At 41.7% G+C, this 72,089-nt stretch overlaps 2 protein-coding genes across 2 annotated transcripts; both read right to left on the bottom strand.

Moving 5' to 3' along the window:
* Nucleotides 1–23,759: 23,759 nt before the first annotated feature.
* Nucleotides 23,760–24,115, bottom strand: LOC122742743 (60S acidic ribosomal protein P1-like). The gene is made up of 2 exons (XM_043987195.1): nucleotides 24,043–24,115; nucleotides 23,760–23,967 (listed from the first exon to the last, which is right to left on the bottom strand). The coding sequence occupies exons 1-2, from the start codon at nucleotides 24,108–24,110 to the stop codon at nucleotides 23,760–23,762; spliced, it is 276 nt and encodes a 91-aa protein (XP_043843130.1). The 5' UTR covers nucleotides 24,111–24,115.
* Nucleotides 24,116–48,467: 24,352 nt separating this feature from the next.
* On the bottom strand, nucleotides 48,468–69,367 carry CD8B (CD8b molecule). Its single transcript, XM_043987203.1, has 6 exons — nucleotides 69,262–69,367; nucleotides 60,822–61,178; nucleotides 58,026–58,121; nucleotides 54,180–54,269; nucleotides 50,488–50,524; nucleotides 48,468–49,239 (listed from the first exon to the last, which is right to left on the bottom strand). Exons 1-6 carry the CDS (start codon nucleotides 69,305–69,307, stop codon nucleotides 49,227–49,229), a joined length of 639 nt encoding a protein of 212 aa, XP_043843138.1. The 5' UTR covers nucleotides 69,308–69,367; the 3' UTR covers nucleotides 48,468–49,226.
* Between the last annotated feature and the right edge of the window lie 2,722 nt (nucleotides 69,368–72,089).

Here is a 72,089-nt window from a genome sequence, read left to right as displayed (position 1 = left end):
TAGTCCCAAGGAAGATAACAGAGTTTAACTAAGATCAGGTTTCTGTTCTCAGAGAATTAATAGTCTATTAGGAAATTGATTATATACATACAAAAATAATCATAACACTCAACAGATTCAGATAGTTAAAGTGCGAGAAGACTCTCAAGGCATCTAGTGCCATCCCTCTCATTTTACAGATGACAAAACAGAAGCCCTGAAAAGGTAAAGTGACTTGCACAAAGCTGAGAAGAGCCGAGCCTTTGACATGAACTCTGATGCTCTTTCCACCACGCCACACTGTCTGTCAAATACTAAATTAGTGCATTAGAGAAATAACCCCCCCAATTATTAAAACCTTGTGAAATTTAATATACACTTCCCGCACCCCCAAAAGTGCACAACAAGTTCATGGTTTCATATAGAATCTTCATTTTTTGTCCTTCTTTGTATACCAGAATGTTCGTTGATGTCGTCAAGTTGATAAGAATAGGAGCTGGCCCTGGGATTTTACTGGTGCAGAGAAGAGGAAATTCCCTTCACTGATGCATGTGAATACTTCTGCAACTTAAAGACTTAGAGAATTGCCTGGACCAATGCACTGAGACGGGAAGGGACGTGCTTAAGGTGATCGAACTGCTGCTAGGTGTCAGAGATGGGATAGGAACACAGGTCTTCCTGACTCTGAGGCCAGATCTCTTTGTTGTTGTTGTTCACTTGTTTTTCAGTCAAATCTGACACTTCATGACCTCATTTGGGGTTTTCTTAGCAGAGATGCTGGAGTGGCTTACCATTTCCTTCTCCCATTCATTTTACAGATGAGGAAACTGAGGCAAACAGGGTGAAGTGACTTGCCCAGGGTCACATAGCTAAGTGTCTGAGGCTGGATTTGAGTTCAGGTCTTCCTAACTCTAGGCCAGGCACTCTGTCCACTGTGCTACCCATATTTCTATATACTACTTGAAATTAATTAAGAAAAAAGAGTCCGTCCTTCCAGCTGTAAATCCATAAACATTTATTAAGCACCTACTAAGTGCAAGACACTGTGCTAAGCGTTATCCTTGTAATGACTGGTGTCTCTACTCTGGATAATAGTAATAATAATAGTAATAGGAGAGAGTGACAAAGAGAGATTTAATTAGAGTTAGTATTTATGCGATACTTTAAGGTTTGCAAAGCATTTCATCTTCTTTGACCCTCACAACAACTCCTGGAGGTACTATTATTATCTCCATTTGACTGATGAGGCAGACAGAAGTGAAGTAACTTGCTCAGGGTCACACAACTAGTAATTGTCTAAGGCTGGATTTGAACTCAGATCTTCCTATCTACTCCAGGTTCAGCATTCTATCTACTGTATAAATTAGTGGCGTCATTACTGAAACCTCATTGCCTTCTTTAAACATCACACTTACACAGAGATTAAACTCATTCTATTTAAATTTCAGGTACCAACCAGCAAGTATTTATTAAGCATTTACTGCATGCAAAGAGGCAGCCCTGAGCCTGGAGTCAGGAAGATATGATTTCAGATCTAGCCTCAGACAATTATTAGCTATGTGACCCTGGGCAAGTCACTTAACTCTCATTGCCCCACCGAAAAGAAAGAAAGAAAGAAAGAGAGAGAGAGAGAGAGAAAGAAAGAAAGAAAAGAAAAGATACTTCCCCATTCCTTCAGGGTGTGAGAAATGACTTACTTGCCCCCTACTCTATTCCAATCAGTTATCAATCAATTTGATTATGATTCCAGAGGGGTAGTGATTATAAGTTATATCAGGTCCCAGAGTCGTGAGCTGCAGATTGTTCACTTGCTTAATCATAAAAATCTAAGAAGAGGCCCACCACCCTTGTTTTTCCTTGTTGTAGTGACCAAGCCCAGAGTGTCAAATGTCAAGTGTCTGAGGCCGAATTTGAACTCAGGTCCTCCTGAATCCAGGACTGGTGCTCTATCCACTGCGCCACCTAGCTGTCCCTGGAAGTATCTTTTCTAATGTTATAGTTCATGAGCTCCAACCAGTGTGCTTCCCTCATCAACATCAATTGATATAAATTAGTCAGTCAGATTCAATTAGTTTTTAGGAGAGGGTATTTACTGAGGTGGTATAGGAAGAACAATCAGTACAAAACATCCCCCCCTCAAAAAAATAATTTTGTGACATGCTCTCCCAATAGTACATGCAGAGGCGAAGGATAGTGGGATTGAATTTAGGGAGCTGATGTCCCAAGGGGGTAACCCTGCTGGCTGCTGAAAGTCCTTTTCTCCCCTTTGTGGGGTTTCTCATAAAGTTTCCTTTGGGCATATTGTAGCTTTTCTTCTGGGCTTCTCATAGACCCCTGAATCTGCCTTTCTTTCCTCTTCATGTCCAGCTTGTTCTCAGTTCCCAAGGTGGCCACTTCCAACAGCTGCTTCCATTCCAGTGACACAGCTAGGATGCCAATGGAAAAGGTCAAACCCTCTAGCCCCTTGGAAACTCATAAAGTCTTGCTCAGTTGAGGTGGCAACAGAGGAAACCAAGACTGAGGATGAGGTGCTCTCCTCACCCACCCACCCCAAGTGATTCTTCATGAACTTGACTGGAACTGTTCTCTACAGATCCATCATTTCCTAAAATCTGCTAGGCTCTAAGTCAGCTCTCATATACAACCCTGCCCCTTTAGGGTGACCAAACCTTTCATCACTCAGAACAGATTTCCTGTCAACATTACTTCTGTTCATCCAATGGCTTTCGAGAACTTTTCAATTTAGTGTGATATTTCTGACTGATTGAATGAGGGGGTATTTAGGCCCTGTCAATACCTCTGAGTTTAAGGACTCCATGATATTTTCTTAGTCTTAAAGGTATTAGGGAGTGGAATCTGATCACTTAGAAATGCTTAGCATGGTGCTAGGTGTTTAATAAGTACTTGTTCCCTTCCTCTAGATGTAGTTGGAGTGGGGTGATTTGATGCATTGACTCATTGAGCCCCAACCTTACAAGGGGTCATTTTGGGAGTCAGGGTGGGAGTCATTAGCAGGTGTTGGGGATCAGAAATAAGTTGATTTTGTAATAAAGAAAAAGAAGATCATACTATTGATAATCTATTCATCAAAAGAAAAGAGATCCTCCCATTGTGCAAAATAGAATGTTTTGTGAAATTAGGGCTAAAGGGAGATCTTTGGTGAATTATCCCAGAAAACTTCTTGATCATGGTTTTCAGGTAGTACAATTATTTTCAAGTTATCTCTCCAATCCTAGGTCAGTTGTTTTTCCAAGGAGATATTTCACATTGCCTTCTATTTTTTCATTTTTTTGGTTTTGCTTTATTTTGTCTTGATTTCTCATAAAGTCATTAGCTTCCATTTGCTCTATCTTAATTTTTAAGCAATTATTTTCTTCAGAGAGCTTTTGTATCTCCTTTTCCATTTGGCTTTTCGAACTGTTGACTTTTTTTCCCCATGACTTTCCTGCATCAGTCTCATTTCTCTTTTCATTTTTTCCTCTGCCTCTCTTACCTTATCTTCAAAGTCCTTTTTGAGTGCTTCTATGGCCTGAGATCAATTCATATTTTTCTTGGAAGCTTTGGATGTAGGAGTTTTGACTTTGTTATCTTCTTCTGAGGGTGTATTTTGACTTTCCTTGTGATATGGGGGAAATGGGGTACGGGTTTAGGTTAGGGGTTGGGGTTCTTAGGAATTCCTCTTTAAAGAATTACACCCTCTTGCACACAAAAGCAGTTTGAATAAGGTGGTAGTTTATTTAGGGGCAAGGGAAGGGAAGGGAGGGGGTGAAGGGAAACCATGAAAGAAATCTTTAGACTTCTCATGGGGAGATAGGCGCAAATCATGTGGCTCAGAGGTACCAATCTCCTTGAGCAGGAGACCAGCAGGTACTTTATTAGGGGGCTGATGGGGGTGGACCATCTGCCTGTGGAAAGTTCCTTTAGTGAGGGAGGACCATCCCCCACTGGTAGTGACTGGAGGAATTGGGTGAGTGGTGGCTATGGATCTCTCTTCAGGACACAAAGCCTGCAGCCACACCCAAATTTATCTCCCCAGGGGTAAGGGAGACTAGAATGAAGGGTGGAGATCCAAAGCTAGCTCAGTCTGATTTGGTTTTGCTTATCTCTCTAGGTGTATCTGTCCTCTGGTTTAGTCTCTCAAGGAGAAGATTCCTTGATGTGCCCCAGAGAAATTCTGGGGTGCTCTGTACCCCATGACACTTGTCACCAAAGAAGCTTTCTATGGTCAGCATTTTTTTCTGTCTGCTCATTTTCCTGGCCTATTTCTTGACTTTTAACTCCTTCTTAAAGTGGGGCACTGCTTCCAGGGTGCACTGTCTCAAGCTTCAGGGGGCCCCACATGGTACAATTTAAGGAGAGGCTCATTTCACACTCCCCCTGGCCCATGCTCTGGTCTGCAAGCAACCACAGGCCCCCTTGCTCTTTAACCTGGGAACAGAAATATGGTTCACTGTGGTTACAAGCTTGGATGTGCCTGCACCCCTCCCCCACTTGGGTCACCACTCAAGACTACTTCCTGGTTCCGAACACAGGCAAAATAACAGTGCCAGTAGAGACACTTACAATCTCCTCCTGGCCAACTGCTTACCCCCCTCACAATCTGCAGGCTGAGTTCCAGAAGCAGCTGCAGCTGCACCTGAGAGGCTCCTCTGGAGTGGCCTGCCTGGGGTTGGATCTGCATGACGTGGATGTGGGGCTGTGTTTCATTCTCACCCCAGCACAACAGATCTTTCCTGCCAACCTTATAAGCTGTTTTTGGCTGGAAAATGATCTCACCCCATCCTTTTGTAGGTTCTGCTGCTCCTGGAATTGTCTTGTGGCGTTATTTGAAGGAATTTGGAGGGGTTTGGGGGGAAAGCTCTGGGAGGTCACTGCCTTTCCTCTGCCATCTTGGCTCTGCCCCCCCGGAAATCCTCCAGAAAACTTCATGAAGGAAGCAGCCTTTGGTTTAAATTTTTTTCTAAAAATTTTATTATTTTTTTTTCTCTCCCTTCTATTCTCCTGACCATTGAACTATGATAATACTGAGTAAAAGAAACCCTTATAATAAATTCTCATAGTCAAGCAAAGCAAATTCCCACATTGGCCATGTTAAAAAACATATATCTTAGGATCAGAATTTAACAGTGTTACAGGTTGTGTCGATTGATGTAGTGCTTTAAAAAAATCTATGTGGCAAAGAAGCCAGAAAGATAAACATTTTTATTTCAAAGTAAAATTGTAATATGTTTGTAATTATTTGTATTTAAAGTACATTTACACTGATAGGAAAAAGAAAATATTTATTATCAACTATATTTCCCTTGTCAATTAATGAGCCAAGATCTACCTCTCTGGCAGGAGATAGGGGGCAGGGCATGTTTCATCTTTGGTCCTCTGGAATCTTGGTTTTGTCATTACATTACTCGGATTTCCAAAATCTTTCAAAGTAATTTTTCTTTATAATGTTGCCATTGTATAGATTGTCTTCCCAATTTTGCTTACTTATCTCTGCATCAGTTAATGGGAATCTCCACTATTTCCTCTAAAATTCTCCGCTTCACCATTTCTTATGGAACAATGATATTCCATTACATTCATATATCATAAACTTGGATAGCCATTCTCCAATAGATGGACATCCATTTAATTTTCAAGTTTTTTTCTTCTATGAAAAGAGCTGCTATAAATATATATATTTTTACATACGGTATTTTTCTTCTTTTTGTCTCTTTTGGGTATGTGAGATTTGATTTGGCCTTTGAAGGATAGCTAAGATTTCAATTGGCAAGGGGGAAGAGAAATCAAATTTCATGTCCTGGTCTTGACTTACTGTATCCAGTTATTTGTTCCCTGTTTCAAGTTATTTTCTATGTTCTGTGAGATTTAAAATTGGATACTAGAGCATTAACCTCCCCTTTTAACTTTTCCCTTCTTTATCTCCCAGACTAGTAAATGGAAGAAGCCTCTGGTTTCTAGTTAGAGCTTTTATTGTTTGGAAATCACAAGGTGATGTTGATTAGAGGGATAGGAAAGTAGAAGTACAAAACAGATAGTCTTAAGTCTAAGCTTAGTCTATATTCCGTATAAAACTCACCAAAAGCCCAAGGCCACCTTTGGGGGGAGAGAGCCGTGTCAAGCACGTGCTGCTACGGCAAGCCAGGCTGAGTTGAACTCCAGTCAGCATCTGTCTGTGCTGCGCAGCCAACGAACCAGGAAAGCCGAAAAGATCTCACTTCCGTTCTCTCCTTGCCTTTTAAGCTCGCACCCTGGAAGTGGAGTGCTTAGCAGCTAGGCTGGCGTGCGTAGCCCATGCATGGCTGTCAGTCTCCTCCCCGAAAGGGTGGTCCTTGTCTTTCCCTATTCACTAACCGACTGTTAAAAACTTTTTACCACAGTTTATAGGCCAACCTTAGTTTTTTTACACTTCAACATGTCACCATCTCAAAAAGATTCTCAAAATAAATATGTTTTAATTCCCTTTGAATAAAAAAGGTAATTGAAAGGCAATGTTGCATAGTGGATAGAGCAGCTCTTGGAGCCAGGAAAACCTGAGTTTAATTCCCTATTTTTTTTTCTTTTTTTGGGGGGGGCAGGGCAATGAGGGTTCAGTGACTTGCCCAGGGTCACACAGCTAGTAACTGTCAAGTGTCTGAAGTCAGGTTTGAACTCAGGTCCTCCTGAATCCAGGGTCGGTGCTTTATCCACTGTATCAACTAGGTGCTCCTTAATTCCCTCTTTCAACAAATACTGGTTGTCAAATACTAGTCAGATCACTTAACTCCCTCAGTTCTCCATCCAGCTCTCTAAGTTGCTGAGAGGGAACTGACCTGCTTTGCTAGAAGGAGTTTCTTCATCTGGGAGTTCCCTATACCAGTGAAATCATAGTTCTAGTCACTATTCCTTTTCCCTTGAAAAGCTACAATATTAGGAGAGAGCAGGGCAGGGTCATGAAGAGGAAGAAAAAAAGGGGGAAAAAAAGAAATTTACATGATAATTTTGTTGTATTTTGAAAGGAATAGCCAGTTGTGTGTAGCAGCTTTGCAGTTTCATGTACAATAATCTTTTTAGTTGTAATTTGTTATGGGAATGCTTGTTTTATTTCATAAATTAAAAATAAAGCAAAATAATTTAAAAAACCCCAACAGTGATGGGCAGTAAAACTCCAAGAATCAGTGTAGAGATGGCAACTTTGGAATCCTATCAAAAAACCAAAACCCCATAATTCTAGAAAATCAATACACTCTTCCTTGGCAATTTTGATCCTTGGATAGTGGTTATAAGTCTTCAAGGAGTGAGCTGAGCTTGTTTGGAATAAGAGCAGCTTTGGAAGGTCTAGGAGGTATCACCATCTCCCAACTGTCCGTTTCATTTCAGGATTCATTTGGTTCTCCTTTGTCTTCTAAAGACCTCTACTCTGCCTATTCCTCTCCTCCATGTACTCTGTGATCTAGTGACAATGGCCTCCTCTGTGACACTTGTTTTCCCTGGCTGTCTTTCATGCTTAGAATTCTCTCCCTCTTCACCCCTGCCTCCTATCTTCCCTGATTTCTTTCATGTCTCAATTAAAATTCTATCTTTTGCAAGAAGCCTTCATGGTATCTTTACCATTGCACAAATTATTTTCCTAGTTTTGCTCTCTCATCATTACATCAATTCATGGAAGTCTTCACTATTTCCCTTTATGGTGAATGCCTTCTTACTGGGATGCTCTCCAATTTGTCCTGTGTGCATCTTGTTTGTTTATAGTTGTTTGTATGTTGGCTCTCTTACTGAATTGTGAGCTCCTTGATGACTGGGACTGGTTTTGCTTTTCTTTGCATTCCGAGTACTTAGCATAATGCTTGGTACATAGTTGGTGCTTAACAAATGTTGATTTATTGATTAGTCTTGACTTTCAGGTAGGTATTTCTATGTATTATAAGTCTTGAAAACCAGTTACCTGGGACTTTTCTTTTTCCATGAAACTAACATTTTTAGAAGCTACATCAGCCACCAGTTTTCTCTTTTGACCGTGATATTTCATATAGCGAGGCTGTCCATCCATTGGCTTCCTTCATTTGGCTGCACTCTTGCTTGTTAACATAATTTCTTTTTTCTTCTATAGTTTTGTGTGTGTGTGTGTGGGGGGGGGGGGTGTGTGTGTGCCTCCCTCTTGCTATTTCTTTCTGCTTTAACAGCATAAGTAAAGTATATATTCATGGAAGCAGAGACTGTCAGAGCGGGAAAAAGGGTTGTCACAGATCACCTAGCCCAGTCCCCTCATTTTACGGATGAGATCAAAACTTCTTGAAGGAAGTTAAATGACTTGTCTTGAGGTCACCCAGTGAGTTGGTGGTAGAGGTGGGACTTCCTGACTATAATTGTAAGACCTAAATATTTCCTGGAAGAGGCTTTGCCTGAGTGTAGAGTCAAGCTTCTAGCTCTTTAATTAGCTGGAATTTTGAGTCTCTATTTTTGTTAGGAAAGAAGAAAATTGCAAGAAATTATCCAAAGATGGTTGTGATCAGTAACTCAAAAGATTTTGTCAAAAGAAAAAATTGCAGGTTATGTTGTAGAGTTGAGATATATGCCTTCTATAACCGTATCTATCTCTAAAATGCTCTATAATGAGGATTCATACTCAGAATGATAATCTTAATGTCATGGGATACACAGAGTTGTTGGGTTAGAATAAGATGTATATAAATAAACACTTGACAAACTTTAAAGAACTATATAAATGCCAGTTATTACTACTGGTATAGTCTAGTTAAGAAATGACATAAACACATGAAAGGTTAAATAGTTATAAGACTTTATTGAGGCTCAACAGCTGTCTTTCTTAAGCATACAAGGAGGTAGTATGCTACTATGTTAATTATCCAGCAAAGAAGTTTTAACAGTTGAGTGCAATGCCTGAATTATTCACTAGGTGGCACCTCCTTAGTCTCTTGCCCACTGAGAGGGAATGAAGTTAGTCCATTTTCTAAGAAGCTATAGCATCCCTGATGACCACTAGAGAGTGCTCAGCTTTTGTACACCTCACCTAGGCTACTCCCCCAACACAGAAGACCTGCATAATGCAAAAGAAACTTTGTTAACTCCTTTCTGACCAGGTTGCAAATTAATCTAGGGGATGAAATGAAATATTAAAATATGAAATATTATGTATATATGGTATAATAAAATATGAAACCTACCACCTGGAACTTTGACTCAATTACACCCCCAACCCCACTCCCATAAATAGTTTATTTTCTTAGTTCTCTTCTCATGGCATTCATAGATCCAGACATTTCATTATTTTGTGATCACATAGTTTAAAAAACATAGAATTCAATGCAGAGAAATAGATAAACTCTCCTTATCATGCCTGCCTCCTCCCAGTTTAGGCTTTTAAGCATTTATTAAAGTATATTAGGGGTTAGTAAAGAAAGAGATAGAAAGCCACCTTCACCTAGCTATCCAAGAGACTGAATCCCCCTCAGTTCCAACGGAAGCCCCCTGTCGAACCAGAAGAGGGGAGGTCCCCCCCCCCCTCCACATAGCTCCAAGCTAATTGGCTGGTAGCATTCAAGTCCATTGATTGACATGACTTAAAAGCGATCAATGAATAGAGGCAACTTCCAGGACACCAGGCAACTTCTGGGATGCTAGTCTGACCTTAGAAACCTAAGAAAGGACACATACTTTCTCATCAGGGGGCAGCGCCCTGGTTCTCACAATGTCTTTCTCAGCAGGGGGTGGCACCATGGTTCTCACAACTTAGAGTCAGGAAGACCTCAATTCAAACCTTATTTCTATTCATACTAGCTGTGTGGCTCTGGGCAAATCATTTCACTTTGGCCTGGCTCGGTTTCCTCAACTGTAAAATGAAGATAATAATAGCACCTACCTCTCAGAGTTGTTGTGAGGATCAAATACTATTTGTAATGTGTTTAGGACAAAGTAGGTCTTTCTCTCCCTCCCTCCCTCTGTCCCTTCCTTCCTTCCTTCTTCCCTTCTTTCCTTTCTTTCTTTCTTCCTTTTTCCCTCCTCTATCAGGTTCATGACCAAAAGAAATATGGTGGCTCCACTGGAATGCCCTTGGTCTTTACTACAGTATCTCCTTGATCAGAGCTGCACTGGCTTCCTAAAGTTGCTTAGTGCTTAGGGCTCAGCAGCTCTAGCCTCTGCCTCTCATTCTGTCATCTCAAATAAAATCCCAGACCAAAGTCAGAGGAAGCAGAAAGAGAGGATATGAGGCAGCATTCCTTTGCCTCGGTTGCAAAAAACAAAGAGACAAAATGAGAGAATTATCATGACCCCAGATAAGGGGGTTAGAATATTCAATTTCCCACGCTAGGGTCATCAATTATGGCTTGGCCAGTCTCTGATTCCTCCCTTGTGGTTTCAAGTAATACAGAAATGTCTTCAATAAGTAGGAAATATAAAAAATGGAATCAATTGAACAGATGAATAGAGAAGAGTGTTCTGAGAAGATGGAAGGACATGAACAAAGGTGGGAAATTATATAGAATCTGTTGGGAACCATTAGGAAAACAATTTAACTGTGGTGGAGAATTTGAGGGGTATGAATAATTGGCGAAAGGCTAGTAAGGTTGGTTGAAGCTTGATTACAAAGGGACCTTGAATCCTAGGGATACCTAAGTGGAAACATTCAATAAGTAGATGGAAGAATAGGATTGAAACTTGGGTGAGAGGTCAGGAATGGATATAGAGATATGGAAGTTAGCTGTATGGTGGTAGAATAATGGGAGTGAATGAGATCAGTTCACAATTCCACCAATAGTGTATTAGTGTCCTAATTTCCCACATCCCCTCCAACATTTATCATTTTCCTTTTTTGTCACATTAGCTAATCTAATAGGTATGGGGTGGTACTTCAGAGCTGTTTTAATGTGCATTTCTCTAATCGATCGCGATTTAGACAATTTTTTCATATGACATATATAGCTTTGATTTCATTGTCTGAAAACTGCCTTTTCATATCCTTTGACCATTTATCAATTAGGAAATGACTTGTATTCTTATAAATTTGACTCAGGTCTCTATATATTTGAGAAATGAAGCCTTTGTCAGAGATACTTGCTGTAAAAGTTCCCCCCCAATTTTCTGCTTTTCTTCTAATTTGGTTGCATTTATTTTGTTTGTGCAAAACCTTTTTGATTTGACATAATCAAAATGTTCCATTTTATATATATCTTGTTTGGTCCTAAATTCTTCCCTTATCCATATATCTGACAGGTAAACTATTCCATGCTCTCCTAATTTGCTTATGGTATCAGCCATTTTGACCTTATCTTGGTATATGATGTGAGAGGTTGGCCTATACCTAGTTTCTGCCATACTGTTTTCCAGTTTTCCCAGTAGTTTTTTGTCAAATAATGAGTTTTTATTCCAAAAGTTTGATTCTTTCTCAAACTCTAGATTATTATGGTCCTTTACTACAGTGCCTTGTGTACCTAATCTATTCCACTGATTCACCACTCTATTTCTTAGCAAGTACCAAATTGGTTTGATAAATACCACTTTATAATACAATTTCAGATCTGGTATGGCTAGGCTACCTTCCTTTACATTTTTTTTAATTGATTTCCACATTAAGTCCACATCTTCTTTTAAAAGCTGCAACCCCCCCCCCCCCATTTTAAATAACTTTGTCTTTCTTCTCTCTCCCTTCCCTCTCACTACTGGTAATTACTTGATTCTTACTGTTTTCTTCCTTCCCCCTTGCTCCTCCTCCTCCTCTTCTGTCTCCTTTTTTTTCCTCCTCTTCTTCTCCTTCTCTTCCTCCTCCTCCTCGTCCCCCTTCTCCTCCTCTTCTTCCCCCTTCTCCTCCTCTTCCTCCTCTCTTTCTGTCTTTCTGTCTCTCCATCACTCTCTTTCTGTTTGTCTGTCTCTCCTCTCTTCTCCTTTCCCTCTCCCCACGAAAATATTTATAGATAAAGGCAGCTCCTTTGTCTAATTATGCAGAATCAGAACTAAACACTGTGTACTTCTAATGGCCAAGTCTGACGTCCAGGAAGAGACATATGAGCCTCTCTTCCTTCTTTGCAAGAGGTGGGAGACTTTGGATGTGGAATACTAAATACATCATCAGACTGGATTAATATATTGGTTAGTCTTGCTGAACTGTATTTTTCCTCTTTCTTTTTTCATTCCCTTATAATAAAGATATCTCTTTAGGAAAGGACAGGAATATATTAAGAAATGAACAAAGTTAATGTGATACAAAAGGTATCAATAATATTTTACAAAATACTGAAATTCAGCTCTTTCCCCCCAAGAACTGCCATACTCATTTTAGGAATCTTGCTTTTCAGACCTGCTTTACCCTTGCGCGCTCTTTTCTTTTAAAAAAAATTATTTTTTTTCAGTTAACAATAGATAGATCTATTTTTACCTCCCAACTCCATTGGGGAAAAAAAAGAAAAACAAAGCCCTTGTAGCAAATATATATATATATATATATATATATATATATATATATATATATATACAGTAAAGCAAATAAAATTCCACACTGGCCCTGTCTAAGAAATAAATGTATCATTTTGCCATCATTTACACTAAAAGTTTGGTCAGCAAAATGAAAGTCACACAAATGTATTTGCTTTGTTGTGTGTGTGTGTGTGTGTGTGTGTGTGTGTGTGTGTGTGTTTTCTGTCTTATAAACAGTTTCCCTGAAATAGAAACTGAAGGGGAAAAATATACACACAGAGTAGAATTACCATTGAAATGTACAAGAGAAAAAAATATGAAATGAAATGTACACAAGACAAAAGGTGTGGGAGATGACACCTTTTTTTGGGCTTCCTTTAAGCAGAGTAACCTCATTTTCACCAGAAAGATTTCCATTCTCTCTTAGAAGCTTCTGTGGGGCTCTCAGGGATCCGGGCTCACCAGTTACCTACCACTACTGGGGCTGAGTGCAACTACAACTATGAAAGGACTGAGTGCTAGTGGAAACACCAGCTGTGGGGAGGGTACGTTCTTTCCATGACTGAAAGGGATCAGTTTGTAAACCACCATCTGTTCGATGGGGTGGGGTGGTGGGAGACAAAAGCAGAATGGAAAAGACTTTGCTTCCCCTTCCTCTTCTCTCTATGAGCCCTGAGTGTGGGCCACCTCCAGCCAGCATCACAACCCTCCTCTCTGAGTCTGGGTGAAGAGATAGCAGGTAAGGGCAGAAGGATTGGTGAAGAGGCAAGGAATCACAGAGACATCTAGGCCAACCTGGGCCTCACCTAAAATAGACAGTGAGGTGGTATAATGGATAGAGTGCTGGACCTAGAGTCAGAAAGAGCTGAGTTCAAATCTTGCCATGGGAGCTTCCTTTGACAAGTAACTTTGGGTGACTCATTTAATTTCTCTCAGCCTTAGTGTCTGGAGATAATAAAACCATTTACCTCAGAGGGTTGTTGTGAGGATCAGATAATATATGTAAAGGGCATTGATAACCTTACAATGCTACATAAATGCTAAGCTAAACCCTTCTACAATATCCTTGACAAATGGTCATCTCTGCTTGAAGACCTTCAAGTTTGCAAAGCACAAGCTTATGTACATCATAGCATTAGAGGGGGACAGGACCAATATTGTAGATTTCAAACTGAGGCTGAGAGAGATTGATTGATTGGCTTACTTAGGGCCACACAGCTAGTGGAGGTAGAATTTGAACTCTGGTCTTCCTAACTCAGCTAGGGCAGCTAGATGGTGCCGTAGTGCATAGAGTGCTGGGCCTGGTATCAGGAAGACCTGAGTTCAAATGTGGCCTGAGACACTTCCTAGCTGCATGACCCTGGGCAAGCCACTTTACCCTGTTTGCCTCAGTTTCCTCATCTGTAAAATGAGCTGAAGAAGGAAATGACAAGCCACTCCAGTATCTTTGCCAAGAAAACCGCAAATAGAGTCACGAAGGGTTGATCACTACTGAAACAACTGAACGGTGAAAACTTCCTCATTTTAGCATTCTCATTCAATTATTACACAAGCCCTGTGAGGTTAGGTATCAGTTTCCCCACTTGACGAATGAGGAAACTGAGCCTCAGTAAGGCTAAAATGTAGGAAGTTGAACTATATAAGTTCTAAGGATAATTACGGCTTTAATAATGACATTTATATGACTCCCACAGTACTAAATGCTCTGACTTCTTCTGTGTGTGTGTGTTTTCATGGTTTCCAGATGTGTTGTTAAAATAATTACCATAGATACCAATTTTGGGTAAGCATATTATTAATTTATCAATATTATACCAGTAAAGCACTGACCACATGTCTCCCTAATTTCTCATGATCCTAGGCTGTGTGGTAGAGAAAGCAGGGTAAGAGCTTCAGCATGCCAGCTATCATGAGCAGGAAAAAAACAAAAAAAACAAGAGACCCATGTGGTCCCCCAGAGACACAGCATGTGGTCTCAAGGATACCTAAGGGACAGACAGAGAGAGACAGAGACAGAGACAGAGAGACAGAGAACATGTACATTTTTCAAGGGTTTTTACTCTTTTGTGATAGATACATTGATCAAAGCTAATTGGGTCATTATACATCAAACAAATCTAATTGGCTAGCATCATTCAACTCTATTGGTTGACATGACTTGAAGGTGGTCTATGTTAAAATGAACTCTAAGGATGATACCAAGGAAAAGAATGCAACCCCCCTCAAAAAAAAAACACCCCCAAAAATAAACAAACAAAAAAACCAACCCTCACTCAAGTTGGTCAAGTCAAAATCCATTAGCTAGGTGTGGTTTAATCCCATTAGTCCTTCACCCATCTAGACAAAAGGATCTTTCTCCATTCCTTTTATTCCCTTGAGTTTGTCTCAGATGAGATTTGACGAAATCTCAGGAAGAACTCATCTTTCTGGATTGGGGGAGGGGGGGAGGGAGGGGTTCCCCCAAGAAATTAATTATTAATAATTATTTTCTTACACAAATATTCCTGAACAGATGTATATACAGGTTGTCCCAACAGTCTTAAAGCAGTTTAAGCTTTAATAGCTTAGCAATTTAATAGCTTTTAAAAGTTTAAAGGGCTTCTAGATGTCACAGTGCATGAAGAGCTGGGCAAATGTGGCCTCAGACACCTCCTAGCTGTATGACCCTGTTTGCCTCAGTTTTCTCATCTCTACAATGAGCTAGAAAAGGAAATGGCAAATCACTCTATTATCTTTGCCAAGAAAATCCCAGGGGGCAGCTAGGTGGCACAGTGGACAAAGTACCAGCCCTGGATTTAGGAGTAACTGAGTTCAAATCCTGCCTTAGACACTTGACACTTACTAGCTGTGTGATCCTGGGCAAGTCACCTAACCCTCATTGCCCCACACAAAAGAAAAAAAAGAAAATCCCAAATACAGTTACAAAGAGTCAAACATAATTAAAATGACTGAACAACAGCAAAAGTTTTAAATTACACTGAGTTTTGGAATAATCCTCTATATAATAGAAATTAATTCACTAGATTATGAGTCACAGAGAGCAGGGCCTTGAGGGAATGGATCTTACTTTGTGGGGTTGAAATATATCAAGGGAAGAGAGGTCAGAAGCTTGGGGTCTAGTGGAGAGGGCTGTTGGGGGTTGGACAAGATAGCGTTTGAGATCTCTTGCAACATCCAGGATTCTGTACTCACACCCCTTCCACCCCCAACAGTTAAGGAAATATGATACAATGGGGATGGCACAGCCCTTAGCTGTCAAAAGACCTGAGTTCAAGTCCTGACTGCTACTTATTAGCTGTTCATCCTTCGACAAGTCCAATTCTTTTTTTTGTGTGTGGGGCAATGAGGGCTAAGTGACTTGCCCAGGATCACACAGCTAGTAAGTGTCAAGTGTCTGAGGTTGGATTTGAACTCAGGTCCTCCTGAATCCAGGGTTGGTGCTTTATCTACTGCACCACCTAGCTGCCCCAGCAAGTCCAATTCTTTGTATGAATTTCCTAATCTGTTACATAGGAGTAATATTCATCAGCACTGATTAGAGCTAGAAGGCATCTGAGAGGTCATCACTTAACGGGAGGAACCCAAGCCCCAGGGAAGTAGTGACACCTGCAGTGTTACACAGCTAATACATGGTAGAGCTGGGATTTCCAAGGCAGGTATGTGTCTTAAAGCAGGGGTCTTAGAGGGCTGGCGAGGGGGAAGACTACTATAAAACATGGGGGTTGATACAGTTCCTATCATTACAGGAAGAGGGCAGGACGAGGGAATTCTTTAGCCGGTTTCATAGTTTTACCTTGGACCAACAATGACTACAACAATTTATTTAATTGGGCTACAGATTACCCAAAAGGACATGACTAAATCAGTGCACTAGGGGGCGCTGTCTCTTTATTTTTGATATTGGGTTTTTTGTTTTTTTCTCCTCAATTCAATTGGGCAGAAATGAGTGTAATTGACAAAGGATGTACCTTGGGCGGACTTTGCCTTTGACTCTGCCCAGGGTGCTGCGTCGGGACTCTCTTCCCCATCCTCTTCCTGTCCTTAGCCTCCCACTCAAATTTAATCTGTCCTTCTTCCCATCGCGCCCCTCCCCACTCCCAACCAGAAGACACCCGATAAACTAAAGTTCCCTAATGTGTTAATAGGTTATTATAAGTTACACCCACGTACACAGCGAGCGGTATTTGCATCTTAATAGGAAGACAAAGACAAAGTAATGAATCTTTAATCGTATACTTTCACTAAGGGTGTGAGAGACAGTTTAAATTAAAGAATGAACCAAAAGAATAACTTATTAAGCATTTGTTATATGCAAAGCACTGTGTTATTTTGGAGTGGAGTTTTTTCTATTCTGAACTTGCTTCTCAGACGGTGACTTTCTGCCTCTGTGACTAAGACTGTCTCTACGAAGGGCTAAAATACCGTTAGATTTCTCCAAGGCATTGATACAGGGACTTTGTGGTGTCCTAGATTCGATTTTTGTCAACCTAGTGAAGCCCATGGATCCCTTTTCAAAAGAATGTTCATCTGAATTCATAATGGAGGGAAATACTATTTTTTAAACTAAAGGTTAGTGAAAAGATGTGATTTTTCCCCCCCATCCAAGTTCACAAACTCCCTGAAAGCCCTTTCAAAGGGCAGGGTTTGGGGGGGGGGAGAAGAGGGGAGAGAAATAGTCTGGAGGTTCCAGATTAAGAACCTCTATTTTATTCATTTATTTATTTAATTTATCTATCTATCTATTTATTTATTCATTCATCCTTCCATTCATTCATTTATCTATCTATCTATCTGTCTATTTGTTTGATGTGTCAAAGGCTCATTTATTGTCATTCTCGAGAGAATGGGCCACCCAGTGTGCAGCTAGTGGGTGACCCAAGAACCTCTATTTTAATGGATCAGTGACAGAGGTATTGGATTTGGAGTGAGAAGCTCTGTTTTCAAATCCCAATTCTGCTACCTCGCTCTCTGGGCCTCAGTTTCCTCCTCTGTAAAATGAGGTGTTTAGATTAGATGACCTCTCAGGTTTCCTTCCTGCTTTGGCTCTTAATAAATGCTTATCATCCTGTCCCAGAGTAGATCACTATCCATCTGGGCTCTCATGTGGTTGTGGGTTGTTTGTTTGTTTGTTTGTTTTGTTTTTCGGTCCATGTCTATCTCTGAATCCTGCCCAGGATGCTGTGGATTCATTAAGGACTGAAGGCTTTCCGATGGTGCATCTTTCACTATTCTGGGGCCACCTGGGGAAGCACTTGGGCTATTTAATGTTATCCCTTGCTCCCTGTACCTGGCTCACCTCCTTCCCCAGTCATACATGCCCATTGTGACATGATGGTAATGGCGGCAGCCTGCTAATACCCATCATGCACTTCTCCATTGAGCTCTGTGACACCTGCTAGTGGAGTTTGCAGTTTCTGGTATTTATGGCCTTATATCTAATCATATCTCTTATCAGCCGTCGATCAGCGAGGCGTCAAGGACCTTGGCATTCTCAAATGTTTCAATACCAGAAACTATTGGATTTTATCAGTGGGAATGACACTAAAGAAGAGTCATTGCTCTGACCAGGGGACCTTTTCATCTGACTTGTAGCTGAAACCTCCTAGATGTTATCTCCCCTAGTAGGATGAGGGCTTCCTGAGAGCAGAACATTATACAAATAATTTTTTTTTTGTATCTCTGGTGTTCAGTACAGTGCTTTGTATATTAATTGTTTGGTTGTACTCAGTGACACAGTGGACAATAGCACGCTGGTATTGTCCATGGGGGTTTTTTTTGGCCGAGATCCTGGAGCAGTTTACCATTTCCTTCTCCAGCTCATTTTACAGATGAGAAAACTGAGGCAAACAAGATGAAGTGACTTGCCCAGGATCATGCAGCTAGGAAGTGTCTCAGGCCACATTTGAACTCAGGTCTTCCTGATCCCAGACCCAGCACTCTATCCACTGAACCTCTGCTTTGTATCTATCAAGCACCTAATAAGTGCATTTTCACTCATTCGTTCATTCTCCTTCATATCTTTCCCTATTTACCTGTTGGCCCTGAACAAGTTACTGCCTTGGGCCCCCACTCTCTAAGTTGGAGTTGCCTTTCCCACACCTCTGTTTCAAGAAAAGCCTCAGCTATGCCTCACTTCACTCAAACCATTTCCTCCAAAATCTCCTTGCCCCCACATGGGTACTTTTCCACCCTCCCCTTCCACCCCTAGCCCCAAGTTCTAGAACCATGATCAAGTCGACTCTGCTATTGTTCCTGGATAGAGTGTTTCAATCCACTTCCCTGCAGGCTCACTCACCACCCCGAGATGTTCAGGACCAAAATGCCCTTCCTCTGACTTCGACCCTCCTTGTGGTTTCCCCCACTTAAACGTAAGCTCCTTGAGGGGAGGGATGTTTTTATCTGCAGTCCCAGCTTAGCACAGTGCTTGATAAATTCATCCTCATTTGTTTTTCATTCATACTGGGAGATTATTCACAGGATCACACATTTAGAACCCAAGGGGACTTTGAAGTTCATTTATTTCAACCCCCTCGTTTTACAGATGAAGAAACGGATACCAGGGGAGGATGAATGACACTCAATCTCACTCAGGTAGTAAAAGGCAAAGCCAGAATTTGAACCCAGATCCTCTGACCTCTGATCCTATCACTAATCAAGTGCTCCTATTATACCACATTGCCTCCCATAGCAAAGAAATGGGCTTCTTGACACTGGGAACAACTTTGGTATCCTTCCTAGTGAAGGGACAATTTCCCAAAGACAATCCATCCCCATCTCCTCTGAGTAATTTCTGACGCTGTGTCATACATTATGCCTGTCCAAGATGTGTGTGTGTGTGTGTGTGTGTGTGTGTGTGTGTATGCACACACATGGACACAATGTACTTATATATAAATATATAATATATTTACACATATACATTGTGTGTTTTTTATTTGTGTCACTTCACCCTGTTTGCCTCAGTTTCCTCATCTTTAAAATGAGCTGGAGAAGGAAATGGGGTTTTTTAATTTGTGGCTAATACTGTGTTTTATAAAATTATTTGCTACTTATTTATTAATGTCTGTTGCACCCATTTTGGCAGTAAGCATTTATTATTAATTAATATCCTATATTAGTAAAGCATTGACTTTGTAGTAGTTAGCCCCAGAAGACCCATGCTGTCTCTCAGAGAGACAACACGTGGTCTCAAGGAGAGTTCAGAAGGCCTACATTACCTACACTGTCCTAAAAGCAGAGTGCACACCAAGAGCCAGCAATCGGAGCCAAGAGTATGAGCCAAGATGGAGTCAATGTGGCGACCATCTCATGGTCAAGGATTTTTATCCTCTTTTGATAGAGGCTGGTCATTATACACTGATCAAAGCTAATTGGTTAGCATCATTCAATTCCATTGGTTGACATGACTTGAGGGTGATCTAAATTAAAATAAGCTGTATAGGGGGCAGCTAGGTGGTGCAGTGGATAAAGCACTGGCCCTAGATTCAGGAGGACCTGAGTTCAAATCTGGCCTCAGACACTTGACACTTACTAGCTGTGTGACCCTGGGCAAGTCACTTAACCCTCACTGCCCCACCAAAAAAAAAAAAAAGCTGTACAGATATAGATGTATTTATACTGATGGATTAACTCAATGGAGTACTCAACCACTTGCACTGTCAGAATCTGGGCAATGTGTTTTCTTCATCTCCTCACTTTTCTCTGTGTGAATGATTTGGCCATTATCTTTGGTGCCTAGGGATCGCAATGAGGAGGCCCTGCCGGCATATCCAGGCTTGATGTAATAGTCATGATGTCCTGCTCAAGGAAGTGCTTCAGGGAACCGGCCTCGATCGGAGGAGAATTCCTCTTCTATTTGAACTTTGCATGCTAGGCACTAACAAACAACTTTGTTGAGCTACATCCCCTTGTTTGATGCCTCCTTTCTCCTTTGATGTTGAAACGTGTCACGTCTTTGAAGCTCACAAAGTTATCTCCTTTGAGAGATTCTTATATGAGCGTAACATGTTCATGGTAGACACCTGGTTCTCATCTTCTGAAGTCAATTTTTAAAAATATCAACAAACAACAGATAGGAGATATTTTACTCTCCATACGCCTCCATAATTGTATGATTATGTCATAAAGTGCAAACGATGGTTGTTGATGAGAAAAGACCACCATGGAAATGCTAGCGGAACCAATTTAGACAATAACAAAAGATGAACCACTTTGAAAGATTTAGAAGCCCTAATCAATGACTGACCATTATTCCAAAGGACTCATGATGAAACATATACTACCTACCTCCAGATAGAGAAGTGATGGACTCAGACTGCAGATCGAAGCATCTCTGTCTCTGTCTGTCTTTCTATTTCTTTCTCAATGTGGGAATTTGTTTTTCTTGACTATACATATTTATAATAGGTTTTGTTTTTCTTGCTTTCTCAATTGAGGGGGAGGGATAAGTGGAAGGGAGATAATTTTGACCTGAAAATAAAATAAAATTTAATGAAAAAAAAGAAATACCAAGTGCCCCATTCCATTTCCTTATAGATGTGACAGAGTTGTGAGGTAACTACAGAAAGCAAGTGACAGGTATTATTATTGTTAGCTGGGCTCTAAGCCATCCTCTCTTCTGTCTTCTTTCCCTCTTTTACCTCTCCTCTGTAACATCTTGCAAAGGAGCTTCTGTATTCTAAGCAAACATTGCCATCGGCCACTGTGTCTCTCAACTTGGCATGAAGATCAAGAATTTTGCTGGCTGATGTGGGTTCCGGGTTCTTTTGAGTCTCTTCATTGCGGTTGCTGTTTTGCATTTTAAACTTTGTTAAGAAATGGTGATTGTCATATGTGCTATCTATGCTTTTGTCCATTGCCTGTTGTTATTAGTATTTTTTTAAACAGAAAATGTTTTTGAGGGGGCAGCTAGGTGGTGCAGTGGATAAAGCACCAGCCCTGGATTCAGGAGGATCTGAGTTCAAATCTGGCCTCAGACACTTGGGTTCAAAGACCGTGTGACCTGGTCCTCCAGCCTCCTGGCAAATCCTACCCTCCCAAGAGAGGATTTCACAGGTGACTCGGAGATACCTTTGTGTATGAGGAAGACAGGGCAAAGGTTACAACCAGAATCTGGAGGGGGTGGGGCACACAGGGTCCTGCCACCATTAATTGTGGGCCAGGCTGTGGTAGGAATCCAGAGGGAGGCCTTGAGCACCAGGGCAGGAAGAAGGAGTCCGGGATGCTACTGCAAGAGGTTGCCCTCGGGACAGCCCATTATCGCACCCAGCTCTTGCCTTCACCTCTCCCTCCCATCATCATTCCCCACAGTGGGGCAGCTCAGGCATCCTGGAGAGCACCATGTGCTTTAGAGAGAGGAACAGGGTCTCTCTCGGCCGCATCTGATTGGTTTCTCATTTCTGATGTCAATCAGTCAACAAGTGTTTAGTGAGTATTTCCTCTGCGAGTCTGCCCAGGAGATAGAAGTCTCTAGTGCCCCAGAGGCCAGAGGAAGGAGAGGGTTCTAGGCAGGAGAAAGGAGTATCGTAAGTGCAGAGACAGTGGGAAAAGACTAGATCTGCAAAGAAACCAGAGAATTTTCACCGACTGTTGTCCTTTCTTCTTATTGAGTGTAGATTATAACCAGTCAATGACTTGATGCCATACATGTAACTAAAACTTAAATCATCAGCACTACCCAAGTGGAGAGGACCTCCTCCCCTCCTCATAAAGGTGAAGATACTTTCCTCTCCATGCCAAGGAAAGGGTTTTGCCAACCTTTCTTCCCCTCTCCTGCCCCCAAATAAAAAGCAACCTACAGCTGAGATGTTGTGACATCCTGTTTGACTCAAGTCTTGGTTACTGAGGTTAGTCTTTTAAATAACAGGAGTTCCTTTCAGTACAGTTTGTGTACTTAGAAACATCCGAGAGAGAAAGAGACAGAGACAGAGAGTTTGCACAAACTTCAGCTTCAGCATGGGACACATCTGGTCCAAGAGAAAATGTCTGCCTTCACCTAAAGAAATGAGGAATTCAGAGAAACCCTGGAAGACTTACATGGTATGATGCAGAGTGAAAAAAGTGGATACAGTACCAGCAGTAACATAAGCACAAGAGCCCCTGAAAGGCAGCTAAACTCAAATATTTTAATTGCGATGGACAATTTGGGTTCCAGAGAGCAGAGGATATAGCATGCGCGCGCGCGCGCGCGCGCACACACACACACACACACACGCCTCCTCTTGAGAGAGAATCTGGTAACTATGCAGAGGGTAGCCTGTGTTTTCAAATGTGGCTGCTTGGTTGGTCCCTTAAACTGAAGTGGTTTTTTTTTCTTTGTTGCAAGGAAGGGCCCAAGTGTGTGTAGGGGGATAACACATTGGGAAATGATGGGATATAAGAACAAACCAACCAACCCCCAAATGGAAGGCATCATCAATGATGATAAGGAACTTTCAAGTGCATGTATAAGGGCTTATAAAAATCAGCCCTTGAAGCCTAGCTTTCACAGTTAACTGGCTGAATGTGGGCTACATGTATCCTGTATCCCAGGTCCAACCTATCTAAGTGAGTTTGTCACCATAGTGGCCACTGGGTGATTCATTTTTTTTTAAAGCTACAGTCACTTATGCCACAGATAAAAACATGAAAGACTTTCCTGAGGCCTCTAGAAAGAGGAACAGGGCTGGGTTGAGAGACATCCTATTCAGTGTACTCCTTCAGCGGCAGTGAGACAACTAGGCCAGTGGGACAGGGACAGCTTCAACAGGTAGAGTACTAGAAAGGAATGTAGCCTTGACCCACTTTTTAATTTTAATTTAAAAAATAAGTTTGGGAGAGTATCTGTTGTTTTCATATCAAAACAATTTCTAGATATGACCCACTTCCTCCACCAAACGAACCCTCCCGTGTTAGAAAGAAAAACAGCCCAAACCAACCAACACAGAGATGTACATTTGCTGATGTATGTGAGATTTTGCAACGATAGTCTCCCACCTCTTTCCTGTAAGGAGGGAAGAACTTCCATGTTTCTTCTCTGAGGCCAGTTTTGGTCAGAATTGTCATTTAGCTTTGGCTTCTTGAACAGTATTTTTAATTGGCTTATGGTTTCACCTTTTATGTGTAAATCATGTACCCATTTCAACTTTATTTTAGTATACAATGTGAGATGTTGGTCTGTACCTAGTTTCTGCAAAACTGTTTTCCAGTTTTCCCAGCAGTTTTTGTCAAATAATGAGTTTTTGTTCCAAAAGTTTGGATCTTTGGGTAAATAATATACTAGATTACTACAGTCATTTACTATAGTGTAATTTGTATCTATTCTATTTCACTGGTCTACTTCTCTATTTCTTTTTTTTTTTAGTTAAGCTTTTTATTTAATGTTTCAAAAAATATATTTAGTCAAACAGACCAAAGCCCATGTCATCATCAGACTCCTCGGACTCTTTTTTTTTTTTTGCTTCCTCTTTCTTCTTCTCCTCAGTTGGGGCAGCTGTGCTAGCAGGAGCAGCACCTCCAGCAGGGGCAGCACCACCAGCTGCTGGGGCAGGTCCACCAACTCCTACATTGCAGATGAGACTAGCAATGTTTACATTGTTCAGGGCCTTTGCAAATAATCCTGGCCAGAACGGTTCAACATTTGCACCTGCTTCTTTAATGAGGGCATTAATTTTATCCTCCGTGACTGTAACCTCATCGTCGTGAAGGATGAGAGCAGAGTAGATGCAAGCGAGCTCGGAGACGGCCATTTCGGGAGATGGATGAGGAGAGACTTGTTTGTAGTGGTGCTAGCCGTAGCTAAAGTGAGGGTTCACCCCAACGTGGCCTTAGCTTCCGAAGAAGAACCAAGCACCTTACAGACAACTGAAGAGCATACTTCTCTATTTCTTAGAGTGCCAGAGTGTTTTGATTATTACTGCTTTATAATACAGTTTGAGATTTGCTACTGCTAGACCACCTTCTTTTGTATTTTTTCATTGATTCTCTTGATATCCTTGGGCTTTTGTTGAACAGTATTTTTAGAACCATCTTTTCTCAAGCTACTTTAGGGTAGCAAGGAATGTCTTTACTTTTTCTTTTCCTTTTCCTTCCTTTCTACCTTCCTTCTGTTCTCTCTCTCTCTCTCTCTCTCTCTCTCTCTCTCTCTCTCTCTCTCTCTCTCTCTCTCTCTCTTCCTTCCTTCCTTCTTTCTTTCTTCTCCCCACAGTGCCTGGAGAAATGTTCCTTAAAAATCGAGTTCCTATTATTAGAATGGTTTCTAATAATTTTGTATTTTAGAGTTTACAAAATATGTTCTCGCAAAACAATCCTGTGAGATAGTGCAGTTTTAGAGATGGTAAAATTGAGGCTTATAGAAATTGAAACTTTGGGCTGTGGGTCTCCTAAAAATAATCTTGTCTTTTAAAAGCCTGCAGGGGAGGATTTCCATCTTTTCCAGTTGTTAAGTAGTTCTATGATCCTGGAGCCTGAAGTCAGGGGACTGAGGTTCCAGGCCAGAAGAGAACCCCAAAATGTCAGAACCAGAAGGGACCTCAGAGGTCATGTAGGACAACCCATCCCTGCCCAAGTACCCCCTGTAAAAGTGGTCATCCAGCCTTTGTTTGAAGACCTCTGGTGAAGTGAAGTCAGCTCTCCTTCCTGGGGCGTCCAGTCCATATTTGGATAGCACCATTCCCCTTACTCAGAGCCAAAATCTGATTCTATGAGCCTAATTTCCATTGCTTCTCGTTGGGCCTTCTGAGACCATGCAGAATAAGGCTGATCTGTCTTCCTAGAGAATGTCCTTTAAGTACTTGAAGGTGGCTGTCATCATCTGCCATCTTCCAGCTAACCATCCCCGGTTCCTTTAACCAGGGATCCTCCAATGACATGGTCTTCTGGCCCTTGACTATTCTGGTTGCTATTGTCTGATGGACACAATGACATCCCAGAATTAGAAGAGATCTCAGAGGTCATCTCCAACGCACAGCGAGTAGGAATTTCTCTTGGGACATCACTGACAAGATGTCATTTAGCCTCTGCTTATTTTTTATTTTATTTTATTTTATTTTTTTGCGAGACAATGAGGGTTAAGTGACTTGCCCAGGGTCACACAGCTAGTAAGTGTCAAGTGTCTGAGGCTGGATTTGAACTCAGGTCCTCCTGAATCCAGGGCCAGGGCTCTATCTACTGTGCCACCTAGCTGCCCCCTAGCCTCTGCTTATACAGGGACACAAACTAGCCCTAGCCTGAGGTGAGTGATTTACTCTCTCTAAGTCTCAGTTTCCTCACCTGTAAAACCCTCAGATTATTTTGTGTTTATTTTGGGGAGACATATGCATAGATATACATATATTTGTGTGGATATATATTTGTATAGACTTAAATATATATATATATATATATATATATATATATATATAATCTCTCACTAGTGGAATGCAATCTCTTTAAGGACAGAATTTCATTTTAGTCTTTGAATTACCAGCACATAGGAAAATGCACATAGTAGGTCTATAATAAAAGAATGTAGGTTGATTTTTATTTCACAAGGTTTTGGGAAGGATATAGCAAAACATGGGAGATGTACAATCTTGCTGGTATGGGTTTTCCTTCTACCAACAGCAGATTGCAATTGATTTCTATCTCAGGGCATGAGTCAGAGATAGTAGAAAGAGTGTGGGGTCCCTTTGACGCAATCCAAGGTGGAACCCACCTATGACTTAGTGGTCCTACCGCCGGGTAGGTTTCATGGTCCCCTAAAAGAGACACCTAGTACTTTTGTGAAACTTTTTATGGGACTTCTGGTTGACTGAGAAACTCTGGGGAGGGAGAAGTGGAGGAGAGAGAGACTGATCAAGAGGAGAGAAGACACAAATATTCAGTGGCAAATGGAAGGCTTCCAGAGCTGTAGGCATGTGGAAAGGAGCCAGCATTTCAATACGGCTTTTGATGAATCTCAGTGCTTGCATCCCCAGAGACCGTTAAGAGTGGATTACATGGGTGATATCATTCTCTCCCTGGCTGAGCTGAGACTTCATCTTCCTCCTGGATCACTGGGCCCCCTAACTCTTGGGGATTTTATCAACTAATCTCTGTGGCTTCCTTGATGGCCATTTTACTGTTTGCTTTGATAAATATGTTTTCTGGGGCAGTTAGATGGCGCAGTGGATAGAATACCAGCCCTGGAGTCAGGAGGACCTGAGTTCAAATCTGACCTCAGACACTTAACACTTACTAGCTGTATGACCCTGGGCAAGTCACTTAACCCCAATTGCCTCACTAAAACAATAAAAATAAAAAAGGAAAGAAAATACAAATATGTTTTCTTTTTGCCATGATTACTTTTTGCATAATAAAGGTATGGTGGGGAGGGGAAGCTGAGCCAGCCAAAATTAAGTTAATCGTTACCCTCCAGCCTGGGGTGTGCTTACTTCCTCCCCCTCTGTCCTAAGCAATAACCAAGGAAAGTGGCTTTTATCCTGAATGCTGAAACACCTATTCTCCTTACACTTCACACATCTGATGTGTAATAGGTGGGTATAATTGTGATTCAATGAATACCCTTCTTGGGGAGTAGGGGAACGAAGCTGTGATCATGCAGTTAAGGCCATCCTGCCCTCCACAGTGATAGAATACCAGTTTCCTTGAGACTTAGGAAAGGTCATTCCAGATCTTTGTAAAAATCCCTGGCTCACGGTGCCCTGGTGATGTAGATTTGATATGTTATGTAAGTGCTGAAGCACGTCTGAGGCTCAGATCCCATAGCCATTGTGTTAAAGGCAGAATTTGAACCCAAATCTTCCTGACTCTAAATCCAGTGCTCTGTCCAAGCAAAGAAAAGCACGAACAGGATGGATTAACAGGCTCCATTTGTCCAATAATCTACAAGGAGGGGAGTCCCGGTAGAGTACCCTGATCCCTGCCAACTTCAGTCCCCCCCTCTTCCCATCTGGCCCCTTGTTGGGGAAGCAGTGGAAACCCAGGGCTCCCTTCCTGGGAAATTGTCCTTTCTCCTGGCTTTTGGTACGCTGGCCATGACTGGGCAGTGGTCTTGGAATTATTGCCCCATCTGCCCTTCCTAGACATTCTTGGACCCCATAGAGATGGCAGAGAAAAGACACAAAATCTTTGGAGTTGGTTTTCCTTTCATGTATATGTAGAGACAGAAAACTTCTTCCTATCCCCATTTTGTGGTTATTTTTTTTTGTCTACTTTTTTTTTTTAAATTTTAAAGTGAGGCAATTGGGGTAAAGTGACTTGCCCAGGGTCACACAGCTAGTAAGTGTTAAGTGTCTGAGGCCGAATTTGAACTCAGGTCCTCCTGACTCCAGGGCCAGTGCTCTATCCACTGCTCCACCTAGCTGCCCCTTGTGTTTTTTTTTAATGTTCCAAAAGGATTAAAATAAAATGTATCTATTTTAAAAAAATATGGCTTTTATCTTAACCCCCCCCTTTTTTCTAACCCTAACCCTAAAGAATCATACTCTTAGACTGCAAATATCTGCTATATAGAGAGGAATATAATATAATATAATATAATATAATATAATATAATATAATATAATATAATATAATATAATATAATATAATATAATATAATATAATATAATATAATATAATATAATATAATATAATGGAATATAAAGGAATATAAAGGAATATAAGAGATATTGATTTTATATACATATATAAATATTTATCATTATAAATGATACCTTTTATCTTTAATGCAGATTTTAATTTTTAATTATTTTAAATTATTTTATTTTATTATAATAATTGTTATAGTATAATTTCTATGTATATGCATGTATATATATATATATATATATATATGCACACATCCATACGTACATGCGCACACACACACACACACACACACACACACACACACACATACAAAAATATAACTGCATCTATCTATATGGCCAGATTGATATAATTGTATCTATCTATATGACTACTTCTCTTTGCCAGAGTAAAAAGAAAGGAAGGTTCTCTAGAAAATAAAGACAACATAGAGATGGAGGCAAAATGGTCCTGAATGAGGCCTGTTTACCCTGGCAATAAAAGGCTCCTGGGAAACCTGGCCCCAGGTCATGGCTTGGGGGACTTCAAACACGAGGTGGGTTTTCAGGCTCCCCAAGGCCTCTCCTGGAGCTTTTATTGCAGACGAGTGGCCGGGGTTGTCCTTTGAGTCAGGCCTGTTTGCAGAGCCGGAGCCCCAGGCCTGGCTCTCTCTCACTTGCCCTTTCTTCAGAGACAACTCTCTTCTACGGCTTTTCACACTCCTGGCCTCGAGTTCCAAGCTGTAGTTTCAACTGGAGGTTTTCCTTCCCCCTCTCTCTCCTGCCCCCAGGTTTCTGCTCCGAGTCAACTGTTCCCTTTCAGTTGAGGGCCTGGGGGTGAGGTGTGGGGAAACCTTGGGGTTTCCTCTCTTTTGTTAAAGCAGAGCTTTTCTAGATGTCTAAGCTGTCCTTCTGTGGCTGCTCCAGCCAGGAAATCAGATGGGCTTTTTCTTCCGTTTGGTCTTGTAGGCAGCAAGGGCTCATTCCTGAGGCCTGGGGTACTGGGGAGAGCTAGGATGGATGGCTATGGAGTCACCAGAGCTACCTCAAGCTGCATCTTCCTCCCTGTCTTCATTGAACAATCGGTAACTGGGAGATGGAGGTAAGTGGGTGAGGTCTGTTTGGTCCAGTGGGATAAACAACAGCTTGGGAGGGAACTGGAAGAGGTCAAATTTAGTGACTTCAGGTGAGAAAGGGATCATCTCTCTAGAGGTGGAAGGAACCTCGGAGGTCAGTTAGTCAAACCCTTTCATTCTATAGATTCAGGAAACTGAGTCTCAGGCAAGCTAAGTGACTTGCCCAAGGTCACACAGCTAGTAAGCATCTGAGATGGGATTTGAATCCAGGTCTGGGAACTCCAGAGCCAGAGTTGTTCTCCACTGTACTATATTGGAGGAAGATTTGGTGAGTAGCCACAGTGTCTTGGAGGAGCTATTGGGCAGATGTCTATCCTTCACCAATAAATACCTTAGAGATTACAGTTTTGAGAACCAAAGATTTTGGGAAGGGAAAACCAGTTAAAAAAAAAAAAAAAGGAGCTGTTAGCTATTTAAGAAAATATTCCCGGGGCAGCTAGGTGGTGCAATGGATAAAGCACCAGCTCTGGATTTAGGAGTACCTGAGTTGAAATCTGACCTCAGACACTTGACACTTACTAGCTGTGTGACCCTGGGCAAGTCACTTAACCCCCATTGCCCTGCAAAAAAACAAAAAAACAAACAAACAAAAAAAAGAAAATATTCCCTTGGGGAAATCTGTTATTTATAGTATATAATATATAGGATATTTTATAGATTATATGGATTGTTAATACCCCTTGTTATATTGTTTTTACATTTTACATTGAATAGATTTTGGGTTTTCCGCGCCCCCCCCCCCATGTCTATATGTTGTTTCTCTTATAGAATGTAAACATTCTGAAGTGACAGACTGATTTTAGTCTTTGTATTCTGAGCACAATGCCTGGCATATAGTAGGCATTTAATAAATGCTTATCTTGAGTGATTATATGTAAGTATGTGTTGGTTTTTTTTTTTTTACCCTATTTTAACTTCAGCTTGCATTGAAATATTCCCTGTCTTTGGTCTTGGACTATTAGAAACTAGAACTAGTGTTTTTTTTCTTTTTCTTTTTTTTGGGGCAATGAGCATTAAGTGACTTGCCCAGGGTCACACAGCTGGTAATTGTCAAGCATCTGAGGCCAGATTTGAACTCAGGTCCTCCTGAATCCAGGGCCAGTGCTCTATCCGCTGCGCTACCTAGCTGCCCCCTAGAACTAGTTTTTTTTTTTTTTTAAAGTATACAACTAAATGTATTGGAAATGTGTTGGTTTGTAGATTGGACTTTGTTTGGTTTTGTGTTTTTGGAGGAGAGGAACTCAGGGTCACTGGTCATTATTCACGATGTGATTTTTTTTTTTCTTGGTACGGAGGGTAGAAATTTCTCATTGTTAGCATTCAGTATTTCTGGGCTCTTCTAGAACATATTTACACAGCATCAAAACAGGTGAAAAATGAAAAATTCAGTCTCTTGACTGATTATTTAGGCTGGAAGATGCAAGATTATATGAGTTTCTTTTTTTTTTTCTCTCTCTCTCCTTGGGCCTGACTGAATCAACCCTTGGCTTTTGCATCATAGAGTTGCGAGTTTGAAATGTTTCACAGGCTCTCTACGCTGGGCATTTTAATTCAGTTGCCCTAATATATACCTAACCAGGGGTACACTGATGAATGTTTAATGCTTTTTAAAAAAATAAGTAGGCATGGCACTTTTAAGTTTAATGTGTATTAATCACTTTAGTAAGTATAGACAATCAGCAAAACAACAAACCAAGCCCTAATTTACAGCATTTGTTAATTTCTGAGGTGTAAATACTTGCACTGACAATTTAACAGGGGCCCTCACAAAGCTGATTTGAGTTGGATTCAGTTATACTGCTGGATCTAACCTCAGTCCCTGAGTTCAATGTTCTTTTCCTAGGTTATAATGCTTTGATTCTGGCAGATTCTTTATACCTCTTACTTAGTTGAAATTGGAGGACACTTGTACTTAGTATAACTTTATTACTAATCTGTGTACGTGAAGAAAACTTTAGCCCAGTCCCAGAAATTTTTTCAGATTGAATTATAAAATGGTAGGGTCTGACATAATGGAATTTTACTTAACTCTAGAAAGAGATGAAGCATTCAAGTGTATCTATAGGGCTGTGCCCCTGTAAATATAAGATCCTTGAGGTCAGGGACTGACCCCCAAGATTGTGGGGTGTTTTTTGTTTTTTTTGTTTTTTGTCTTTGTATCACAAGTGTGGAACATAGAGTCTGGTATATAGTAGGTACCCAGTTTATGAAAGCTTTTTGAATTGATTTGAATCTTCAAGTTAAGTTCCTTGGGTCTGATTGTTTGGAACGAAGTAAAATGAAAGTTTTTTGTTATTGTGATGGTTTTTCTCAGAAAATGTTTTTTTTTTAAATTTTCATAGTTATGAATAGTTAATGCTTATAGATATTAATGACAAATTTTAAGAGTGAAGCTTATTAGACAAGAAGGCAAAACTAGGAGAGAATTGGGATACAATCTCCCAATACAGACTGGCTTTCTCAGAATGAGTACATGGGGAGCAATGGAAAGGAAGAAGGAAAGCATTCAAGACTTTGATCTTGGGGCAAATCATTTAACCTCTCTGGGCCTCAGTTTCCTCTTTTGTATGTGAAGGGGTTGGACTAGATGGCTCCGAGTCTATGATCCTATGATTGTCTTCATTTTTGGTTGACTGGGTGGTCATCTTGCAATTGGGAAATATACATCTATGACCAAACCCCAGTCATTTAGATCTGCTTAGGGCAGAGAGGCAGGAATGAAAACTAACACTGAACCAGTGAAAAATCTAGCAGGTGGTCTTAAATTTGTTAAAATTACAACATATTTTCTCAGAACAATAGGTTGCACAGTAGCTGCTGACCCAAATAGCTAGAACTTCCTCCCATGGGAGGTCCCGAAAAGCCATAGAAATCACAGGTTCAGCCCTTATCCCTATGTCAATTATTAGGTATAAAAAGTACTTTTAAAATAAAGTGCTTGAAAGGGAGTTTTTCTCATCAGAATGCAATCCACTCTCCCTATCTTATGTTACTTCTTTGTCCAACATCATTTTTGCCCCATAAATAGAAGAAAGAAAAGCTCAACTCAGGCCTGGATATTTTTTCAGCCCAAATTCTAAAATGACGGGTTCCAACATAATGAGATTTGACTTGGTTATGGGGAGAAACACAATATACAAATATACTCACGGACTTGAGAAGTGTAAATATAAAAGATGCTATTGGTTCTTTCATTTAGTAACAAACATTTATTGTGTCTGTCATGTGCCAGGTATTGGAGATTCAAAGAGAAAACTATCAGAGCCCTTACAAGTAAAGAACCTACATTTTGGGGGTGTATGTGAACAACAGGAACACAGAGAAATAAACACAAATATATGCTGATCAATCAACAAGCATTTTTAAAAAATAATTTTATTGATTTTTTTTGGTTTTTACATAACCTACATTACCTTCCAAAGTGGCATCCTTTAAACTAAGAATAAACAAGAGGCACTTTTACTTGAGTACCTGTCTTCCTTGGTCAGTTCTTGTTGAGTGACTGACTGATGAGGAGTTCTTAACCTGGGGTCCATGAACTAGTGTTTAAAAATATTTTGAGAACTATATTTCTCCATAACTGGTTTCCTTTGTAATACTTTGTATTTTCTTTTATCCCTTTATAATAATTATTCTGAGAAAGGGCCCATAGGTTTCACCACACAGTCAAAAAGATCCAGAGTACACAAACAGCTAGGAATCCCTGGTCTAGACTTCCAGAAATGGTTGAGCTTTCAGAGGACAGGGATTGAGTCTCACACATTAGTGTCTCCCACAGGGCCCAAGAGAATGCCTTTGAGCATCACTTCAGTCCTGGACAAGGCTCTTTCTAATTTCTCCCTAGAATTCTACAAGGCAGGCTTATATTGGTCCACCTCTGTTGGGTAGCCACAGGTACAATAGCTTACACAGGATATGTATCTGACTTGCCCTAAAGCATCCAAAAATAAGAGATTAAGCTGCAGAGCTTTATTCCAAGTCAATCTCCCCTTCACAACCTCTAACAGCTCCCCTATTATCTCTTTGTTGAGGCAGTCACGCACATGTCTGTGTGCACTCCGGTTGTCCTGTGTTCTACCTGGAGCCTATCACTAGTTGACAAAGGAAATCAGCTATTATTGATTAGTTTTTTATTTTTAGTTTGATTATAAGATCAGTTTCCCTCCTTTAGGAAAAGTTAACCCTAACAGTTAAGCCAGACTAACATAGATAGTCTCTTAAGTTTAGGTTGCCTGTAGATTTAGTGCAAAGATAGATTAAGAAGACTTTATTGGGGCAGTTAGGTGGCACAGTGGATAGAGCACCTGCCCTGGATTCAGGAGGAACCAAGTTCAAATCTGGCCTTAGACACTTAACATTTACTAGCTGTGTGACCCTGGGCAAGTCACTTAACCCCAATTGCCTCACTAAAAAAAAAAAAAAAAGAGAAGAAGACTTTATCATTTAGTAGCAGATAATTTAGAGGAATAAAATAATCATAAGATTATAAGATTCTTCAAAAGGCTAAGTTCCCTTTTCTATCAGAAAGAGGAAGGATTGACCAGAGGCTAAATTCCCATTTCTGGCAGCTGGAGAAAGGCAGGAATGGCAGGAAATTGCTAACCACTGACCAGTTCTTCCCCAGTATATTTTCTGGTTACAAAATGAACCATCTGGAGGAAAAGGTGTCTGGTGTAGAATTAAAAAAATTGGGGAGAAATTAACTAGTCAAGTGACCTGCCTTGTCCAATTAAATTACATCCAAAACGAATTTCTGTTATTTTCCAATTCTTCTTTTTCGTTATCAAAAAAAAAAATCGCTGTAAATCAGTCCTCGTCTCTGACTTCCGAGGAGTCAAATGACCTGGTTCGATATGCAAATGCTATATGAAATAAGCAGACCCAAGAGAACATACAGAAACAGCGATATTGTTTTAAGAACGACTTTGAATTCCCGTATCTCTGCTGCCTCCAGGATCAAAAATAAAATCCTCTGTCTAGCTTTTGAAATCCTTCTTAACCTGCTCTCATCCTTCTTTTTCAGGCTTCTTACACCTAACCTCCTTTCTCCCTCACTTCCCGACCCAACCTCTGCCTTATAGTTGGAGATCCAGTGATGTCCTTGATGTCCCTTAAATAGGACATTTCATCTCCTAACTCTCCGTGGCCACCCCCCCCCCCATGCCTGGAACACTCTCACCTTATTTCCCTCCTGGCTTTCCCTGGCTTCCTTCAAGTCTCAGCTAGATCTTATTGCCTTTTCTCTAAGATTACCTCTTGTTTGTACCTAGCTGTTTGCACATTGTTGTCTCTATTAGACTTGGAGCTCCTTGAGGTCAGGGACTGTCTTTTTCTTTGTATCCTCAGTGCTTAGCACAGTGGCTGACACATAGTAGGTGCTTACTAAATGATTTTCCATGCTTTCATTCACTCATGTATTTTTTGTATTGTAATCATTCATATTTCTGTCATATCCCCATAGGAGATGGTAAGCTCTATGAGGGCAGCAGCCCAGTCTTTTTTGGCAACTTTGTATCTCTTCCAGTCCCTAACATACAGCAGATATTTGTAAGTATCAGATGAAAAACAAACAAACATGTGAACATGGATAAAGATAAGTGTATAATTGTAATGATTAAGCTTTTCCTCAAAGAAAAAAAATGAAACAATGTATCTCCCTTCCTTCTTTGCAGAGATGGATGGGTTTGGAAAGAGCCTGTCAGAGCTGGTCGATGTTGGTTGGTTCTCCTGAACTGCTTCCCCCCGTTGCTTTTTGTAACAGTGGGTGGTTCTCTGGGAAAAGGAGGGAGGAGGAAAATATTTGAAAATGAAGATGATATAAAAACAATATTTTATTATGTCAATAAAATTTTTTTAAAGTCTGTTGAATTTCTGAATCTACCTAGCTGTTTGGCTGGAAGAGTTGCTATTTGCTCAGCAAGAACATGGCACTAGATACTGAAACAGATGAGGAGGTTATTTTCGAACTGCATGTAGACCCCCAAATGGAACATCTTGTTTTCCAATGCAACCCCTTCTAAAACCCACTCGACAAATCGAGTTTCACTTTTAGCAAGCTCCTGGAACAGGGTGAGGGCAGAAGCTAGCAGTCATTGGCTCTGCTTAGTGTGGATCCAGCTCAAAGGTAAAATACTTGTTGTTTACATTTCTCCTTCTTCCTCCCCCCCCCACTTCCATGATTACTTAATGTCTTCTCTCCTTTTTTCTCTTTGTCTACTTTCTCTTCTTTTCCCATGACTGATCTTTCCCTTTCTCTCCTCTTATCTCCTTCCCTTTTTTCATCTGAACATCTCTTAAGGACCTCCGATGTTCCCGACACTGTGTTAGGCACTGGAACACTGAGACATTCTATTGAGACATAGATGCAAAATACTAAAAGTTCAGGTCTTTTTCTTGCACATGACCTATGTAGTATCCCCTAAGCATTCAGTATATGTGGTGATGGGACATCTGGTGTCTTATTGATAGGACATTTGACCGAAGAGGCCTGATCTCCCTTTGTCATCTGACATCAAGAAAAAAATAGAAGACTTTGCCCCAATGTACATAATGTGAAGATTCCTTAATGACTAGGTTGGATTAGACGGCCTCAGAGGGCCCTTCTAACTCTCAGAATCTGGGATTCTGGGTCATCAGGGAGTCTCTTAATGTCTCTTGGCCTCATTTCATCATCTATAAAATGGGGAGGTTGGATTAAATGACATCCAAGGTTCTTTTCAACTCAAGAACCATAACCCTAAGACCCTCCCAGAGTCCTTCAGTCATTCCCCATCAGGCTACATTCCTCCGGACTTCTCCATCATTACCTTCTCTTTCCACCCACTTTTCTGCTTCCTTTTACATGTTGTCTGCCCCCATTAGTTTGTAACCTCTTTGAAGGCAGGGGACTGTCTTTCTTTGTGCTTTTATTTGTATTCTAAGCACTTAGCGCAGTACCTGGCACATAGTAAGCAATAATAAGTGTTTGTTGATTGGCTAGTAAGTGGCAGGGTCTTGGGTTTGAATCTGGGTCTCCTGATTCCAAACTCCAAGTCCTTTCCCCATCACCACAATGACCCCTCCCCCGACCTTGCTTGCTATTTTGAATAGTAAGCACTAGTAACACAGTAGTATATAATTAGTAACACATCTACCTTACCCATTGCCAGCAGTAGAATTTGTACAATGACTAGTTATTGTTTGAAAAGCCTCTGAGTGAAGTCAGGCAGCATCTCATGCACAGGGAGCCCAGGGGGCTTGCAAAGGCTGACAACCTGTTTGCTCACCACCCTATAGAACACTCACCACAAGAAGACATCAAAGAAGCAGGTGTAGAGGAGGAAAGAGGGCACCAGCTACAGTGGAAACCAACTCATCTGTTCTGACTCCTCACCTTCAACCCGACTGCAGGGTCTGCCTCCCATGGGCCCATCAGGTTCCCTCATTGTCCTTAGAAAAGAGTCAGATCTACATTTGCCCTTGTTGTACCGATGCCTCAGTCTCCCCTTGGCTAGGCTCTCTCCAGGTGGTATTTTCATCTGGTCCCTGCCAAAAGAACAGCCCAAGCATGCCCTGGCAGAGTCTCTCAGTCAGTCAGTGTGGTCGCTTGGTGATCACTTGAGCAACACAGAGGAACAAACATCTCTTTGAATATGGAAACTGGGGAGACGCAGCATTGAGGTACAGACAGAACCTTTGGCACATGCTGGTTCTAAGGTATCACTGGAGGAGGGTGAAGGGGAAGCCAACATAGTCACCCAACTAGCTTGGCTTCAGAGCTGGATCACTCTAGGGGAGCCATGCAAGATGGTGGGAAGAGCAAGTCAGAAGACCAGAGGATCCATGTCTGAAGCTTGAGGGGAGTTTAGAGGTCATGTGGTTCAACCTCCTTGTTTTACAGATGAAGAAACTGAGACCCAGCAGGATTGAATGACTTGTCCAGAGCTACATAGGTAGTAAGCCACAGGGTCAGGATTTGAATTCAGGTCCTGGGGCTCTGACTTCAAAGGCACCACATTTCCATTGTGCTACAACTTGGATTTAAATTCTGGCTCTGCCATTTGATATGTATGTCCTTAATCAAGCAAGCAAGCATTTATTGAGGGTCTACTATGTGCCAGGCATTGGGGTAGATGCTGGGGATACACAAAGGAAACTGTTTCTCTAAGAGCATAAAGCTAGAGATTTCAACTCTCCAAGGTCCAGTTTCCTACTCTCTGAAATATGGTTGGACTAGATTAAGGATTCTTAACCTTTTTGTATCTTGGATCCCTCTGACAATCTGGTGAAGTCTGTGGGCTCCTTCTGGGAGCAATGGTTCTCAATGCATAAAATAAAATGTTCAGGATTAGAATGGAAGCCAATTATAGTGAAATACAGTTATCAAATATTAAAGACACAAGCATATAAACATTCTGGGCAGCTAGGTGATAGAGTAGATAGAGTGCTGGACCCAGAGTCAGGAAGACCCATCTTCCTGAGTTCCAATCTGGCCTCAGATACTTGCTAGCTGTGTGACTCTGGGCAAGTCACTTGACCCTGTTTGCCTCAGTTCCCTCATCTGTAAAGTGAGCCGGGGAAGGAAATGGCAAACCACTCCAGTTCCTTTGCCAATAAAACCCAAAATGAGGTTATGGGGAGTCAGACACAACTGAAAATGACTGAACAACATATCAACATGAGGTTAAGAACACCCAGACTAGATCCTTTCTATGGATTCTTCCAGTCTCAAATCCTATGATACTATGAATTTATGGAAGAGTAGAAAAAAACACCAAACTAGGAATTGAAACCTATGTCCTTGTTCAGCTTCTAACTTGCTGTGTGCCTTTGGATAAGTCACCTGCAAAAGGAGAAGAAGAAGAATAGTTAACTCACAAGGAGCCAAATGAGATAATGGATGAAGAAAGCCCCTTGAGAAGTAAAAGAAGCTAGGACCCTTCTTGGCTGCCATATTGGATTCCTTCACACTCTCCTCATTTCCTCGTCTGTAAAATTAGGAGGTGGCACTTGATGACCTCTACGGTGTTCCATCTTCCAGCCCTCAATCTATGATCCTACAATCCACACACACCTCCTGCTTCCCAGAGTGGGTTCAATAAAAGTTTCCTGATTTAAGTATTTGTAGGGCAGCTCCAAGCCTGGCAGGTTTTCTTCTGGCTGGAGCCTAACTTTCCAGGCTTTGTGGGCATTCCTTCCTCTCACTAACTCTATATTGCAGCCAGACTGACTTAGTTGCTTTTCTGTGGCATTTATTCCATCTCCTAGGCCTGGAATGAACTCCCTCTTCACTGCCATTAAAAAAAAATAAACATTTTTATTTATAGTTTTGGATTCTAATTTTTATCCCTCTTCCTTTCCCTCCTCTCCCCCTCCCTGAGGCAGCAAACAATCATGTATGGGTTATACATGTTTGATTATGTAAAACATTACCATATTTGTCATTTTGTCCAAGAAAACTTGATTAAAAGAAAAAAAATGAAAGAAAGTGAAAAATAGTACATTTCAGTCTGTTCCATCAATATCAGTTCTTCCTTTGGAGGTGGATAGTATGCTTCATCATTAGTCCTTTGGAATTGTCTTGGATCATTATATTGTTGAGAATAGTCAAGTCTTTCACAGTTCTTCATCAAACAATATTGCTGTTTCTGTGTACAATGTTCTCTTGGTTCTGCTCACTTCATAATACATCATTTCATACATGTCTTTCCAGGCCTTTTTTTTTTTTTTTTTGGTGGGGCAATCAGGGTTAAGTGACTTGCTCAGAATCACACAGTTAGTAAGTGTCAAGTGTCTGATACCGGATTTGAACTCAGGTCTTCCTGAATCCAGAGCCAGTGCTTTATCCACTGCACCACCTAGCTGCCCCTTGTCATTTCTTATAGCACAATAGTATTCCATCACTATCATATACCACAGTTTGTTTAGCCATTGCCCAGTTGATGGGCATTCTTTTGATTTCCAATTCTTAGCCACCACAAAAAGAGTTGCTATAAATATTTTTGTACAAATATGTCTTTTTCTCTTTTTGGGGATGTCTTTGGGATATAAACCTAGTAGTGGTATTGCTGGATCAAAGGGTATGCACAGTTCTATAGCTCTTTGGGCATAGTTCCAAATTGCTCTCCAGAATGGTTGGATCTTTTTACGACTCCACCAACAGTGAATTAGTGTCCCAGCTTTCCCGCATCCTCTCCAACATCCAATATTTTTCATTTTTGTTATATTTGCCATTCTGATAGGTGTGAGGTGATACCTCAGAGTTGTTCTAATTTGCATTTCTCTGATCAATAATGATCTAGAGCATTTTTTCATATGATTATAGATAGTTTTGATTTCTTTGTCTGAAAAATTGCTTGTTCATATCCTTTGACCATTTATCAATTGGGGAATGACTTGTATTTTTATAAATTTGATGCAGTTCTCCATTTATTTGAGAAATGAAGCCTTTATCAGAAATATTTGTTTCAATAATTCTTTCCCAGTTTCCTACTTCCCTTGTAATCTTGGTTACGTTAGTTTTGTTTGTGCAAAAGCTTTTATATTTTATATAACCAAAATGATCTATTTTACATTTAATTTTATTCTCTTCTTTGGTCCTAAATTCTTCCCCTGCCCATAAATTTGACGGATAAATGATTCCATACTTCTTTAATTTGCTTATGGTATCATCCTTTATGTGTAAATCATGTACCCATTTTGACCTTATTTTAAGTATATGGTGTGAGATGTTGGTCTATACCTAGTTTTTGCCTTACTGTTTTCCAGTTTTCCCAGCAGTTTGTCAAATAATGAGTTTTTGTTCCAAAAGCTTGGATCTTTGGGTTTATCATATACTAGATTACTGTAGTCATTTGCTATAGTGTAATTTGTACCTATTCTATTCTATTGATCCACCTCTCTATTTCTTAGCCAGTACCAGATCATTTGGATAATTACTGCTTTATAGTACAGTTTGAGATCTGGTACTGCTAGATCATCTTCTTTTGTATTTTTTTTCTTTGATTCCCATGATATCCTTGAACTTTTGTTTTTCCAGATGAATTTTGTTATTATTTTTTCTAGCTCTATGCTTACTGCCATTTCTAAGAATTCATATCTACTTTCAAAGTAGACCTCAAACTTGGCCTATCCTGCTTCCTCTACTTGCTAATGTTCTTCCTGCCCCGAGCCCTAGTAATTGCCTTGTTTTTTACTTAGTATATATTCGATGTTTTCCAGTTTGCTCCCAATAGAATGTAAAGTCCTGGAGGGCAGGGGCCATTGAACTTTTCAACAAAAGTGAACTCTTCAAAGTTTAACCTTTAGACATTGTGGTCTTGTACATTGTCCACTCTTTTGAAGTGATGCATGCATTTATTGAAACCTAAATTTTAATGTTTTTTTTGTCTAAGAAGATGAGAATGGGAAATATTACAAGTCAACTCGGCCCACTGGGCAAACCATTCAAAAATCATTTGCTTATCCAAGGATTATTTTTTTGTTGTAGAAGCACATTTATTTTTTTGTTGTTTTTGTTTTTGTTTTTTGGTGAGGCAATTGGGGTTAAGTGACTTGCCCAGGGTCACACAGCTAGTAAGTGTCAAGTGTCTGAGGCTGGATTTGAACTCAGGTCCTCCTGAATCCAGGGTCGGTGCTCTATCCACTGCACCACCTAGCTGCCCCAGAAGCACATTTATGAAGTTGAATTGGGAAGAGGCAAGGGTCAAAATAATTCCTCTCATTTGACTAGACTTCAGTTTAACTAAAAGTCTATGTTGGGGCAGCTAAGTGGCACAGTGGATAAAGCACCAGCCCTGGATTCAGGAGGCCCTGGGTTCAAATCCAGCCTCAGACACTTGACACTAGCTGTGTGACCCTGGGCAAGTCACTTAACCCTCATTGCCCAGCCCCCCCCCCCAAAAAAAAATCAGTTGCTAAAAAAAAAAAAAGTGAACTCTTCAGTCTTAACCCTGGGGACTTCTGCTTGGCTTTGAATGGGAATCCTATCCATTTGTAGCAGTTATTGTTATCATTGTCCTGGCAGGTTGGGAGCAGAGGTGGCCAGCAGGTGTCCTGAGGAGATGAAATCCAGAATCTGGTAGCAAAGAGAAGCTTGGCGACAACCATGAAACTGGCAGAGCTACTGCTTAACAATTTTCAGGAAATCTACTTTGAGAAGAGTTTTCTTTGGGTCATTCTTTGGAAGTTATCTCTTGTAACAAGGGAAAATATAGCAATAAAAATTTTAAAATAACTTTATGGAGGAGTGAATGGATTCTCAAGAAATGGCAGCTTTAGGAATTGATTAAAATGTGATGTCATGGGGCGAAGCATGATTCACGTGGGTACGAAGGCATGTGTGGTAGGTATGAGTAAGCAGCAGCCATGGATAATTACACAAGAGAAGTGGTGTAACAAGTATCATTGAAGAGATGTAGTCGGGAAATGATGGTGGGCCAGTCGTGAGTAGATAACCAATCAGCAGCCTGGATGCTTCATCATTATTCATGCAATGTCAGGAGGTCTAAAGAAAGACCCCCTGCACATTAGGTGCCACTGTGGAGGATTTGTGTGTGTGTGTGGGGTCATGGACAAAAGTTTCCCAGATAAGGAAACTTGGATAGGTTCAGTTCAGTTCAGTTCAATTCAATCGATCATTTATTAAGCTGCTACTTTGTGTCCAACTCTGTGGTAGGCATCAGGGATACAAAGAATGAAGCAATCCTTACCCACAGGGAGTTTACATTCTTATGGGGAAGACTCCTAAGTTCATACAGAATAAGAATAAAGAGAAGAAATAGAAATAAATTTAAATACAAGGTAGTTTGAGAGGGAGAGCATTAGTAACCAGGGGTGGGGAACTCTTCAAGGCTTCATGTAGAAGATAGTGCATGTGCTGCTTCTTGAAGGAAGATGAGGGACTCTAAGAGATGATGGTGAGGGGAAGGTGAAATCCAGCTATGGGAGAAAAAGACAGGAAGTAGGAAATGGCATGTCCTGAGTGAAGACCAGAAGAAGCATTTGTGATCTCCAGAGTTTGGAAGGGAGTCCCTACAGGGATAAGATCATGGACCTATGGAAATGTTGAAGTGACAAACCTGGAAATTGATGAAAGGACCAGAAATTTGGGGGGTGGGGGCTGGTCTTATGGTCCTAATGGCAGGCAAGGGTACAGTGTTTTCTTCCTGGCTTTGTCACTAGACTTTCCTGAGAAACCCTGGGTTCAACTGGACAGACACTTGTCCTGCAAGGTCTTGGGGCACCAAGTGAAAGGGAGTGTCCAGGAGGATATAAGAGCCATTGAGAGGACAATTATTGTGGGTTTTTTTTCTTTAAATAAAACAAAAAGCTCTCCTGAAAGGGTAAAGGAGCTTATAGGTACCTTACAGATGAAGAATGGAATAATCTGAGTTCCTGTGATAATTGTGGGTTTGTGAAATGCACCAGAGCCATTGATCAATAAGGTGATATCACCCTGAAAGTAGCAAGAGGAAAGCCTACAGCAGTGATGGGAAATCCCACCTCCTTGTTGAGCAGTGGGGGAGGGGAGTGAATCAAGGGAACCTGGGAGGCTTCTCTTTTAGACTGCAACTCCACCCATACTAAGGAGCACTGACCCATCCTTGAACATTTAAAAAATTATTCTTAAAGATGTATTATAAACTTGACAGATACTGACATATTTCAATTTATTAAAGGAGAATTGTAGATGAAACCATAAATTTCTATTACAAATGCCTTTTTTAAAAAAAAAAACATATAATGAATTTAACACAGTAGTACCCACAATGCCTTGCTTGTCTGTATTCCCTTTGGATTTCCTTTGGCTCGCTTCTGTGTATTTTAAAGCCATGATTGGCCACTGCATGCATCAGAGTCCCCAGAATTCATTATTCCAAAGTAGATGAAGTTAGGGGGAAAAAGTTTCAGAGTCTAATTGCTTGATTTATACTGGCACAATTGAAGCAATAGCCATCAATCCTAGTGTCTGTGTGTGCATGCATAAACTGGGGATCCCAAACTCTGGGATCCTAGGGAACTTTTATAAAATTGCCATATGTTGGATGAGTCTGTGTAAGAAGCAGGAAAAACCTGGGGCATCTTGTGTCCCTGGCTGAGGATTGGCTGGGGGGCAGGCAGGAATGGGGGGCATCTCCTTGCTAATTCCTTTAGATTGTAAACTGTTTATTAGATTGCAAACTCCTCAAGGGCAGGGACTGTCTTTTGCTTCTTTTCTTAGCAACTTTTCCCCAACTTAGCACAGTGCCTGGCACATAGTAGGCACTTAATACATGTTTATTGACTGTTAATTCATTGTCAGGACAAAAGGGCAAAGGTGATCATGGACAATCTCAGGAAGGTAAGAAGAGTCATAGAGTGTATTCGAAGAGAAAATAAATAGTAATCAAAGTAACAACCTACGTTAGCAACTGAAGAGCATTTCCCATGCATTAAGTTAAATCAGGAAAAGTGGGTGAGGTCAGTATCTTTGGAAGGGTGAATAGGTAAGCAGATGAGAGAGTAATTTTCAGTTTCCTGACACATACAGGAAACAAGACCACGGACTTAGAGCTGGAAGGGACCTTTGGGGTCATCTAATCCCACTTCTTCATTTTACAGATAAGGAAACTGAGGTCCAGAAGATGAAGGGATTGCCGATATCACAAAGGATGTAAACCTCAGAAGTTTATTTCTTTCTGCTTTGGCTCAGATGTATCTTCCTACATTTCTCTGAATTCCTCTTAACTCATAATTCTCATAGGGCCATGATATTCCATTATATTTATAGAACACAATCCGTTCTGCTCCTCCTCCATCTAAAAGACCCATGTTTTAAAATATCTTCTTAAATCTTTTCTGGAGATGCTCTATGGCTGCAAATAATGAAACACTACCATTTCAAGGGAATCTGAGTTGAAGCCAAATGGAGAGGTGCCTGGTTGGGGATGTATGAGCTGGATCTATGTAAGAGACATCATCAAAGAGATGAGGCGAGGCCATTCAAGTTGTGGGCCTCAGTTTTCCCATCTGTACAATGAGGCTTCGGGACTAGGTCCCTTCTGAGGTCCCTTCCAGCTCTATGTTGAAATAAGAAAGGAAATCCCAATCATTATGAAGTCTTCATTACTGAAGCCGTCCTCTATCCGAGTCCCCAGACCACGGTTGGCTCTCTAGTTTCTTGTAATGACTAACTGGTTTTCTCTAGGGCTGCCACCAACGCACAAGCGAAAGTATGATCTCTTTCTTCTCCTACAACTAGGAAAGAAGGTACCTGAAGAGCCGATTCTCTATTTGAGTGCGGAGATGTTAGGAATGTTAGCTCTTTGGTCTCCGCTGGGCCCCTGGGGGATTACTTTCTGAAAACGAGCCACCTACTTCTGATGAGCAGTCAGCAAGCTTCATGAAGTACCTGTTATATGCTAGGATTCAGCATACAGTTAGTCAGTCAACTAGCACTTATTAAGTACCTACTGTATACCAGGTACCATGATGCGTTCTGGTGAGTCAAAGAAAGGCAGAAGGCGGTGTCTGCTCTCAAGGAGTCCACAATCAAATGGGGAAGACAACATGTAAATAACTATGTGTGAATAAGCTACATACAGAATAAATTGGAGATAATCAATAGAGAGAAGGGATTAACATTTAAAGGGGCACTGACCAAGTTTGAAAACAATAGAGAAATTGGAGATGGGGGATTGATTGTTCCCTGCCTCCATACCCCTGCCCTATTGCCCAGGTACCTCAGCTCTGGGGTCTGTATCTGCAGTGTGGGCTCAGGAGAATAATGACCACTTTTGTCTGTGCTGCGGGAAGCAGATGTGCAAGTTCACAGAATGGGCCAGGGTTGGGCATGTATAAATTCTGAGAATGGGTAGAGGAGAGGGCATGGCAGGTGGTGTTACTTGTTTGTTCAGTTATGTCTGACTCTGCGACCCCACTGGAGGTTTTCTTGGCAGAGATACTGGAGTGGTTGGCCATTTCCTTCTCCTGCTCATTTTCCAGATGAGGAAACTGAGGCAAACAGGGTGAAGTGACTTGCCCAGGGTCACACAGCTAGTAAATATCTGAGACTGGATTTGAACTCAGGAAGATGATTCTATACCCAGCTGCCCTATTTGTCTTCCTGGGTTCTTTCACCATAATCTAGAAGAGAATTAGGGGGCAGCTAGGTGGCACAGTGGATAAAGCACTGGCCCTGGATTCAGGAGTACCTGAGTTCAAATCCGGCCTCAGACACTTACTAGCTGTGTGACCCTGGGCAAGTCACTTAACCCCCATTGCCCCGCAAAAAAACAAAAACAAAAAAACAACAAAAAAAACAAAACTAAAGGTCTATACTTAGGGGGTTGTTTGGATGTATACATATAGAAGGGTGGTAGGAAAGACTATGTGGGAACTTGTCTCTGTGCAGAGTCTAAGTTGGCAAGATTTTGTGTGTGTGTGTCAAGACCTGTGATTTCATTAGTTTCCTGTGTGGAAACTCCCTTCACTAATGCTGAGGTAGGTCTGTAACTCATCTATAAGTAATAGTTTTAGTGAGTTGGGTGAGAAAATAATTATTACTAATCAATTTCTTGGGGACCCAGGGATCAGTACTCCCCCACCTCCCCATTCCAGAAAGTTTTCCTTGAGAAACTTCATGAAATCTCATCTGGGACAAACCCAAGGGAACAAAAAGAATAGAGATAGATTCTTTTGTCTAAATGGTTGAAGGACTGATGGGATTAAATCACACCTAGATAATGCACTTTGCCCTGACCAACTTGAATGAGGACTTTTTGCATTCCTTTCCCTGATGTCATCCCTAGAGTTCATTATAATATAGCTCACCTTCAAGTCATGTCAACCAATAGAGTTGAATGACGCTAACCAATTAGATTTGTTGGATGTATAATGACCCAATTAACTCTGATCAATGTATAATGACCCACCTCTATCAAAAGAGGATAAAAAAAGCCCTTGGAAGACACCAAGGAGGGCTTCTGGGTCATCTTCTGGGTCTCTCTTGGCTCTCTGAGACCACATGATCTCTGTCTCTGTCTCTCTTTCTTTTGGGTCTCTTTGAGACCACACGCTGTCTCTCTGGGGGACCACATGGGGCTTTTGGGGCTTTTCTCCTGCCTGTGCTAACGGCCATGCTGAAGTTCTCTTCCTGCTTTCTCTACCATGTGGTCTGAGACCATGAGACATTAGGGAGATACATGGTTAATCCTTTACTGGTATGATATTGATAAATTAATAATATGCTTACCCCAAACTGGTGTCTATAGTAATTATTTTCAATTCAACAGTTGCTTGCGGATAATGGGAGATTCACTAATTTGCCCAGTCAGTTGTGTGATTACAAAACCCGTATATAGTGGAGAGAAAACTGCACTGAATAATGTATATGTCAGCAAATTTAAAGACAAAGGATGAATTTTCATAAAAATATGTTACCAAATTTGACAAGATTAGAAATAAATAACCTAGAAAAACTAATCTTGGGAAAAAAAGAGAGTAAATAGGTCATATGTGAATTTCCACAGAAAAGAGCACCAGGACCAAATGGTTTGCAAATCAATCAATCAATCGATCAATACTTACTATGTACTGGGTGTCTATTCTATTAATCATTTAAGGAACAAATAATCTCTATGTTTCTGTAAACTATCTTCAAAACAGAGAAGGAAGGTACTCTATCAAATTCTTTATATAAAACAAATAGGATACTGATAGAACCAGGGAAGGATAATACAGATAAAGAGACCTAGAGCTCAATAACACCAATGGATATTGATGTACTATTGGCAAATTGTAAATATATACTTATATATTTGTCTATAAAATGAAAGGCAGGAAAGATTTTAAGTTACTCAAAGTCCTCTTTAGCAAAGCCCACCAGCCTGTCTTAGGCAGATGGCAACCACCCACATCAATACCACCCATCTCATCTCCACCTCCTTCTCCAAGCCCTACCCCTAGACCCTTTACAGTATTTGAATCTACCCAGCTCCACCACAGCAGTGTATTCCTCATAGAAAACAAAATTAAAAGCAAAGAAACCCTAAACCCCCAAAAGCCAAAGTTAGTTTGCAAATCAACAAACGACACCAGTATCAGCAGCACATTTTGGAAGGGAAGGACAGTTAGACAGTTGAGGCAGTGGTGGAGTGAGACGGGTCTCAGGCTTTTCTGGCTCTTATTACCATTTTGCTGCAAGAGCTTTGACATTGTTACCTGGGTCATTTTCTTAAATTGTGGTATCCACCAGCCCAATAATCCAAATACAAAAATTTTTTATAGCACTTGCCAGCAAACTTATCATCCAAAGACAAAGAGGGTAGTCTTCTTCATGGAACATGGGCCTTTAGTAAGGGAGGTGCATGCCCTACATCTGGGCACTCCTTATTTTGTTGCTCAACACACAATAAAAATGTGAATGAAACTGTGAGAGGGCTTTGTGGCATTCGGGTATATAAGGGTCATGCTGATGTTTTTTCTCCATATCCCCTCCTTGAGATCTGGGAGGGAAATTTCTGCTTTCATCTCCCCTGAGCTCCAAAAGAGGGACCCTAATAATTTCCATACAGGGGTGAGGTTTTTTTGTTTTTATCTAGACCTATGAATGCATCCATGTCAGTAACATCCTATTCAGACCATAACGAAGAGTCTTAGAAAGTTGCCTTGGCCCTGTGAGTTGTATAATTTCCATGGTCACCCAACCAGTCTGTGTTAAAGGCAGCACTTGACCCTAGGTCTTCTTGGCTCCAAGGCTAGCCTTCTATCCACTTTAGGGAGAGTCATTAACCATTGTGTGTGTGTGTGTGTGTGTGTGTGTGTGTGTGTGTATGTGTGTCCAGGACCCCTTTGGCAGTCTAATAAGACCCATAGACCCCTTCTCAGAAAAATGTTTTTAAATGCATAGGACAAAATATATGACTACTAAGAAAATCAATTATCTTGAAACAGTTATAAAATATCTAAGTGGTGCAGTGTATAGAGCACTGGCCCTGAATTCAGGAGGACCTGAGTTCACATCTGACCCCAGACACTTGACACTTACTAGCTGCGTGACCCTGGGCAAGTCACTTAACCCTCATTGCCCTGCAAAAAAAAATTTAAGTACATGGACCTCAACTTAAGAATCCCTGTTCTACATCATGCCATCCCTTCTCCTTGCATAGCACTTAATAAAAGCTTATTGAACTGGATGGTTACCAACGGTTGGGCTTCGTGTGTGCTCACAAGGCTGCCATCACTGGTGGCAGCCCACTTATCATGTATCTGCTGCCAGAACATACCACCAAGCCACCTCTAAGTCCTTCCAGAGAAGGAGACCCTGGGAGTGTGGAGTATCATCCTTGTTAGGAACTCTTAGATATAAAAACCATGTTGCAATTGGAACATTTCTGTTTTTAAGTCACGTTGGCTTGTTCTGTATGAACTCAGGAACCTAGGAGCCCATCAATTTCCATTAAACTTTATTTAAAAACACAACACAAAACACAAAAAACCAAGGACACTTTCATTGAGAGAAGAAAAAAGGGAAGAAAACAAAGAGAAGCCTTAGAACAGCAGACGGGAAGGCTATACCACTTTGCATCATTCAAAGTAACCCTCGTTGACACCAGAGATCAGTCAGCTGTATCATGCAGATGCTCGCACTAAGAAGCCAATGCTGGGAGGTACGGTCACATTTCTTTGTACAAATCAGACATTCTGCAGCCTTCACTCCTGCTGAAGATTCTCTGCTTTATCTTCCACTTAAGTGAACTTATTTTTGTTAGAGAGTCAGTGGGGAGACACTTCAGAATCATGGTAGCAGGCCCACTGATGAGAAATTACAAACATAGCGACTGACCAATGATTTGCAAAGGCTCTGGGCCAGAGTGTATCTGAATCTTTTCCCACAAGTAACAGGAAATGGTATTTTTGTCATATGTTGTACTTTTTTACATAATCCGGAGACACTCAACAAATTGCAGAAAGTGGTTGAGGTTTTAGAGAATGCTATGCTACTGATGGCCACCAAAGATATCCATTCATCCTACCAACCCAGCTCACAAGAGGGGCAGGCAGTGGTGCAAAGTGGGCAGCCCCAATGGCTTAGGAGAATTTCAAAGGTTTGTTGCTATTCGGATGCCTCAGTTTCTCCAATTCTGCTTATATAAAATCCACTGCATTTCTTCAGCAGACTACTTGGAGAACTTTTTTGGGGGGGGTGGGGAGGCAGTACTCATCTTTGAAGGCTGAAAAAGAAATCAGAAAATTATTCATCTCTTGAAGCCGGTAGGCTGAATTTTTCTGTTGTGAGCTAACAAATAAGGGGCAATGTGGCAAAATGGTTAGAGGTCTGGATATGAAATCAGGAAGGCTGGGATTTGAATCTTGCCTCAGATGTTTATTAGCTGCGTGACTGAACTGACTTTGTTTATATTTTGGATTTACTTAACCTAATTAACATTTTGTTACCACGGTAGGTAATAAACTCCTTGAGGTGAGGAACAACTTTTATCTTTTTGTTACCAGGTAGCACAGTGCTTGAAAAACACTCCTTGAATTGAATTAAATTAAATCAACCAATGGCAAGCAAAGTCACTCACTTCTAGTATCAAATATCTAGAGATTAAAGACTTGAGAGGCCATCTAGTACAACCTATTCATTTTACACTTGAGGAAACTGAGGCAGAATGGTCAAGTGACTTGCCTAGGGTCAATGGAAGCAGACTAGAGAAATATCCCTGAGCCTCAGTTTCCCTTTCTATAAAATGGAGTTAAAAATACCTATTGTGACTAGTTTATAGTATTATGCAAACCTTACAATTCCATTAAAATGTTGGTTGTTATTATTACTAACAGTGAGAACAAGCTCTTTCCAAGCACTGAGAGTGTCCAGTTTTATAGGATCATCCTAGGGAAGATGTTGGCCAGATCTCTGATGAGGCCCAGCCAAATATAGACATGCTAAAAGGTCAAAAAGCAGATGAGAGAGGGTCAGGGACACACGCGTGGAGGACGATGAGCAGACAAAGCAGAGAGCAGAGAGGTGGGGAATTAGAATCATATAGTCCCATGAAAGGCAAAGAAAGAAACAGGTCATCACAGGAAGGCAACTTTGGAGCCAGAATGGACATTCAGGGTCAGCAGGTCCACACAGATCTTGTATGTACAGTCATTTGTGTGATGTCTCCCTCATTAGATAGTAAGCTCCCTGACAGCAGTGCCCACTGCCCTATATGGGGCATACAAATATGTTCATGCCTTAAAAAGGAACCTAAGCAAACATGAAAACAATGTTTTCAGAATTGACATATAAGTCTTTAGCACCTACGCTAGATACTGATGCTTTTAAGGTATTAGAAACCCCCTCTCCTGCTTTGAGTCTCTGATTTGGGAGTGAAAGAGAGTCAAGACCCCAGAACCTGAGATAATTCCCAGTGGCCATTTGTGGTGACCCAGAATGTCACAACCCATGCAGGGAGATTTATATTACTTACTCTTTCACAAAGCGATGACGAGCCAGGTTCCATAAGTCTGTGGGGATAGAGTGAGAGGCATGTGAATTTCATCTGTCAGACCCTCGTGCCCACTAGTCAATTCACAAGGCTTTACTGAGCACCTCCTCATGCCCCCCTCACTGTTCTGGCTGGTTATTGGGATTCTCATCCATGTCTTCACCATCCCCGACCTCAGGAGCTTGTGAGCTTCTCTGGAGAGAGACTGGACCATGGGAAACCACAAGAGAGTAATAAGATGCAAAGCTTCCCTAGAGAAAAATGCACAAAACTCTACAACTGGGGTATTGTATTGAGTTCTGGGCATCATATTTTAGGAAGGACATTGATGTGGAAAGTGGTCATAGGATGGTGAAGGGCCTTCAGTGCATGGTATATGAGGATTGCTTAAAGAAATTGGGCAGGGGGGGGCAGCCAGGTGGTGCAGTGGATAAAGCACCAGCCCTGGATTCAGGAGGACCTGAGTTCAAATCTGACCTCAGACATTTGACACTTACTAGCTGTGTGACCCTAGTCAAGTCACTTAATCCTCACTGCCCTGCCAAAAAAAAAAATTGTGGATATTTAGTCTGGAGAAGAAGAGACTCAGGGGAGATATGTAATTATCTTCGTTTGTTTTTGTTTTTTTTTTTGGTGAGGCAATTGGGGTTAAGTGACTTGCCTAGGGGGTCACACAGCTAGTAATTGTTAAGTGTCTGAGGCTGGATTTGAACTCAGGTCCTCCTGAATCCAGGGCCGGTGCTCTATCCCCTGCACCACCTAGCTGCCCCCATCTTTGTATATTTTAAGGGCTATATCAGTCAACAATCATTTACTATGTGCCAGGCACGATGTTAAGTGGTAAGTTAGAGAGCTATTGCAATAGACCAGGGAAGAGGTAAAAAGGGCCTGAAAAAAAAAGATGGCTATATGAGTGGAGGGAAGGTGACATGAGAGATGTTTTGAAGTTAGAAATTGCAAGACTTGGTAATAGATTGGATATATGGCGTGAGCATACATGAGGAACTGAGGATGACATCAAGGATGTGAACCTGAGGGACTGGGAGGAGGGTTGTTCCCTCAAGAGGAATAGTGAAATTCAGAAAAGGGAAGAGTTTGGGGCGGATAGAGATAATGAGATAAGTTTGGGACATGTTGGGTTTGAAATGACTACATGGCCTTTGGCTGGTGATACCCGAAAGAAGGTTGGTGATACAAAATAATACCTTTCAAGAGACCTGGAAATCATCTACTCAAAGGTGATAATTGAACCTCTGGGAGCTGATAAGATCAAATGAGAGAGGACAGAGAAGAGAAGAGAAAAGGGCCCAGGACAGAGCCTCGAGCTGTTTAGTTGTTTCAGTCATGTCTGACTCTTCATGATCCCATTTGGAGTTTTCTTGTTAAAGAGACTGAAGTGCTTTGCCATTTCCTTCTCCAACTCATTTTACAGATGAGGAAACTGAGGCAAATAGCATTAAGTGACTTGCCCAGGGTCACACAGCTAGTAAGTGTCTGAGGCCAGATTTGAATTTAGGAAGATAAGTCTTTCAGACTCCAGGCCTAGCACTCTATCCACTATGCTTTCAAGAGACTTGAAAGACACCCCCCCCACCCCCCAGCCCTGGCCATTATTTGACATGATAAGAATGAAGAACCAACAAATAATACTGAGAAGCTACGTTCACAGAGTGAGGAGGAGAAGCAGGAGAAAGGAGCGTCCCCAAAACATGGAAAAGCGAGAATACGGGAGGAAAAGGTGATTAACAATGTTAATTGCAGCAGAGACTTCAAGGAGGATGAGGACTGAGAAAAGGCCATTGGATCTGGCAATTAAGAGATCATGGGAAAAAAAAGAGATCATGGGTAACTTTGGAGAGTTCCATTTGAAAGATGAAACCAGATTGTGTAGGGTTTAAGAAGAAGGTGAGAGTAATGGAGGCATACAGTGTAGAAAGTCTTCTCAAGGAGTTTAGCCTTGAAGGACAAGAGTGATACAGAATGATAGATGGTTCAGATAGATGGAGCAAGTGAGAGTTTTCTGAGTCTGACATGGGCATGTCATAGACAGCAGGGAGGCAGCCAGCAGATAGAGACTGAAGAACAAAGAGTAGAGATTACAATGGGGACAATCTGCTGGAGAAGATGGGAGGACATGGGATCATTAGGGCATGTGCACGGGAATTTATTTGCCTTCCACATCTTCATCTGAGATTGTCACAAAAGAGAAGATGGTGGGAAAGGTTGTGTGAATGATGGGACTGAGGGAGGGAGAAGGAGAAGTTTTGGTCATATAGTCTCAATTTTGGGGGGGTCAATATGAAACAAAGGTGAAGGAATGGGGTACCACGAGAGGCTTGAGGTTAGATGAGGTTTGGAACAGTTGCTGTTGACATTAGGAAGGCAAGTCAATGAGGGAAGAACGGAAGGTTTGCATTGTGGCCGTAACGGCACAGTTGGGATCAATTTTAGTGGCCAAGTCACCATGGTTTTATGATTTTCCCCAGCTCTATCCAGCAGCATGTGAATGGGAATGAAGGAGACAGATGGTGGAAGTAAGCCAGGGTTGGGGTTTGGCAAAGTGTGATCAGCAACTGGACAAGAGATCCAAGATCAGAGGGGAGTGTAGAGTCAAGATGGGGAAGGGAGGGGAATAAATAGCCAGTTTAGGGGTGGGCTCAGGAAAGAACTGGGGTGAGGTAGAGGGACTAGAGGTCACAGTGAGGATGAGGAACAGGGCTGAGGTTGTAAAGCACAAGGAAAGATGGGATGATAAAAGATCATGACTAGAAAAAGGAATTGCAAAGTTCATGACCGTGTAAGTGACTTAGTTTTTATCACCTTGTGGATGATCTCAGTGTGTAGGTGAAGTGTAGTGGGGAACTGAGTAGATGATGGAACTGGGAAGTGAGGGTATTTGAGGAAGCATCAAAATGTATGTTGAAGTCCCCAGGCTGGAGAACAAGAGGTGGAAAGGAAAGGAAGGCTGTGAGCCAGGCACTGAACTCACTGAGGAAAAGGATTATGTCCTGGGGACTCCATGGATAACAGTCGCTAAGACCTGGATTAGGTGATAAATTCTGACAGCTGTAACCTCAAAGGAGGAGAGACTGCATAGCAAATGTGGTCCAGTGAGAGAATGAAAGAGGCGATGGGGACCAATGAGTATTCATCCTTTCCCACTGCATCCAGTGAATCTGGTCACATTTTAGGTCCAGACGAGACCGCATTTTATAGCTGAGGAAACTGAGGTCCAGACAAGTTAAGTGATTAGTCTAAAGAGTCAGGTCTTGGTCCTCTGACTCTGACCCAGTGCCTGTCTGTGGTGCCATAGTGTCCTTACTATAACCCTAACCCCTTCTCCTTTTCTTTCAGCCTAATTGCTGCTCTTCCCTCCCCTCCCCCTTTTCTCAGCCCTGAGAATTAACATGAACCACACTGGATTCTAGACTTCCCTGGGCCAGGCCTCTCACTGGTCATTCACAGTCCCACTTAGTTCCAATGCATTTTAATCTCATAAGCATTTATTAATCACCTCCTGTATACAAGGTAGGGAGGCTCCCTTTAAACAAAGTGTCCTTAGGATGCCACCCAATGTTCCCCCTATTTCCCACCTTTCCCCCAGCTCTATAGTGGACTGAGAAAAATGGTGATCTCTTGATCTCTTATTCCATTAGTGATGGTGAACAACTTACAGTTCAATCGGATGATCAAAATTAGGGCAATCAGCAAAACCACGGCAAAACCAACCAGTAAGCTTAGGAGGAGGACGCTGCAGAGAGGACCTGAGGCACACACACACACACACACACACACACACACACACACACACACACACACACACACAAATGAGTTGGTTTTTTTTTTTAAGGGATGAATTCAACAGCTTTTTTACATTCAAAGGCATTGCATAAAACTCGACTAGTAACTCCATTAACACACATGGCATTTGTAGGATTTTTATTATATCAGCTACAGTACTGTATACCTCTCTTCTAAGATTCATCCATGCCTGCAGCTAGGCTGGGTGCTGTACAAAGCAAGCCCAACAGATAGTCATGGGGCTGCTCTTGAGGAAAGAACTAGGACTGATTTGAAGGATGGTGGAAAGGGTACTGAATTTGGAGTCAGGAAGACCCGGGTTCAAATCCCTCCCAGATGCTCACCAAATCTCTGTTTCCCCATCTATAAAATGAAGGGGTTGGTCTTAATGACCTTTGAGGTCCCTTTAACCTCTAAATCTATAATCCTACAACTAATGAATGGTAATTACAGGGAGAGAGAATTCAGTTTAATATAAGGAATTGAATTGAACTGAATGACTGGAATACTAAGGACCCCTGGGCTTTGCAATCTACCACACTAATGATCCCTAAGAATTCTGGGCTTTTCCATCCACCCTTCAGGTGATCCCACTTATATGTGGTGTTTCCAGCAATTAGAATGTGAGCACCATGAGTTTATTCACTAGACTCCCAAAGCTTTATTCCTTTCTTAAATTAAGATAATCAACAAAATGATAAGTCACACCCAGATTTGTACTGTTTGTAGGTTTCTGAGTTATAAATGCTCACACGGAAAACTTAACAATTAGCCATGGTTTGAGTTGGCTTCAGTGTTCTCATGCCAATTGGGGTCCTTAATACTGGGATTCTTAATCTGTTTATGCATCACAGGTCCCTTTGGCCATCGGATGAAGGCTATGGACGCTTTTCTCAGAATACTGTTTGAAAATACATAAAATAAAGTACATGGGTTTACAGAGGGAACCAGTTATGTTGAAATTCAGTTTTTGAAATATTGTTTAAAAAGTTCGCAGATGCCAGGTTGTTTACCCCTGACTTAATAGATGATCATTGTGAGTTTGTTGTGTAGCCTCCAAAATCATCATCATCTGGCGGCCAAACTTTTGGTGATGAACTCCCGAATTTCACAGAGATTTGGAGAGATTAAGTAGCTTCTCCAAAGCCATGAGTCTAGTGTTTATTCCACTATACCCTTCTAATCTATACGATGTTCAGCCACCTCTTCTAATCTATGCAAGGCCCACACTGCTTCCCTTAACTGGCTGGATGTCAACACCTATCAAAAGGTCCCAAGATTGTTATTAAATCTATATAGTTTCATAACAAAGAGAAGATGATGTAGAGGGAAATGGCAAAGAAAGAAGAATGGGCAGAGAACTACTTGTAACATGCCACCCTCAGGGATGGAGGAGAATCCAAGAGAATCCAGCAAGTGTTTGTTAAACACCTGCTATATGTAGAACACAGCTCACGATGCTGGGGGAGATGCGAGTCTTAGATAAGTCTCTGTCTGAAACTGTTGCCCCTAAGACTAAAGCTCAGTGTTTGCAGGTGTTCAGCATGGATGCGACCACAGTAAGAGTAGGCTGGTCTTTTCAGCTGCTCCAACTATATAGAGTTAGAAGTCAGTCCATAGTAGCATTGCCTCTGAACACAAATCTCACTCTCCCTTCAGATCACCCCTGGAAAGGAATGTAAAAAAGAGTGTACTCTAGCCCTCTCATTTTACAGGTAAGGAAAATGAGACCAGGGAAGTTAAATGCCTTTTTCAAGGTTACAAGCTACTGGATTAAAGAGCTGGGAATTAAAATTCAGGCCTTCTCTCCCAAGCAGTAGTGTTTTCCACATTACCATGTAAGCTCTTTTTCTTGATAGGGGACGTAGTTGTGTATGCAGATGAGGCAAGGAAAAAATGTCTAACAATCTAATTCACTCTGTGAACACTTAAGGGCATCCCACACAGCTGAAGCCAGTATCCATCCCTTCCACCCATACCCTAAGACATCAGCTCAATGAGTCAATGAAGGTGCCAACAAGATGTGAGGCACCAGCAGGACACATACAGGAATGAGAATGAAAATACACAGCCCAAGAGGTCTTAATATTTTTGGGGTCCTAGACCTCTTTGGAGGTCCAGTAAAGCCTATGGACAATCTCTCAGGAAAATGTTTCATTGCTGACATTCATAATTGAAAAAGATGCTAAATTATAGTGAGAAGTTAATGAAAATAAAGAAATAATCTCCCCTTACCTCAATCCAAATTCACAAACCCTTTGAGATCTATCCCTAGATACCAGGTTAAGAACCTCTAAGCTAGAGTCACTAAGGAGATTGTGAAATTGGAAAAGGTGGCTTACCTGATAAAGTAGAAACTAGAAACTAGAAAGACAAATGGATTAAAATGAGGAAGGGATTTTGGGGGAAGCAATCTGGGTCATCATATAGATTAGGAGAGGTAGCTGAACTTTGTGTAGATTAGGTGGGCACAGTGGAATGAATATTAGACATGACTTTTGGGAAGCTATTTCATATCTCCAATTCTCAGTTTTCTCATCTGTGAAACTGAGGAGTTCATCACCAGAAGGCTGGCCACTAGATGATGAACAGAGATGATAATAAAAATCTATAAAATCTTTTTTGGGGGGAGGGTAGGACCTATGATTTCATGGGCATTGGTGATTCCTAGTGTACAAATTCCTCCCACAAATGGACATTGGTAATTCATCTCTAACTTAGACTTTTACAAAGTTGTCTAGGGATGGAAACAGATAGATTAAGTGACTTGCTTATGGTCACACAAACAGAATGTGTCAGACACAGAGCTTGAATTCAGGACTTTTTGATGCCAGGGTCAATACCATAACTGCTATACCACACTGCCTCTTCTTTGGCCCTATTCTGAGACAGAAGCAGAAGGCATTCTCTCAAGTCTAAGAGATAAGCTAGAATCTTTTATCATATGACTATTTCTCACTGCTATCTACAGCAAATAACTGAATCATAAAAGACTTGGAATTATATATATCAATTAAAATTTATTTTAAAAAACCTGTTAAATCTTTCTTCCCCTTTGAGGTTCTAATCAGAAACTGCCCTCAACCAGAAGATTTGAATACAGACAGCTTTGCTGGTGAAGCCACACAGAGCTGTGAGTGACACTGACTGATGCCTCTTCCTTTTTACATGGATAAGAATGATTTCAGTTCCAACAAGCGTTCATTAAATGCTTATTCTATGCGAAGCCTTGTGATAAATACTGGTAATAACATAATGTTAAATAAAACATGCTTCTTATCTTCTTAGGGCTCTCATTCTGGTTGGGAGATACAATATAAATAGAGATATTGGTGTGTCTCCAGCTTTAATAAACTCTAATATCTGTTTTTTTTTAAAGAAGGAAGTGTGAGATGGAGGTAAGAAGAGCTAGATTATATAAGGACATGTGCATATCATTTAGAGATGTATACCTTAACTTGCCATTTAGAAAATTCCAACTGGCTAAAAAAAGCATTTAAATGAAGTTAATTCTAGATTTGTGCTAGAGGGTGGTGGTCTAGAACATCCAAAATAGTAGATAGTAAAAAAAATGTTAAAAAAATATATTTGAAAAAAATTAATAAAAAAATTATTTGTGCTTATGATACATTATGTGATTCATGCTCCTTTTAGGAGCTCTTACTAAAATCAAGCAGGCATATTGCCGAGGGTTCAGAGGAATGTGAAGAAGGGCTTACCATTTTGTTGAATGACATCTGAGGGTTTCGTATTACACACTCTCCTCTTGGGGGTGGTCTTTTTGGTAGGTGTAGGGGTTGTAGGGAAGACATCAACTGCATCAAGGAGAGAGACAATATTTTATTACAAGAGAACTTGGGACTCCCGTGAATTCTAGATTCTAGTCGAATTGACCTATTTGCTGATCCCCACACACCACACTCCATCTTCCACCTTTGCAGAAGTTATTTCCCATACCGGGAATGCTCCTCCTTATCTCCACTTCTTAGAATTCCTGGCTCCCTTCCAGAATGAACTCAAATACCACCTTTTCCAGGAAGCCTTCCCTGATTCATCCAGTTTTTAGTGCTCCCTCCCCACCTCTAAATTAATTTTCATTTACCTCATATATATATATTGTATTTACTTATATGTGTACATGTTTTTTCTCAATAGAATGAAAGCACTTTGAAAGCAGAGGCCATTTCAAGTTTTTTTTTTCTTTTTTTTTCTTTTTTTGGTGAGGCAATTGGGGTTAAGTGACTTGCCCAGGGTCACACAGCTAGTAAGTGTTAAGTGTCTGAGGCTGGATTTGAACTCAGGTCCTCCTGAATCCAGGGCCGGTGCTCTATCCACTGCGCCACCTAGCTGCCCTGCCATTTCAAGTTTTAAACCTTTCTATATCTAGAACCTTGCAATTAGTGGGCAATTAATACTTGCTTATCAAATGGAATTAAATCGAATTGAAGCACATTTAGGCAGCAGCCATGCTATCTATGCCTGGCAGACCTTGGTTTTTTAATTTTCCCTATGTTATAATGATGATGGTGATGCCCCCTAGCATTGATATAGCAATCTAAGGTTTCAAAAAGCTCTACAGAGCTGTAAGAAAGAAATGGAGTTTTTACTCAGTGGTATAAATGCATCTGGGGGGCAAGGAGGGAGAATCATCCTGAATTTGGGGGGCTCTGCTTTGCTCTGACCAGGCAGTTAAACAACAAGGGGGATTGTAGAGGTGAGACAACTGCTGTCACCTTGCTCTACTGGAGACTCAAGTCGCCAAAACCTGTATACAACCTGCCCATAAGCCTCCCCTCCAACCCCAACCATCAGCAGAGCAGGAGAGAGATGCGTGTCCCTCCCCCGCACAGCCCTCAAGTTCTACCCTTTGTGCCTATCTGCCCCTTCCCACCACACCTTTCAAGGTTGCCTTGGAATCAGGGAATCATTAGGACTTGCCCTGAGACCACACTGCCACTTATTAATTAGCCCAATGCCTTTGGAGGTGTCCAAGTCTATCCCTAATAGCCTGCTCCTGACCCATGAATTCCCCCATCTCTACAGATACATGAATCTCAGAAGAAAGCTGGCAAAGACTAGATCAGCCACAGTTGAACACGCCATCTTCTGACTCCAACATTGTAATGTCATTGAGCCTCTTTGAAAATGAAGGACAGGGGCAACTAGGTGGTGCAGTGGATAGAGCACCAGCCCTGGATTCAGGAGGACCTGAGTTCTAATCTGGCCTCAGACACTTGACACTTACTGGCTGTGTGACCCTGGGCAAGTCACTTAACCCCCATAGCCCCTCCAAAAAAAAGTAAAAGAAAATGAAGGACAGACAGCGACAACAACAATGGACTAACATCTTCATGGCTGTGTCCATTTGAGTCAGTTTATTTTCTCTTGAATTTCTGTTTTCTTTAGGACAAGTCAGTATTATTTGCCTTTATTTCAAGGCAAATATTTATTCCTACCTCCTGAGTAACCACCTACTTGTTGTTGCATGTTTGTGGAACAACCTATGCTAAATGAAGGATGTTTAGAAATAGGGAGAGGAGAAAGAGAGAGACAGACAGAGAGACAGAGGGAGGGAAAGGAAGACAGGGAGAAGAGAAAGACATACGGAGTCAGAGTCAGAGAGAGAGAGACAAAGGGAGAGACAGAGGAAAAGGGGAATGAGAATGAGAGAGAGAGAAAAAAAGAGGAAGAGACAGAAAGACAGAGAGATTGAGAAAGACAGAGACAGAGACAGAGATTCTAGGGGTATGGCAGGGGTGGCTGTGGGTTTCTTGTCTTTGTGTCCTCAGCACCTAACATGCAGTAGTTACTTAATAAATGCTTGTTAAATTGATTTGAATCACATTCCATGAGGCTGGACCCACCTGGGCTAGAGTATTTCAGAATGGAAGCAATGATTTGTTTTACAACCTCTATTCCTCACTTCAAGTCAGTTTCAACTCTGGGCCTCCAAACAAAATGCACAAAAAGCCCCCACCGACTTCATAAGTCCCCCTAGAAAAACCTTAGCCATGAATTGGGAGGGAGGGAGACCATTCTTTTGTGGGCCCATCAACATTGAATGATGGATTCTATCTTTAAGGGTTAGTTAGAGATTTAGAGCTTGCAGGTCACCTCATCCAACCCCTTCATTTTACAGATGAGGAAATAGGCCTGGAAGGCTTAATTTAAGTAGCTTGTCCAAGGTCTCATAGCTAGTAAATGGGAAAGGCATAATTTGAACCCAGGTCCTCTGACAAAAAAAAATAATCTAGCACTCTGGATTCTGAAAACTCTGTTGGAGCCTCTAACTTACATCTCATAAGAAAAAATGGAAAGGGTTAGAGTTAGGGTCAGGGACCCCTTGGGCCCACTGCTCAATGGAAAGCCTTTCTGACTGCAGCCCTGTGGGGAAGGGTTGACGTTGAAGAGAAATGAAGACTCAGTTCTGATGGCCATGGGCTATAGCCCTTCTCTCCCACCATCAAGGGTGGTGATGCCCTCCAGTGCTTCCATGAGATCAATAGAGCTCTTACCCACTTTCACCTGGGTTCCTTTTCCAAAGGTCAGTTTAGGGCCTGTGACAGTGGCACAGATGTAGATGCCACTGTCTGAAGGCTTCACATGCAGAAGCTTGAGCGTGGATCTGTATGTTTCATAAGACACAAAGAAACGTTCCGAATCGACGCCTTTCATCTGGGTGGAAGGAACTGGCTCTGAACGGACCAGAAACTCATAGTGATTGTCAGTGTTGGGAGGTTTGATCTGACGAAACCAGAAGATTGGAGACTTGGTCGTGGATGATTTGATCTCACAGAAGAGCTTTGCCTCTTTGTCAGTCTGAACCAGGAGGGTTTCTGGGCTCTGGAAGATAGCCTGGACCCTGGAGATCCCTAGAGAGAACAAGAAAGGAGAGAGAATGTATCCATCCGCAGGGCACTTGTTCTCAGTGTGTGAATGCGCTTTGAGCTTCTTTCAAGGTTCCCCTTAAATCTCACCTTCTGCAGAAGTCCTTTCTCAGTCCCCGCCATGGCTGAAACCTTCCCTCGGATGATCCCTCTAGGTACACCGTAGATATCTTATATACACATATTTGTGTCCAAGATGGCTCTGACATCCTTGAGGGCAGGGAATATAATTTTGCCTTTCTTTGCATCCCTACTGATTAACATCATGGACTGGCACATATTAAGCTTTTACAAAATGTTCATTGACTGACTGACTGAGCTCATGATCTTTATGCCCTTTAGTTAGAGTGTTTAAGCTCTCTGGCCTTGGTTCCCTTATCCATAACAGGATAGGTTTAGAGTAGATGACCCTTCCAAGGGTCCCTTCCAACTTAAAATCCATGAAACAATGGAACATTTATTAGCAGGAGGTAGGAAATCTTTATAATGCTTTGTTGTTGAGTCATTTAAGTCATGTCTATCTTTTGGAGACCCCATTTTTGGGGGGGGTTCTTGGCAAAGACACTGGAGTGGTTCGCATGTGTTCAAGACCATATTTTGGGGTCTAAAGCTTGAAGGAAACTCAGAAGCCATTTAGTTTAGCTCCTTCATTTTACAGATGAGAAATCTGAGGTTAGGTGACTTGTCCAAGGTCGCACAGATGGTAAAATAGCAAAGTCAGGAATTGAAACCATTACCCCAGACCCAATGTTCTTTTCACTCTACTTTCTAAATCATTTGGCCTCAGTTTTCTTGTCCATAAAATGGGTAATACCTGCTCAGCCAACCTCACTAGGTTGTCATAAGAAAGAAATGAAAGAGTTGCTATCACCCACTCCACACTTAATCCATATGCTATATTGTTTAACTTGACTTTCAGGGCGAGCAGACCCTCATCACTATCCATCTGTGGGGAGCAGCTAGGTGGCGCAGTGGATAGAGCACCGGCCCTGGAGTCAGGAGGACCTGAGTTCAAATCCGGCCTCAGACACTTAACACTTACTAGCTGTGTGACCCTGGGCAAGTCACTTAACCCCAATTGCCTCACTTAAAAAAAAACAAAACCAAAACCAAAACTATCCATCTGTGGGCATCAGTACCTAGCATAAAGCTTTGTACAAGGTAGGTGCTTAATAAATGTCTGCAGAAAGGAAGCTGGTCTTGAGGTTCAACTCAACTCCACAAACATGCATCACTTGTCTCCTCTGTGACAGAGTCCATCCAGGCTGTGACGGAAGCTTTGGTCTCATCCTAGGACCATGGTGCATTCTGCCACCTATTCCCACATGAAAGAGCAGTTTCAAGTACCTTTAACACACTTAGATGTAGTTTGATGAGCAGAGATCAGGCTTTGGAGATAGCACACCTAGGTTCTGATCTCCCTTCCGTCATTAAATATCAAATAAAGTGACCTCTAACACACATATCTCTAAGCCTTAAGGTCCTTATCCACAAAATGGGTCTGCTTTGCCTACCTAACTCAAAGGGATATTGGGAGAACACCTCACACCAAGGAACTCGGATGGAACATCGGGAATAGGGTGTCATCACAGAATGCCCTACAGCCAGGAGATCAGAAGTCTAGATCTAGCTGTGCCACTAACTGCCCATGAAATGTGGGTCAAGTCAATCCCATTCTCTGAACCTCAGTTTCATCATCTTTAAAATGGGGATAATAACACCCACCTTGCCTACCTCATAGGTTTAGTGAGAGTATGAGATGAGACAGCGGATATGGAGGTCTTTGAAAATCAGTAAGCCACCAGCTAAGTGCAAGGTATCTGTATTAAAGGACAACAACAAAACCCCAGAAACCAAGGAAAACATTTACATAAGAATTAGGAGCCAATGTTTAGGGGAGAAAAAAAGAATTTGTGTGTGTGTGGGGAGGGAGGGGACAGAGAGTGGAAAGATGCTTAATTGCAATTATTAGTAATTATAAAAGTAATATGAGTTGCACAGTTACTAATTTTGGAAGTCAGATATTTGGTAGTTCTGTTGAGTTGTTCTATAATCACACACATTTTCCCCTTTTGCTCCTAAATCTTCAATGGCTCCCTATGATCTGTAGGAAAAAAATAGAAGCTTGTTGGCCTGCCATTTTAAAGTCTTTTACAATTTGGTTCCAGCCTCTATTAACTGATTGTAAACCCTGGCACATAAGATGCACCTAACAAATGCTCTGTGACTGATTTTTATTACTCCCTGGAACTCTTCGACAACTAGATCTCGATTAGTGTCAGTAACAATAATGGAATCCCTGGAAATAGGTTGCTTATTTGAATTCACCAGGCATATTTCTACTGGGCTGAAACCAGTTACCAAATTCTACGTAACTGTAACTTCCAAATTCAAATTCATACGACCCCTTCAGGAAATTCATTATTTGCACTAATGGGGACCTAACTGCACATTCAGTCAAACTGTCCTATTTTCTGTTCCTCAGAGTTGGTGTGCCATCTCCTGACTCAGTGTCCTTCCATAGGCTGAACACACCCTATCTATACCTGGAATGCACTTCCTCTCTGGCTGAACTGTGTTGGAATCCCGAACTGCCTTCAGGATTCAGTTCATGTGCCAATCTTCTGACATACTTGTTCTTTTAAGAAAGTCTCAAATTACTTTGTGTTTACTTATCAGTGTATATGTTGTATTTCTTGCTCCCACCAGAATATAAGCTTCTTTCTCATTTTTGTTTTCAAATTTCCCCAGCCTAGAACAGTGTCTTACATATGGTAGGTGTTTAAGATGCACTTGCTAGGTTGAATTGTGTACCTTTGGCTAAAAAAAAAAAAAAAGCTCTCTGGTCTCTCTCTTCTTACTGCTCAGACGTTCATCTCCCAGTCTCTTTTTCCTAAGCCCACCCCTAAATGGGCCCCTGACATTAGCCCACGGATCCAAAATGGTCTTCTATTTTGATATGATAATGTTGATAAAAAATGCATTTTGAATCAAATTGATTCAAGTATTTCAAAATCATTTCATGCGCCCATTAGACCTTCTATCCTTTTATCGATGGGCAAAATGAGGGCTTGGGAGGGAAAGTGACTGGCCATCTTCATCAAGTCACAGGGCAGAGATGCGATCCCATTCCTCTCAGAAAACCCCGGACAAGGCTGGAAAGTCTATGGAGTGATTCACAGAAGTGGAAATTAGATTTGGCCACAGCTGCATTAGAAACCTGAGGCACTTTAACACGCCTGCTAGGAAAGGTCAGCGACATTAGGAGAGCTCTCGGCAATAAAATAAAATGAAATGAAAAAGAAAAAGTAAAATTTTAAAAAATGCAGTACCAAACCTGGTCAGCTTGCTTGGGTTCTGCTTTCCTACCCAACTAATAGGAAGAGGACAGACCATTTGTATTTTCAGATAGAGTTTTTCTAGGAGGTGGAAGGAGATTATTTAATAAAAAAAAATGTCTGTACAAAACCCCCCACAAAAATAAAAACAAAATAAGGGGGCAGCTAGGTGGCACAGTGGATAAAGCACTGGCCCTGAATTCAGGAGGACCTGAGTTCAAATCTGGCCTTAGACATTTGACACTTACTAGCTATGTGACTCTGGGCAAGTCACTTAACCCACATTGCCTGGCAAAAAAACAACCCCCCCAAAACAAAAACAAATTTTTTTTAAAAAATCCATACACTTACTAGTTAGATGGAATAAAATTCCAATGTAAATAACAGATCTGGGATTTGCACCCTTGGCTCCAAACTCCAAATCTAGTGCTTCCTTGCCACCCGCTTTGTTAGGTCAGCTCTAAGGACGCCATGTCTGGGAACTTTCCATTATTCTGATTAAATTTCTCTTTTTCCCTTTGTTTGTTTGTTTCTCTTTCTTCCTTTCTCTTTCTCACTCTCTTTTTCCTTCTCTCTTTTCTTTTTTTTATTTCTCATACATTTTTATTTATTTTGGTCACAGAAGTAATGGGGAGGTAGCAGAGTACAATAGATAAAGAATTGGCCTTGGAGCCAGGAAGACCTGTGTTCAAGTCTCAACTTTGGCACATACTGATTGTGTGACCCTAAACTCTCCCAACCTCAGTTTCTTCATCTGTAAAATGAGGTGGATTGGACTCAATGGCCTGTAAAATCTCTTCCCATTCTCATTTATGATCATAGTTATGATCTCAGCTGATGACCCCTTCTAAGGGACCTGCTGTGTTTTTTCTCTTTTTTTCCCCGTGAGGCAATAGGGGTTAAGTGACTTGCCCAAGGTCATTGTGTTCTTTCTCAACAGCCATCAAGTCCCATACCCCAAAAAGGGGAATACTTGTTACACAATACCCACCACAAGGTCATGTTCCGGCTCTTGAACACTTCCACTATCTCCAGAGATAACCCTTTCCATTTTTGGATAGCTCTAACTGAGGCAGTGGATAAAGACCTAGGTCTGGAAGACCTAGGTTCAAGACCTGCTTCTGATGAAGATCACCTGGGCTAGCCTCTGAACCGTCAGTGGCAGAAAAGGTGCAGACCTACATTGGTGGAGGGATTTTCCTCATCTGGGAATTTCTTGCACCAAAGAAATCACAGTTTCAGTTCCTACCCCTTTCTCTATCACCTATATTTCCCTTACTTCCCCTTCCCAGAAGGCCATGCCTAATAAAAAAAAAAAAAGTTCAGCAAAACTAACCCAGTCCACACTCATTATATGCAATGATGCACACCCACAGACCTCCAAAGCCCTCTGGCTAAGTTTTAATCCATACTTTTTACACCCCTGGGCACCAAAGCCTGCAGAGCCTGGAGAGAGTTTGGGGGTATTCCGAATGTAGCATTCTGACATTCAAGATCCTCCACAGAATCGCGCTACCTTACCTTCCTAACCATTCCTAACCTCTGTTCCCTGAAACACTCCAGGTTCCATGTAGCCAAGCTGGACTCCTCACAGCCCTTACCCTATCCCACCTCTGCAAAGCTCTTCACCAGTCTCTGCCCCCACCACACAATGCCCACCTTGCTTGTTCTGGCTTCCCAATTTTCTCTACCTGTTTAAATGCCGTTTGGTGCTGTTTTCTCTGCAATGCCCACTTTTACTGTCTCCCCTTTCCCCAAGTGTAGATAGTGACTTGAATCTGTGTAGTTCTTAAGGCTTGTTTCATTCAAGCCTCACAATGTCCCTCAGGGGCAGGCGCTATTATTATCCCCATTTTGCAGATAGAGAGAAGTGACTTGCTTAGGGTCACTCAACTAGTAATTGTCCTGCAGAGAAGAATCTCTTCTCTCTCTGACTTTGCCTAGTTCCTTGTTAGTAGCTCTCTTAAAAAAATAACAACAACAACAACAATAGCGGCTATTTTTGTAGGGTTGTCTAGTTTATAAACCATAAGGCCACTCATTCCAAGGATATAGGGTAGGGGAAATCAGGAAATCCAAGTTCTAAGTCTGAATCATTCCCTAAAAAGTGGCCAAGTCACTTAACATCTGGAGCCTCAGTTTTTCTCATTTGTAAAATGGGAGTGAAAGGCGTCAGACGACTTAATTTGTTTTAAGGATTAAGTGAAAAAGCGTGAGGGATGCCTTCTTTTGAGACCAGCGTGTTAAGATTATCCACAATTACTTTAAATGCTGAAATCATAACGACTAATCTCACTCACAAGAACCGCTCGTGAACAACCCTATGAAATAGGACTTTTGCCCAAGCCCAGTGCCTAATAGAGTGCTTGGCATCTAGTAGGCATTTAATAAATGTTTATTAGCTGACTGATCTGCATATAAATGACCCACACCTGGAGTTTTCAGAGCTGGGGAGGGGAAGGCCCCTCAGCAGGAACTCTGTAACAGCTCAAGGTATGGAGCCCAATGCTCATTCTCCCCATTCTACAGATTCAGAAATGGAGACAGCACAGGGAAAAAAAAAAACCAGGAAAAAAACCCCAACTGAATTTGGAATCAGAGGATCTGGATTCAAACAGAAACTTGGCACCTACTTATATAATCTTTTCGATTCCAGGCAAATCCCATGACCTCGTTGGGCCTCATCTTCCTCATCTACAAAATGAGGGATTTGTTTTCAATAATGTTTAAAGTCTTTTCCTCCCCGATCTATATTCTCAGAGAGGGGCAGTTATTTACTCAAAGCAGCACTGTTAGATCTTGAACTCAGATCTGCCTCTGTCAGGCAACAAACATTTATTAATCACCTAATGTGTGCCAGATCTGCCTCCATCAAACAAGCATTTATTAATCACCTAATGTATGCCAGGCACTGTGCTAAGTACAGGGAAACAAGACAACAAAAAGACAGTCAGTCCCTGACCTTAAAGAGCTTATATCTAATGACTCCGTGACTATGGCTTGACCACTGCCCCACACTGCTTTTATCGTAGTGCCCATCCTTCAGGAAAGAGAGATTTGAACTACCAATACACATTGAAAGGTCTGTAAAATTAGACCTGTACCCTCTACCCCTGAAAACTCCAACGCACCAAACTGGAGTTTAGCTCCAGACCTGTCACATAGTAGGCTCTTTAACAGTCAACCAACAAGCATTTATTAAGTGCTTACTACATGCTAGGCACTGGGGATACCAAAAAAAAAAAAAAAAGAAGAAGCAAAAACAGTTTCTATTTTAACAAACACTTTTTGAATGACTTTCAGGATCACCCAGGATGAGATTCGAATGCTGTTTTTCTTTTAGCTCCAGATCAGAGAACAACAAAGCCCCGTCTGGGGTCTGGGTCGAGAGACCAGCACAGGAAAGGGGTGAGAGGCCTTCATCCCGGCTTTCCTTTAATCTGCTCCCTCATCCCCTGATTCTTGGAATTCCCAGCTCTATTCTGATGTCCCCCCACCCCCCAGAAGCCCTCTCTTAGGCCATATTTTCTATTCATGTATGTCTGTGTAGATACGTTGCTTCCCCTGTTAGAATGTAAGCCCGTTGAAGGCAGGAAATGTTACATTTTGATCGGTGTCTCCCCAGCATCTTGCACAGGGCCTGGCACGCTTGCTTGTGCGATTGAATGGAATTGGCCCCACCACTGAGAGATGCCTGGGCGGCTTACTAGGAATACAGGCCAGAATTCTGACGGAATCTGAACGGTCTCCGACTCTAGAGTAGAACACCTTTAGATTTTAAACTCTGACTGCATCACCCTGGCTCCCTACTGTCTCTAGACCAGGCTGGAGGCTGGAGGTCACTTGTCTGTCTCCTCGAAGCTCCAGCTGGTCTGGTGAGCTACCTCAGGCCTCTCCTCTCCTCTTTGTTTCCAAGGGGAACTCTGGCTTGGTCTGAATCTCTATTCTTCTTCTCCCTTCTCCCATCCCCATATTAGTCCCCTAAGCATGGTGAAGACCTAAATAGATTCTTAGAGGCAATAAACTACTTCTGGGAGGATCTAGATGAAATAAACCTCTCAGCGGCTTCAACTAATTTCCGTTTGTCGTGTCTGAGCAAGCTTGGCCAGCATTGCGTGTGTGTGTGCTTGTCCCTGACAAGTCACAGAACAGGATGACCGATGGTGTTATTTTCCATCCTTGAGACAGTAAAGGCTGCTTTTGGCCTCTCTTCTCTCTAGCTCCAGACTCACCATGCATTAAGTATCATTTCTCTCCTCAAGGAGTTCCCAGTTTGGTAAGAATACACCCACCTGCTCTTCTCCAGGCAGAGGTCCAAAAAGTCTCTTTCTGCTTTAAAATTTCCTGGTCCTTCTCTATCCCATTCCCTTACTTTTTTCTTGTCCCCTTTCGCCCTGGGGATATATTGGATCACTGGCTGGGGTGGGGCGGGGAGGGGAGAGGCTACTGATCGATCCCTGGACTAGAGAAGGGGCTTCGTCTCAGTCCCCTGGTCTGGGATATCGCCCAAACCCCGACAGTCCCAGCGGCCTCAGAGTCTTAGAGGAGGTCTGGAATCATCATCCCTCCCTGGGTCTTCCCAGTCCCAAGAAGAGAGTTAGGGATCCCCGAGCGCTCCCCACGCCGGTATCCCCCATACACTCGCAGTCTCGGGGAGAGCTAAGACCCCTCGGCCCCCCACCAAGCCCTGGACGACACCTTCCCCTACCTAGCGGATCCCCGCGTCTCACCTAAGATCTGAACGGATAAGAAGAGGCCGAGCCGCAGAAGCTGCATCGTGATAAGCTCGCGGGTGTGAAGGACACTTGGGGCCTCTGGTGCTGTGGGCAAAGCTGTGGCTGGGCTGGGGGGGTGGGGCCGTGAGGAGGCGGGGCTAGTGGGAGGCCAGCGCCCCTTCCCCCTTCCCCTTTCCCCCCGCCCACTGTCCTCACTGGGCCAGGAAGCTTGGGGGGCGGCGGAAGGCCGAGGGGAGGATGACTTTGGACACGCGTGTACTGGAGAGGATTTCCACGACCCACCCCGTCCGCAAGTCCGCCCATGGGGGACGGTGGGGCTGATCCGACATGGTTCAGTCCCGTGTGGGGGCCCCGCGGGGTTTCATCTTCTTACCCCTTAAACAGAGTTTCTCTCATCTTCCTTGCATTTCCAAAGAACTCAGGAGGTCCCACCCAGCCTGCTTTCGATAGCTGCCCCACCCCTCCCCAGCTTCATCCCACGGTGGCGCGATCCCTGCGTGAGATGGGATCATATAGGATGGGGTCTGTCCCCTGTTCCTCCCAGATTTTCCTCTCCAACGGAAAGGAAAAAGCAGAGTTTGGGGCTCACCCTAAAATCTTGGAGAGGGGTTCTATTTTTCCGTTCAGATTGTGAGCAGAGAGGACCAAGATGCATGAACAAGAGACTATGAAGATAGAACATCTCCAAGAAAAGATAGATGACCTCTTTTCAGATACATGCAGAGACCCTTCCCATTCAACTACAGGTGACGCTATGACCACTGGGGTCTCTTCTAACTCTGTAATGAAATACAATGCTCAGCAAAGTCCATACAATCAGAGATGAAGAGCTGGCTCCAACCCTCCCACTTCATGATGGGGAAGCTGGTTGAGCTGCCTGAAATCCGGCAGATCAGAATTTGAACTCGGGCTCTGACTTCAAACCCAGAACTCTAGAAATTTCTCATTCATTGTTCTGTCTGTACAATCTTGCACATTTAATGAATAATATAAGCTTTATAAACATAATTAGGCATGAATGATTAGCATATAACTAATTACTTGATGTACGACCTTCCCCCCCAAGTTTCTGAGAAGTTTTTCTCATTTCACTTTGTTCTCCAATCTCTATGTTCAGCAAAAATGTCTCCAATATCTTGTAGGGTCTAGCGCTCCTCATGTCTCCACACGTGGATAATCACATGTTAAAAGTTAATTGTCTGTTCAAAGATCTTTCAGAGCAGCCTTATATGTAATTGCTAAAAGCTAAAAGCAACCTAAATATTCAACTTGTAGGGGAGCTGGTTAAATAAAATGATCATAATCTATTATCGTAATGGAACACTACAGTGCAGTTGAGACTGACACGTATGAGTATTACAGAGAAATCTGGAAAGATCTTTATGAAATTAAGCAAAGTGTGGGGGTTAGCCCTGCAGGGAGGGTGGGCACTAACCAACATCATATGAGGAAAAAATGAATGAGAATTAATGACAAGAATTCTGATGGGAACTGAAAGGTGTTATGATCCCTTATGGCTCGGGCTTGATTAAAGAATTATTATTGTGCTTATGAGAGGCAGCCTTTTGGTGAGAGCAAAAGAGCCAGATCTCAGTGTTAGGAGAACCTGACTTTAGAAGCCCCGACTCGACCCTGTTCTGCCTTATGCAACCTGGGCAAGTCACTTAACTTTTCAGGGCCCTAGATGGTGACCCTTAAGAGTTCTCTGCCCCTCCAGAAACAAGCAAAACCCAAACCAAAATGAACCTAAAAAGCCACCTACATGTCCAACCATAGATGAATTCATAATTCAACTGTGGTCCAATAATCTAAGGAAATTCTGGGAGGCAATTGATACGGACAAGACTGAGGAGGAGTTTAACTCTCCTAGCTGGTCAGGCTGTCCTAGCACTGAATGTGGTTTGGGACCAGGGAAGAGGGATTCCTTTAGTGGAGGGGGCCAGGGTCCAGTGCCTCAGCCACATGGGCCGAGGAGGGGTTCTATGGTAACATAGGGGACAGAGTGAGTGCTATTATGTATGTAGAGCATATGTATGCATATGCATAGTCTACATGCATACATATATGTAGATAGTATGCACACATGTAATAGCTAACAGTTCTATAGCACCCACTATGTGCCGGGCACTTTACAATGAATTATTATCTCATTTGGGCCTCACAGCAACCCTGGGAAGTAGGTACCATTATTATCCCCATAGGACCGATGGGGAAACCTAGGCATACGGAGGTTGAGTGACTTCCCAAGGTCACACAAGCTAGTTTGTGTTTGAGACCAGATGTGAACTCAGATCTGCCTGATTCCAAGCCTAGCATTCTATCTACTGTTCAGTCTGCCTGTCCAAATACATAAACACACACATATGTACACACAAAAATATACAGAATATACACAGACATAGAATGTATAGAAATACAGATATAAAATACATGCAGAAATAGATACATATACACCAGGCATAGAAATGCATAACACACATAGAAATATCTACATATATAACTATATAACAGAGAAATACATATACATAGAAATATATAACAGACAGAAATAGCTACATATACAAATATATAATATCCACAGAAATATACATCATGTAGAAATATCTAATACCCATAAATACATACATAGAAATATAACATGCACAGAAATATACACACATGGAAACGTATAATACCCATAGAAATATGCATATGTAAATATATAACATACACAGAAATATGTACATAGAAATATAACACAGAGAAACATATACCCATAGAAATATGCATTTGTAAATATATAACATACACCAAAATATATACATAGAAATACGCATCTGTAA

The sequence above is a fragment of the Dromiciops gliroides genome, chromosome 2 (genome assembly GCF_019393635.1).
Source record: "Dromiciops gliroides isolate mDroGli1 chromosome 2, mDroGli1.pri, whole genome shotgun sequence".
NCBI classification, from domain to species: Eukaryota; Metazoa; Chordata; class Mammalia; order Microbiotheria; family Microbiotheriidae; genus Dromiciops; species Dromiciops gliroides.
The sequence above is the reverse complement of the archived record's forward strand: the minus strand, read 5'-3'. Positions and strand labels throughout refer to the sequence as shown.

Bases quoted from the DNA above. Each gene is read 5' to 3' on its own strand.
- CD8B (XM_043987203.1), bottom strand. From the start codon at position 69,307: ATGCAGCTTCTGCGGCTCGGCCTCTTCTTATCCGTTCAGATCTTAG. The intron at 61,179-69,261 runs GTGAGACGCGGG...TGTTCTCTCTAG, and splicing joins CTTATCCGTTCAGATCTTAG to GGATCTCCAGGGTCCAGGCT. The intron at 54,270-58,025 runs GTAAGCCCTTCT...TGTGTGCCTCAG, and splicing joins AGATGTCATTCAACAAAATG to GTCCTCTCTGCAGCGTCCTC.
- LOC122742743 (XM_043987195.1), bottom strand. From the start codon at position 24,110: ATGGCCGTCTCCGAGCTCGCTTGCATCTACTCTGCTCTCATCCTTCAC. The intron at 23,968-24,042 runs GGAGGATAAAAT...ATTATTTGCAAA, and splicing joins GACGATGAGGTTACAGTCAC to GGCCCTGAACAATGTAAACA.